Source organism: Saccostrea echinata, unplaced genomic scaffold (genome assembly GCF_033153115.1).
Source record: "Saccostrea echinata isolate AGI-Se365-2 ecotype Australia unplaced genomic scaffold, CSIRO_AGI_Sech_v1 ptg000016l, whole genome shotgun sequence".
Lineage (NCBI taxonomy): Eukaryota > Metazoa > Mollusca > Bivalvia > Ostreida > Ostreidae > Saccostrea > Saccostrea echinata.
In genome coordinates, this window is record NW_026889765.1 from 15,155,038 (window position 1) to 15,211,305 (window position 56,268).

Sequence of the window (56,268 nt, forward strand, 5' to 3'; positions counted from 1 at the left end):
ATTAGGAGGAATCATATCGCCAATAGCAACCGCTCCTTTCTTGGCTCCGAAACATAAGACTTTCTTCCTCAGCAAAACTCCTGTAGATTATTACATACCGGAAACAGATTTTGACACTGTGAAAGTTGCCGTAAATGGATCAAAATCTGATACAGGGATTGATTTTACTGTGAACTCCGTCACAAATGTTTCTTTTACCAAAAACGTCACGTATATAACTAAACTGGTTCCCCATCCTCCTCCAAAATCCAGAATTTATATCGCCTACCTTCTCTCCGCCCTCCTGGCCTCTACAGCAGCGCTGTTCTTCTTCATTTTATACAGAAAATCCATGAAGCAGAAGAAGAGAAAACTGAAAAAGCGAACAAAAACCGAGGAATCTCAACCAAAAGTGCTTCCTTTGAAATCCAAAATAATAGCCATTGCAAATATGATGTGCATTATGGGATGCTACAGCGCAATAGAAGATACGTTTGCTGGCTTCCTCGCAACGTTTTGTGTCAAACAAATGGATTGGTCTAAATCTGCAGGCTCCTTTGCAACCTCGTTTTACTGGGCAGCATTCGGAGGGGGTCGTTTCTGTGGAATATTTCTCGTGCGCTTTTTAACTCCGGTGCGAATGATATGCATGTATAGTGGTCTTCTGATTGTAGCTTTTACTGGATTATTCTTGACTTCCAACGAAGGTTATGACGCGGGAGTTTGGATTTGTGCAACGTTAGCGGGGTTTGCGCTTTCTATCATTTTCCCTACCATGTTTATTTGGACTGAGGAAGAACTACTTACAATAACGGGGAAAGTTGCGTCACTGTTCTTGATTGCGTCATCATCAGGCACCATGGTTAACCCCATTGTACTTGGGACTCTCATGGATAAACTCACGCCTATGTGGTTCTGTTATTTATTATTCACAGAGAGTGTGCTTTTATTGGTGTTCTACTTAATAGCTCAACACATCGCTTCTGTCATACATGCTCCAAATACTGAAAAGGGGAGCAAATTTGATGACGTACGCCCCGTATTTTATGATGATTTTGATCCACGAAGCTTCTTGACTGACAAATCAAAAGAGCAGAAATCCAAAGTGAATCCGGATCTGACACTAAGTATAATTCCATTAAATGACGAGGATCCAAAAATAGCAGATATGGATGTGAAGGAGAACTCGCTGCCATTTAGCGGAAGTGACGAAGAATCAGAGACTGAATCTTTGTTGACTGGCGAAGACCGCGTCCAGAGTTAATCCGAATTTTATAAAAAGTTGAATGCTGAAAAATTTGGATAATTATATAAACATTGTGTCTTTTTAATTGAGCACCGAGTTCAGTTAGTTCACTTCACAAAAACGTTTTAAAATTGTTTTGTTGGATATGTTTCGATTTTTATTTACATAAATAAGAAATCAAGGTACAGAATTACGTGCAAGATTTGTTTGTAGATGGTAACTATATTATATTTACATCCACTGAATATATTTTCCTTTATTATGCCCCCGTAATCGAAAATAAGGGGAATTATGGTTTTTGTCCTCTCCGAATTTCAGTCTTTCTGTCTGTTTGTCCGCAAAAACTTTAACCTTGTCCTTAACTTTTTGATTGGTTGGAGCTATAGCTTTCATATTTCACGTGTAAATGTATCTCTTGTGAAAAGACCTATCTTTGTGTACAACATATTTGATATCTTGACCTTGGAGTTTGATCCACTTCTTCAATTTTTTTTTTTCACCAAACTTTAGTCTTGACCATAACTTTTGAAAAGTTGGTGCTAGGGCTTTCATACTTCACATGTGTATTCCTTGTGACAAGGCTTTCCTTGGGTACCAACAAATTCGACCCTTTGACGATGAACTTGCGGTTTGCCCTACTCTTAAAAAACTTTAACCTTGGATATAAATTTTGAATAGTTAGTGCATGGGGCTTTCATATTTCACATGTGTATATCTTGTGACAAGAACTTTCCTTGAGCACCATTAATTTTGACTTTTTGACCAATTGACCTTGATCTTGACGTTTGACTTTTTTTTGAAAAACTTAAACCTATGCCATAACTTTTCAACGGTTGGTACTAGGGCTTTCATATTTCACATGTATATTCCTTGAGACAAGACCTTTCTTTTAGTATCAACATGTTTGATCTCTTGTCCTTGACCTTTGAGTTTTACTTGCATTTGAGAAATTTTAACCTTCGTCATTATCTGCCATACGGGGGGATCAGTGTTTTACAATCACAATCATCTTGTTTCTTATCAAAACCACGGCTTTTTATCAGTCTGTAAACTTCGCTTAACTTTGCTCTTCCATCAATGAAACATACAATGACGTACATGTACTTGTCAATAATACATCATTTTACGTACTTAATTAATCCTACTTTAAATAGGATTATTTATACAGACATAAACATAAACAATAAAAATGATTTCTTTGGTTGTTAGTAATGGAATCGTTGCATCTATTGCAGAATAAAAAAATACATAAGCCGCTTACGTGGGTTATGTTTTTTTCTGCAATAGCTGCAACATTAATTCCCTTACTAACAACCAAAGAAACATTTAATTGTTTAAATAACTTACCATTATTCATAATTTTCAATAATGAAAATGAAAAACAACCCAAAATATGAAGGTGTTGCATTCTTTGCACTATACATGCATATCCTACTTTAAAAAAAAAAACAAAAAAACAAGAGGCCCAAGGGCCTTAACGGTCACCTGAGTACAGTACAACAATTTAGAGGATCCATAAACTGATAAATGAAGCTTTGTTACCCAAAAGCAAGAAAAATAGTATGATTAGAATTAACAAAATAATTGGTCTAGTATCTATCTGTCCCATTACCATGCAGACTATTAACAAAATGTCTATTTTTTAACCCCATATTAATAATTGTCACATTGGCCTCTCTAAGCCTTTGAAGAACATTTAAAAAGATAAGTTATTTTTGTCTCATTTTTATTCATCTATTATTTCGAAGTCTACCTGATCATTAAAACTATGAAAGTACTTTTTGTATTGTACAATAAATATTCTTGCATAATTCTCGTATTCTGTTAACCTTTCAAATACATTGTTTACATTGATTAATTATCAAAGGTGAATGGCAAAGGGGAATAACTTTGCTCAGCAGAATACAAGTTAATAGAGCCCTGGCCAGGACCAGAACACTTGACTAAATGGTCCAGGTGTTCAAAATTCTGGTAAAAATATCTTTGCATATTAAAACTTTTACTATGTTTGCCTCCAATATGAATATGTCCAGAAGCATAGATTTTCAAAGAAATCATGCATTTTCACTATATTATTAAATAAATAAAGCCCCACCTTTACACCAGAACATCTGACCCAGGGGCCATGAACTCACAATTCTGGAAGAAGCACCCTTGCTCATCATAACTATACACTTGTTTCTTTGCTCTATAACGAGTTGTAGAAAAAAATATTTTGAAAGAAATTATGCATTTTCACTATATAATCAATAGAGCCCCCACCCCTTCACCAGAACCCCTGACCCAGGGACCATGAATTTCACAATTTTGGAAGAGGCATTCTTCCTTATCATAAACATGCACTTCCTTTGTTTGAAAAATACCCAGGAGCAGAGAAGAAGATTTTCCCTATATAATCAATAGAGCCCCACCCTACCATCAGAACCCTTAACACAGTTGCCATGAAATTCACAATTTTGGAAGAGGCAACCATGCTCGTCATAACTATGCACTAAATTAGTTTATTTAATACCCAGGAGCAGAGAAGAAGATTTTCAAAGAATTAATGCAATTTTACTATATAATCAATAGAGCCCCGCCCTAACACCTGAACCTATGACCCAGGGGTTATAAAATTCACAATTTCTGAAAAGGCAGCAATTCTCACCATAACTATGTTCTTAGTTAGTTTATTTAATACCCAAGAGCAGAGAAGATTTTCAATGAATTAATGGATTTTCACTATATAATCAATAGAGCCCCGCCCTAACACCAGAACCCCTGACCCAGGGGCCATGAAATTCCCAATTTTGGAAGAGGCAATCTTGCTCATCATCACTATGTACTTAGTTTATTTAATACCCAGGAGCAGAGAAGATGATTTTCAAAGAATTGATGCATTTTCACTATATAATCAATAGAGTCCCACCCTAACACCAGAACCCCTGACCCTGGGGCCATGAAATTCAAAATTTTGGAAGAGGCACTCTTGCTCATCATAACTATGTACTTAGTTACTTCATTTAATACCCAGGAGCAGAGAAGAAGATTTTCAAAGAAATAATGCACTTTCACTATATGATATATATAGCCCCACCCTAGCACCAGAACCCTGACCCTGGGCCATGAATTTCATAATTTTGGTAGAAGGCTCATTGCTTATTACAATCATGCCAACAGTTTGACTGCTTGATGCCCAGGAGTAAAGAAGAAGATTTTTAAAGATTGCATTAATTTTAGTGGGTTTTGCCCCACCCCTCAGGCCCCAGGGGGGCAGGGAGCATGAAATTCAAAATTTTTGTTCCCCTTCACCCATAGATGCTATATGCCAAAATTGGTTGAAATTGGTTGAGCGGTTTCAGAGAAGAAGCTGAAAATGTTCAAATGTTAACGGATAGCAATAGGTCACCTGGGTAAACTCAGGTGACCTAAAAAAAATAAATCATCAGAACTTTGAAATTCAATAACATCGTTATGTTATCAATAATGTGATGTTTACAGGGCGTGTTTCTGGTGCATTACACGAATGATTCCTGTCTTAGACAGGCAATGGACATGTAAATCTTATACATGTACTAACTTTGTTTTCTTTTCAAGACTTTTAAAATCAATCATAATTCAAGAATCCTGATTTTGAGTTCATTCTATTTAAATGAGGAAAACAAAACTATCAAAAAATGTTTTATGTATAAAATGCACATATCTTCATGAAAGTTTTTAAAAATGTTATTCAGACTTCTTTTTTTCACAAAAATACTTGTTTGATTTATTGTATATGTGAGAATCCATTGTCTTTAAAAATATTGTATTTCACCAGGACTTTCCCCTTCAGGTGAACATCCATTTAAAGAAAAGAAATGGGGTTATCATAATTGGTATTTTCTATCAACACCTAAAAACGCAGTCTTTTTGTATTTTTATTAACTAAATAGAGACGTTTATTTGTGCGCTTCAAGTATCTAACGAAACACGATCATTTTAAATTGTTATTTCGAAGACATGAGTGAAAAAAAGTGGAAAAGAGATATGGAAGTAAAATGTTCAACAAGATAATATATTGATGCAACGCATCAAATCGGCCGCAAATGTTCCACGTATTGATCATAATACCCTGGATCTAGGTATGTCACGTGATGATGCAGATGATGTACATCACAATAAATGTGAAGTTTATCGAAAAATTTATTGTACCTGTAGCAAATCCAAAACAAAATTCAATACTATTTCTCTCTAAATTTTCAAGTATTGTAATTTTCCGGAAACTCGCGATCATATCGAGTTGCTTTCACACATTATACATATACACTCCTATGCTGGCAAGCACTTCTTGTAAAAAAAAAATGTAAAATCACAAATTATCAGTCTGATAAAAATTGACCAAAAAAAAAAAAAAAGAAAGAAAGAAAAGAAATGCATTGATAATACATGTATAATAATTATAAGACATAATTATATAATTAAAAAATATTCATAACTTTGATGCCTACTATCAATAAGGAATTATTCTATATATCGAAACAACAAAAAATAACACCTCATTTCCCCAGGTGTACTTTCTATATGTAATACAGCCACAAATAGATCAGCTGCTGCTGCGGCCGATAACAACTATTGAAGCGATTTTGCATCACTAATTGTCACCACTAGATATTGGAATAAAAATAAACTTAAATCTACTTTTGCGGACTGTTTGATCACGAAATTGCTTCTTATTTTGTATTTTTGCTTGGCTCTTGCAAACTTTCAACTGTTTAATTCGCTTGCAATTAGACACAAATTTGAAGTTAATATGATCTAACATTTTTGGTATAATATCATGACTTACATGTACATGTTCATACCTATATATCATCAAATCGTGTTAAGAAACTTCTTTTATCTGAAAATTATTAAAACTAAAATTTCGGGACGCATTTGATTACAAGTAACACAAATCCTTGCACTTTCACGAAGTAAAATATATCCTTTGTACATATATTTAAGAAAAGTAGAAAAAAATTGTGCAGTTATGAAAAATATTTAAAATTATAATCCAGAAAATGCAAAGTGGAAATGTGAGAAAGTAAAATCAACACACCAGTATTGTCAGTCCGTGCTCAGTGATGTGTGCAGAGTTAGCAAAATTGAACGTACCCGACGACACGTAAACATTAACAATAACAGAGCTCATGCAGGCCTATGTTTACAAACACAGGTATTTGACATTATATCATGAAGAATACCATTAAGGGTCATTGAATTTTCAGAATGTTCATGTAAGATCAGTTTATTAAACTAAAGTTATTACTTGAATAAAAATAGAAAATTAAAAATGTACACAACAACGACAAACTGTATCAAGGCCCCTTTAATATACTAGACCATCATCTCGTATATTTCCCTGTGTCATTTATTGTTTGGTTCCTGTATGCCATGTACATTTTATTAAAGTCGTTTGTTTTATTTTTCCAATCAAGAACAGAGAAAGAAGAAGCAAAGCCATGTTATCTCCGAAATAGTTTTAATAATTAAAATTTGGAGCAATTGTTATAGGCCGAGGTTTTCGATGCCAACTGTAGACAATGTTCTCTGTAACTAAACACTTTCCAGGTCTCAGGCAAACCTAAAAAATAAAATGCACTATAATTAGTGACAGAGTCCGTAATTTCCGTATTTTAGACTATGTGCTTTAAGCTGAAAATACTGTTGTAATGATTTAAGGTGAAATGTCCCTTTGATAAGAGAGATAACTTTTCCAAGAAATTATTCCAAGCAACCCATTGAATTGTCTTACCAAGCTTTTTATAATGAGGACCATTATACAATCAATTCAATCAAATCTGAATTTTGTTACAAATATCGATTTATTTTGCCAATATTTTTTATAGTATAGTTACTAATAATAGTTTACCTAAAATATTTGCACTCAGTTCCTTTAAACTGTTAAAATTGAAATACTACTATCTTTCAATATACGATTTCTTTGTTACAAGCACAGAAAACAATGTGATATTCTGAAAGCTTCATTATGTTTTCTAATATGAATTTAATATAATGACAGTATTTTTTTCATATATATATATATATATATATATATATATATATATATATATATATATATATATATATATATATATATATATATATATATATATATATTTATATCACCTAAAGAAATAAATTTTCTGAGAAAATCTACATTTAAATAAATACACGTATACCGAGGTCCTTTCTATTACAAAAAAATTTCGTGAATAATCTTTATTTATTTTATTTTCATTCATTAAACTACAAATGAACACACGTAGCAGAGCCATCCAAAGAAAAGATGAAACTCTCTCAACGATCACGCTTTCGTGCCGAATGAAGTCGATTATCTAACTTAAATATTAAAAATTTTTCTGTAAAACGTGTTGTGTTCATGCTACATGTAGCACTTTGTTTTGACAGGAGCTGCCTACTTCATCCAACTGTATTCTCTCTCTCTCTCTCTATATTCACCATGTTTATACAAAAAATTTTCACCTTGGTCTGGAGAATCGATGGCGAAGTAAGTACCTGTACATGCGGAGCTGACGCAGGTACTTAAAGACTTCCGCTGCACTCTCGAACTTGACTACTTTCAATGGAGTTTCGTATATCACTTGACCTTGAAATGACATACCTGTCACACTAAACATCACCAGGGAGAGCAGAAGAAAACGGAGAAGCCTTAAAAATGGAGACATGTTGATATAGGGATACACGATTAATTAAAAACGTACATGTATTTTTGATTTTGATTATCCATACATTTAGGTACGTGAAGAAAAGTTTGGCACTTTTTTTTCTAATAAGACACAATGAAATTAAATTCACTTCTTATGGGACATCCGGTGGAATAATATCATAATGATGATTATTTGCTTTAAAAATGTTAAGAAAATACTAAGTAATTAAAACATTGAAGGAAATTTGAAGAAGTACATTTTAGTACGTTTCTCTCTCTCGGTGAAGAAGAGGAATTAAAGAGGTTCGCTCCTCAGCTTTTGAGCAGATTTTTGTCTTCACCTCTATTTAAAAAAATCTACATAATGTTTTAGTTCTTACAATAAATTTTTATTCTATAATGCTAATTAAACTATATTCAAATAAAATCCCATGATTAAATTCCATACCGAAGACATTTAGAGGGGAACTATATTTTGTAGCTGAAGGTTTTTTTAGAAGAAAAAGATAATTTTTTTCTCTTTCGAAGTATTCAGTATTTTTAAGTTTGGATTCCTATTTTTACATGCAGCCTGCAAACTGAATACTTTTGTGCAGTGAAATCTTCTATGCTGGTCCTAAATTATATATTAAATTAACTGTCATGACTTCTATCATCATATTTGGTAAATATAGCAAATATATCGTGAAAGTCCTTGAAAAAAAATTGCCCAATTTAAGCTTAAAATTAGCACTATTTTAGTAATATCTAAAAATTAACATCACAGACCCCCAGTTCATATTTCATTTTCCGAATATATAAGATAATTTTAACCATTTTGCTTAAATTAAAAAAAAATGAAATTACTTTCAAATAATGTTATTGCTTTTTTAATTTTTAACGCCAGAAAAATAACATATTTTGAGTGCAGAAAGGTCAAATAATTGACTATGCTAAGTAATTTGAAACTATTTTAGTTGTCACAAATTTTAATGTGACTATTCAAGATGAAAAAAGGACTGTGTTTGTTCCAATAATTCATTTGGATAAAAAATATTGAAGGAAAAACGGAAAAAAAATTTATTTATGTGTTAGACGTAATTACAGTGCAAAAAGGTCATATTAATTGCTCTGTAGTGCTAAAAGAAGCGCGCTGACCCCCATGTTTTGTGTTGATTTTTTTTATTAAGCTATGTGTGTAGATTCTAAAAATATACTTGACAAAAAATTCTCAATACGTTTGATAACAGGATCCAATCTCCTTAAGTTATTTTGCAATTCTTTTTACTAATATAAGTTATTAAGAAATATCTTTCCTAAAAATAAACTCGCTTAACCATTACCTGCTTAACTATTTACAAGGCATATATTTTTTTTAATACTCACATTTTATTTCCGTCACTGACCATCGATCGTGCGTCCGGTTTTGTAGTACCGAGAGGAAGATGTTTGTATATTATATATATCATTATGACTCATATTGACCAACAGAATACGAGATAAATCTAATACATCATAAAATATATAGAAACAAATGATATCAGTTTTCAAAAATTTTAACACAGTCATTTGATCTTGTACAATTTTGTGTGAATCCGTGGGCGAACAAAACAGAGAATAGCTCTGTTAAGCCAATCCCCTATAGATAAGACTGGGATTTTGAACTACCCTGCTATAGTTTACTGTTATTAATAAATGAAATCGCGAGAATCAATGAATGTTAGCTACTTAATCTTATTTTGCCAAATCTTATTGTAATTTGAAACATTTTTCCTACAAAGTACACTATATTGTACACTTTGTTCAATTGATCTGAATTATACACATTCAAATTTGTCAGGTATGTTATTAATAGTAGTCTTACTAATAAAATTCGTTGGTGTAGAGAGCCGCTACATGTATATATTTCCATTTCTATTTGTTTTCTCTGTGATAATTCTTTGAAAGTTAGGAGAGTTGATTTCTTGATCATTCTAACGGAATGCAAATTTTGCCAAGCGAAAGTTCAGTAGCTAAGAAGGCATAATATGCATGTAATTCTCGTGCGGCTGTTTTTGTGTCTGACTCTAAGGAGGCCTAATATGCATGTAATTCTCAAGCGGCTGTCTTTGTGCTTGAAGTCAGTGGGCGGGGACATTTGATATTGACATGTGAGCCATCGTGTAATTTAAATCTATTAATCTACATTTTTAAAATCTAAATTTACAATTTTATTTCAAAATGAAATGGAAATATAAGGAGAAGCCCGTTATGCAAATTATCCCACGTTTCCAACTATCGTTGATGCCCTGGCATACTCTACTAACTAGACAGTGATTCCTTAAATAACTCTACACGAGAAAGGTGGATGTATATAATAAATCAGTATAAACCATGCACAGCCATCTTTTTCTACTGAAGCATTGTTAGATTAAAGGGGCATGACCCCTCCCCCGACCGATTAAAATTATCTGATCTTAAATATAACATTAAAACACAAACATATATGTGTTGCATAATGAAATACTGGCCTGGTAGCATTTTTTTTAATTTGCCCACATTTCTTCAATTATGCCATCCCCTTTTTCACCTGGAAATAAAAAAAAACAAAACCAAAACAAAACAAGCAAACAAACAAAAAAAAAACGTTTCCAGCTACACTGGTATTACATTTATTGATATTGTCACACTTAGTCTAGCATTTACCATACTTAAAATGTCTTAACATTCTGAGAATCTCAGAGAATCATAGTGGATATCTCAAACAGGTAAAAAAATATATGTGCATAATTACAAGTATTAATTAATTTCCTTTTTCTGGTATCCTCATTTCAGCTCGGGCTGTTATTTCTGATTTTTGCGAAAGGTCACCCTAATGGGGAGGGAACATTTGTCGGCTCCAGTACCCGGATCATCATGGGAGCATTGTCTGTAATCTGATTATCGGAGAGAACAATCCAGATTAAAGATTTTCGGTATCATTACACTAAATGTGATACAGGATTAAGTAGGATCTTTTATGCAGTGATGAAAAGAATCGACTCAGTCTGGTTTTATTGGCTCATCTGAGTCGAAGGCTCAAGTGAGTTTTTCTGATCAAAGAGTGGTCCTCTGTCGTCCGTCGCCTGTAAACTTTTCATATTTTAATTTCGACGTCTTCTCAAGAACCACTTGGTCAATTTCAACCAAACCTGCCACAAAGTATCCTTGGGTGAAGGGGATTTAAGTTTGTTCACAGGAAGGGACTCGCCCTCTTTCAAGGGGAGATAATTAAAGAATTCATGAAAATTTGATGGCATCTTTTAAAAATCTTCTCAAGAACAACTTGGCAAGAAAAGATGAAACTTAAATGAAAGCTTTGTTACATACTCTAGATTCAAGTTTGTTCATATCATAACCCCCGGGGGTAGGGCGGGGTCACAAGAGGTGGTCGAAGTTTTATATTGGAATATATTGGAAATGTCTTTAAAAATTTTCTCAAGAGAGCAACAAAGCCATGATTAGTCATATTATTCTAGAAGTATCCTCAGGAAGTGTAGATTCAAGTTTATTCAAATCATGCATGGCCCTGGGGGACACAGCAGGGGGCCAAAGTTTTACATAGGAATATATACAAATGTAGGTGTAGTGGTTAAGGGGCATTTGCGTAACACGCATTGAAGACTTCAAATAGTGGAATGACCTGACAACCCTTGGAATGGACTAGCCAAAGGGTATACAAGGCAAAGCTTTGGGAAAGTCAAGCATTCAGAAGCTAGCCGAAAAACTTGGCCTTGAATCAGCAATAATGAAGCTGCGGGAAAGAGCAAAATAAAGGTATGAAAGTTATAAGCACCATTGACAAGTATCCTAGGGAATTGATGTTACGTTCTGGGTGTAGTAAATCTGAAGAATATTGAGACACCCGGTTCTTATCTATCAATAGGAACTTAGGGGAGAAACATGGTGCAAGTAGTACCTTACCCAGTATCTAGATAACAGAAAATTTTTAGTTCTTTGTGATTTATCCTCAGACAGAACAGTCTTAATAAACATTCTTATCATTAACTCAGACAGAGTAAAAGGAAAACCTACATATTCCTTGCAAGAACCTATCATACACGTTACATAGTAAATATCTTTAAAATCTTCTCAAGAACAACTAAGCCACAGTTAGTCATATTTATATACATGTAGAAGCGACCTTAGCTATCGTAGAGTCAATTTTGTTCAAGTTATGACCCTGGGAGGGGGCAAAACGCGAGGGTCAAATATAAAGGATTCATCTTCAAAAAATCCTCTGCTCAAGATCAGCAAGGTCATGATTAGTCATATCATTATGGAAGCATCGTCAAGTAGTGTAGATTCAAATTTGTTCAAATTTAGGGTGGGGCCACAATGAGCGATCGGAGTTTTACATAGGAAAAAATATTTTAAATTCTTTTGCTAAAGAACAGCAAATCCATGATTAGTAATATTGATATGGAAGCCGCCCCCCCCCCCCCCCCCATGTACCTGTACACTTTTCAGTGCTGAAATGATTTCTACCTTTTCCTAGCCAATGTGCGCAGGTGAGCGATGTGGCCCATGGGTCTATTGTATTTATATTTTCTGATCAATATCAAACCGTATACTAAACTCAAATTCATAATCTTCCTGAGCTTATAATGTGTAGATACTAAGAGATAGATCGTGATTGGAGTGAATGTCTTCACACTTTCAAGTTACTTTTTATCGAAAACTTGTCCTAGTTATACTGTATGTGTTATGTAACTGGGAAGAAATTGACAGCTATGTACATGTATTATGGGAATGCTGCTGGCAATGTGAGAACTGATAAGTTACATCTTTTCTAGACCAGAAATCATTTCGGCCAATAACTAGCTTATGCCTTTACAAAATCATGTTATCTGAAATCAATTTGGGAAAATTTAGGAGTTTTTACTTGCAAACTATTCTCATGTCCGCATATCTCGTGACCTTAATTTTTGTTTTGTCTTTTTGATTGTCAATGAATTTCTGCCCCCCCCCCCCCCCTCACCCACGGAAAAAATAAACGAAAACAAAACTTTTTTTTCCTGTTATTTGCTGTTCACTGCATATATTTTTATTCCTTAGATTAACATTTTCTATTCAAAATTGAGACTTTGTACCAAACATATATGCAGCACTCTAACAAAGAAGGTTTTGAATTTTCTAAAGACCAAACACAAAAATACACATTAGGCCAACTTTAAAATAAAGTTTGCTTGCCCTCTCCCGACTCAGGATGAGAAAATTGAGTCGGTAGGTGAGAAATTTTTTTTTGAAAGAAAATTTCAAAATCAATGCTGAATTTTCAAAATCTATTTTCCGGAATGCATTAAAAAACATAATTGCTTCCTGGAGGTTAAAAAAATTTGAGTCGGGCCATTTTTAGCCAGTCTGTCGGGAGAGGGCAACCAACCAATTTTTCAAAGATGGCCTTATTTTACTTCTTTTCTAAACTGTACAAAGAACCCTTTTATATGCAAACACTTTTGTACTAGTTTCACTTAATATAACCATAGTGAACGTTTATATTATTAATATATTATTATCGCAATAGGCAATTTCAGTGATGTTATATACCTGAGGAGGGGAAGTCTAATATTACCCTATTATTACAATATGTAGCAGACGTGATTGTGTATTCTAAAAAAAAACATAATTTACTCAAAATCTTTTACATGAAAAAGTCTCTTGCTGTGGTCTTCAAATCAACATTTAGATATGCTGATGACGCTGTATTAATTAACAATACTGATTTTAATTCATACATTGATTACACGTATCCAATTGAACTCAAAGTAAAAGTGATACCACAGAGTCTTGGACTTTTGCTTCATATTTGGATATTTTACCAGAGAAGAACATTCAACTACTCTATCCTTTATGTAGCAATAAACCATTATCACCTGCATATAGCGTGTATGTCTCTCGGTTGATTTGACACACAAAAAATGTTCTTTGTACGACTACTGACTCAGACTACTGACAAATTAGTTGATAATACAAGGGTATTTACAATCTCATTTAAAGTCAACATTTCGCAGATTCTATGGTCGATACAATTAATGACATTGTTTACAAATACAATATGTCATTAGGTCGGATGTTGATTAATGTCTTTCATACAAATTGTAAGGTCATTAATTATTTTCATACTGAATTCACTACGGATTTCTCCGTTTCCCCGATCATGACAGAGGGTACTCAGCGAGTGTGATCGGTCGATAGGGGATGGTTACTCCTCCATGACACCTGATCTCACCTCTGATGTTTTCAGGAGACCACACTGCTTTGCTCATAATTTGTATCGTTTTATTGGACTTTTCAGCATGATATCTGTTCGTTAACTTCACATTTCGTGGAAAAGTAGGTTATCTCGTTTGTTTAGTTGTTAGTTGGCCATTAAAACATCCAAATATGAAACAGTTGTGGCATACTCAGCTCTGTATAGTGTCTTTTATTTCGAGCTCACTGGGATATATCGAGTCTACAAATGAATGAAAGTAAATATTGTTAACTGATAAAACTTTGTCGATATATTTGTTTGTGGACTTGAAAGTCCAAAGATTTTTAGTGTTCTCATGTAAAAGTTTTTTAAAAAAAATAAATTCTACTTTAGACGAATAAAAACAGGTTGGTTAATAAAGGAGCACAGTTATTTTCCATCGAAATGCAAATTTTTGAAAGACACGTTTTCCACAGACTCCATAGATATTGTCAAAAAGGAACTCCATCATCTTTTAAATATCAAACTAAGAGTACTTATGTGTACGATCAGAATGAATTTTGACAAAGTAATTTTGCATTAACAAAGCACAAGCTAGAAAAATTTCCGAGTTCCATTTTCCTCGGAGAATAAAGTTTCTGTGGTTTCATAAAGCATAATCTTTAATTTATCGTGAGGAATGGTTGTGTAAAAAGTTGGAAAATCATGATACAATTTAATGTTACTGACTTTGGGAAAAAATGTGCAGGACTCCAAAGTCCGCTGGTGACGCCAAAGTCCGATAGTCTCGAAAAAGTCCGATGGTCTGCGCCAAACCCCGATGGTTTGACGTCTGTACGGACGCCAAAGTCCGATGGTCACACTAAATCCGACGTCTCGTTTCCTATGATACACGTGCGCTAAAGTGCGATGGTCTGACACGCCAAAGTCCGATGGTGATTACTTTACCGGTCCCCAGATCCGCAAGATCCGCGTGCTCATTGCACTATGACGTAAGATTTACGTCACTCAACTGATTAGGGTTGATTTTGCATATTTTTCGACTGGTTAGGGTTAATCTTGCACCCACCTGAAAAATTAGGGTTAGTCCTTGCATAAGTTTTCGACTGATTAGGGTCAGTCTCGCATCCATCCGAGAGATTAGGGTTAGTCCTCGCACATGGGTTAGTCTAGCATGGTTTAGCATCCGCCTTGGAGATTTGGGTTAGTCCTCGCATACCATCCGAGAGATTAGGGTCAGTGTCTTGTTCTTTTAGATTAATTAAGAAATTCAGTTGCATCTGTATTTTTTGCAAGATCTTTATTCAGCTTCAACGACATCTCGTTGGTTTGTTTACATGAATAAAAAATGGCTAAGTACGAAAGAAACGGCACTAAGCATGCGCCGCACGCGCTTTGTTCACAATTATTTTTTGTCTCCTTTTCACTGAATAAATAATATTTATTACTTTTTTCAGAGAACGAGGTTAAAAACTTCGTTTAAAAACGAAGTTTTAAACTAAACTTTTAACCGTAGAATTCGATTTTGGGGTGAAAAAGGCTTAAAACCTCATATTTTAATTTTTTTTTCGATCGCTCACGCGATCTCATATATACTGAAGTCGCCTACAGCGACACTATAGTTTAGCGCGTTTATCTGGGGACCGGTAAAGTAAAGTCCTTCCGAGAAACAATTAACATTTATGACGTCACAATATTCCGACGTCAATCCTCGACACCATAGTCCAAAACCAATAATTTAGGATGAGTCATCGAATACCATTTGACTGATTTTACTTAATGTTTGCACTCACTTGAGTTATTAGGATTAGTCCTTGCACACCACTTGGCTGATAAGGGTTAGTCCTTGTGCACAATTACACCAGTCTGATTATAGAATAGGTTGCACCCACCCAAGACATCAATGGTTAAACTTTGTACACTATTCGATTGAATAGTTTAATTAATCTCGTACCCCAAAGGAGGTTTGACTGATTAGGGTTAGTTTCTCTCCCATCCAGGATGTTACAGACTTTTTGACTGATTAGGGTTAGCCTCGCACCCATCCAAGAGATTAGGGGTCAGCTTCGCACCCATCCGAAAGATTAGGGTTAGCATTGCACCCATTCGAGAGATTAGGGTTAGCCTCGCATCCATCCGAGAGATCAGGGTTAGCCTCGCACCCATCCGAGAGGAAAGGGTTAGCCTCGCAACCACTTAAGAAATTATGGCTAGTACAATATTTTTTACTGCGTTTTTAGTGAACCATATTACTTTGGCATTTAAATACTTAAATTCATTTAATTTATTTTAAACTAGAAAAACTAAGACGTCATAAACAATAATTATTTTTCTGCGCCATCGGGCTTTGGCGTGTGAACCATCGGGGTTTGGCGCAGACCATCGGACTTTGGCGTGACCATCGATCGGGCGTTGGAGTCCCATCGCACTTTGGAGTCCTACAAATGTGATTTGAAATTTTCTTAAAAGTTCGTAGGAGTTAAATTTAAATTTTAAAAATCCACAATAATTTGATTTACACTACATCTTGAATATGTAGCACAGTACGTCTGAAGTATCTCTTTCGCAGAAATTAAATATTTTTAATTGCGAGAAATAAAAAAGAGGCTTGGTAGAGTATTTGCTCAAACCTGCATGTATCTTTGTTTGTAAGGACTTTTATGAAGTTTACATATAGTATAAGAGGCCAATGGGCAACAACGCTCACCTAAGTAACTTTGGCCCTGCTGTTATTCACCAGATTTCCTCCCTTGTAATACTTATTGTGACCCCAACCTCCTCCCGGGTGTCATGTTTTGAACAATTTAGAATCTACAATAACTTAGGAAGCTTCCACATAAGTTTCAACTTTTGATGCTTTCACATAGGGTTTTAAAGCTTTTCTGGTCCAGTGGTCCTTGAGAAGATTTTTAAAGATTTTTCCTATATATTTCAATGTAAAACTTTGATTCCCTATTGTGGCTCCCCCCTCCCCCCAGGGGGCCATGCTTTGAACAATTTAGAATCTACTCTACCCAAGGATGCATTCACATAAGTTTCAGCTTTCCTGGCTCAGTTGTTCTTGAGAAGATTTTCCGATATATTTCAATGTAAAACTTTGATTTTCTAATGTGGCCCACTCTTGAGAAGATTTTTTCATATATATATTTCAATGTAAAACTTTGATTCCCTATTGTGTCCCCACTGCACCCCGGGGGCCAATTTAAACAACTTTGAATCTACACTACCTGAGGATGCTTTTACATATAAGTTTCAGCTTTTCTGTCCCAATGGTTCTTGAATAGAATACCTATATATTTCAATGTAAAACTTTGATTCCCTTACCCCGGGGCCATGATTTGAACAATTTAGAATATACACTACTCCAGGATGCTTACATACAAGTTCCATTTTTTCTGGCCCAGTGGTTCTTGAAAAGAAGATTTAAAAAGTTTTTTTCTCATCTGGAAAATGTAGGTGAGATACAGCATATGAAGCATGTTTGGTAGTATAAATCCCTAGATGCATTATCCATGCAAGTTTGATGACCAAAAAATTATAGTTACTTTGAAACAGACCTGCTCCTAAACCTTCAACTTGGTCAATCATCTCCAGTATCCAAAGCAAATCAAGCAACGTGTTCCCTAGATGCATCATTCATGTAAGATTAAGCCAAGTAGGGCTTTTATTTACGTAGGAATGGACTGGCTCCTAAAACTTAAGTTTATCTGAGATGGCATGCAGACATTGACACCTAATTTATGCTGATGTCAGAGGTATAGCTTTAGCTCATCTCAACATCGCAGAGTTGAGCTAAAAATACAGAATTTCAGATACTGTGAAATCACTAATTTTATGGGGGTTTAATATTCACTGTTTCAAGGTATGAAGGGACCCATGAATTCATGTCCACTAGTTGTGAACAATTCTTCCCCACCCTACCCCTGGGGGTCATGATTTGAACAATTTACAAGAGGCCCAAGGGCCTTGAATCGCTCTACAACTGTACAACCTATCACTTCTATTTGAAGCCTCTAAGTATCCTGTATATTTAGATAAAGCCTTGAAATTCCAAAGGTAGGTCATTATGACCTATATTTTAGATGAAACACTCTGAGAACCCAAGATGATTCTAAGCCAATTAGTACCTGAGAGTAGGTCATGGTGTCTAACTTATCATTTGTCATTCTATTGAGGACCCATGATGCATCAACTAAGTTTGATGATTCTAAGCCAATTAATACCTAAAATATTTTTAAAATTATAACCATAAAATTTCAAAAGTAGGTCACGGTGACCTACTTCTCAGATGTCGTACTCCAAGGACCCAAGATGCAACAACTGACAAAGTTTGATGATTCTAAGCCAATTAGTACCCGAAATATTTAATTAAAGCCATAAATTTTCAAAAGTAGGTCACGGTGACCTACTTTTCAGTCGACCTACCCTGAAGGCCCAAGATGCTCAACTGACAAAGTTTGATGATTCTAAGCCAATTAGTACCTGAAATATTTAATTATAGTCATATAAATTGAAAAGTAGGTCATGGTGATCTACTTTTCGGTTGATGTTTTTTAAGGACCCAAGATTCATCAACTTACAAAGTTTTATGATCATAGGCCTTAAAATATCCAAATTATGCCTCTCAAACGCATTGAAATCGAATCCCTGCAAAGTTCAAAAAGTAGGTCACTGTGACCTACTTTTTAATAAATATGTTTTATGGCCCCAAGATACATCATCTTACAAGATTTAATGATTCTAAACCTCTCAGTATTCGAATTAATGACCTTAATTGTTTTGAAAAAGATTAGCTATAAAATTCAAAAAGTAGGTCAAGGTGACCTAGTTTTAAGTCGACATACTTTGAGGACCCAAGATACATCAACTGACAAAGTTTGATGATCATAGGCCTTAAATTGTTCAAAATATGCCTCTAAATCATTTTGAAAAATAATGGTCGCAAAATTTAAAAAGTAGGTCACCATGACTACTTTTGATTCAACATGATACGAGATCCTTAGATGCATCAACTGACAGATTTGATGATCCTAGTCCTTATAGTAAACAAAATATCAACATTTTAATAAAATGTAATTTTTGGTCAACTTTGAAGTGATTTTGAGACCAGGGTGATGTCTTGTATAATTTTTAATCTACAACATATCCTCATCCTTTTGTGTAGGTTTGGTGATAATCTGCCCAGTGGTTCTTGAGAAGATTTTTTAGCAACCAGTACTTTTGTTTCTATTTTCCTAATTATCTCCCCTTGTTTAAGGGTCACAACCCTAGTTTTTGTATAAATGGGAGCCCTTGGGCCAAGGATACACTGTGACAAATTTGACAATAATTGGCCAAGGGGTTCTTGAGTTATGGCCCATATTCTAAAAAGTTTATGCACACCGCACAAATGGCCATAGCATTAGCTCTTTGAGCCTTTGGCTCAGAAGAGCTAAAAATCTACACTATCAAAGAAAGCTTCCACATAAGTATCAGCTTCTCTGGCCAAGTGATTCTGGTGAAGAAGAATTTTCCTCTATATTTCAATGTAAAACTTAAGATTCCCCATTGTGGCTGCACCCTACCCCTGAGGGTCATGATTTGAACATTTTAAAATCTACACTACCTCAGGATGCTTCCATATTAGTTTCAGCTTTTCTGGCCCACTGGTTCTAGAGAAAAGTTTCAAAGATTTTTCCTATATATTTCAAATGAAAATTTTGATTCCCCATTGTGGTCTCACCCTACACTCAGAGGCCATGATTTGAACATTTTAAAATCTACACTACCCCAAGATGCTTCCAAATAAAGTTCAGCTTTTCTGGCCCAGTGGTTCTTGAGAAGAAGATTTTTAAATATTTTTCCATTATATTTCAATGTAAAACTTTGATTCCCAATTATGGCCCCATCCTACCCCTAGGGGCCATGATTTGTACAATATAGAATTTACACTATCCCAGGAAGCTTCCTTATAAGTCTCTGCTTTTCTGGCCCCGTTTTAAGAAGATTTTTTATAGACCCCACACTATTTTTGTCTTTTCTTGATTATCTCCTCTTGTAAGGGGGTTTGGCCCTTCATTTTAACAATTTTAACTCCCCTTCATCCAAGTATGCTTTGTACCAACTTTGGTTAAAATTGGCCAAGTGGTTCTTGAGAAGAAGTTGAAAATGTGAAAAGTTAACAGAGGGATGGACAGATGGATGGACCATGGATAACAGGTGATCAGAAAAGCTGACTTGAGCTTTCAACTCAGCTGAGATAAAAATAGGTATAAATGGAAAAAATAGGCTAGTGGAAAATTGATAAACAGAAAAATACATCTTTGATTAATGTTTCATGTTTTGCTAATTCTAGTTCTAAGTAATGGTTATCGGATATAAACTAGGAAGCATAATTCCTTTACAAGGGTAAATAAAATTGTGAAAAACTTTTAATAAGAAACAGTACAATAACAAAGCAATTTATTTACTGACAACAGTTGCAAAGTTGACTGAAAATAATCTATGACTCCAGAATGTAATTGCAATGACTATCTTGTTCCTGTTGAAGCATCACCAATGCCATTCACTAGACGTTTGAAGATGTCCTAACCAGAAGAGAGTTCTATATATTTCTTTTCTATCATCTGGGCTCCAGAAATCATAAGGATATGTGTACTGGATTGAGGCACCTTTATCTTTCACTGAACATCCTTTCTGAATGAGGTCGATGTGGTCCTCTGTCAACTCCAGGTAGGTAAAAATAAGCTGAAAGAATGCAAGAGATACATGTAACTGAAATACAACAAAGGAGACTTGTAATCTACGAACATTTACAATGGCTATTTAAAGCTTTGAGCCATTTAGTGTATTTCCAGGGCTACTTTTAGAATACACATGCCAGAAATATCTGTATGTTTTCTCCAGCACTTATCTTTGTGTCAAGCAGTGACAATTTATTACTGTCTTCCTTGGAAGACGGTATACAGAGTTGAAGTATTTTACAGTCTTCGGACTATGCACTTCCTCTCTTTTGTGATTGGTAGAAATTGCATGATGAGAAAATTTTCAATTTTTTCATTGGTTGAAAAGCTGTTCAATGCAAGGGAGATAATTTTCTGATGATCTAATTTTCGTACGACTTAACAATTTTTCAAGATTTTCAATCATAAAAAAATTATGAAAAAACGAACAAGGAAATTGGCAGTAATTAATTTGAAATAACATGCTAGTTTTCTTTTTATAGCAATTACCAAAAAAACGTTTCTATATTTTCATTGTTAACAGAATTGATCTTTATTGCATGCAAGCTTTACAGCTTGTATGTATTTCTTTTTTTCTTTTGTTTTGCACTGTCTTTCTGCAGCACTCGGCACACCTGGGCCAATCTAGACGGAGTCAACCGAGGTTTGCCGAATGATCTCGGCAGCGGAGTCAAAGTTTACGGAAACAGCCGAGCATCTGTTAACCTTTCACTTGGTAGAGCTTATGTCAGAAAAAAAAAAACTACTAAAGAAATACAAAGCCAAGAAATTTTCAAGAATTATATGGCCTGATAGGTTTACATGTGGGTCACTTTACTGTTTAAGGTTGTTGCTAAAGACGGTAAGCTTTTTGAAAAAGCTTTACTTGTTACAAAGTTTAGAAGCAGCTGCCAGGTCTTCCCACAATGCAAATGGCTATGCCAAGTGATCTGAATTGTAAATTCTCAAATGCACAATATCACACAATATACAATGCAATACAAATGTACAATGGGTCAATATCCCATCAGCAATGTTATCAATGTCAAATCAATACACTTACATTCAAATTAACAAATTCCAAAACAGTATGTCAAACTTGGTTTTTCATCTAGGCCAGGCAAGTGACAATCTAGAGAATGTTTTTTTTTTTAGAACATGCTCCTGATTAAGTTTAATTGTGAATGTCATGCCACAAAGAATTTTTTATGCTTAAAAAAGAAATCTGACATTGAGTCCAAAACATTAATTAGGATTTTTTCTCAAAATTTAGTATTTTTGCCCCTGAGATCATGTTTCAATGCATATGGTAAATAGCTGACCTTTAATTAAAGATGACATTAATTTTCATGTGCATTTAAACAAAGCCTCCTTGCAAATTTGAAAGAATATGATATGGGCAAAAAAAAAAACCAAAACAAAACAAAAGAAATTTGATAATCTAACTCTTGAAAAAATGGATATTTTTCAATGTTGAGTCACCCCCCCCCCCCCCTCCCCCAAAACCAAACAAAAAAATTTTAATGTCAATTTTTTGAACCCCCCTCCCCCAATCAAACAAGACACCACGAAGTTCTCCATATTGCTCCTTTACAAACTTATCACCTGTACTCTTGTGGATACAGACCTTTGTTCTCAGGCATATGATTCCTAGTATGCCTGGGTAGAAGACTGAATTGGCAACTTCAAGTAGAATTCTCCTCCATGCTGACCCAAAATGTGTTCAGGCAAACTATGAATGCTGAAATCTTTAGAATTGGATCCTTCTTCTTCACAGGAAGTGCTGGCCTGTACAATATAATTTATTAATCATTACTCATAGCTGTGTTTGTCAGTTACATTTTGTAACACATTTGTAGCAAAGATATAATTTGTCTATTAGATTTTTAGACAAATAGCAGAAAATTTCAATAAGATAGAATTCTGATAGAAAATGTTAGATTTGGATCTACACGTATCATGTGTATCTTGAAAGCTTTTATGGTTGTCTTTGCATGCCCATAATTTTTTTCCTTCCATGTTTAGAAATGTTAGATAAAAAACAGATTCTGGATATTTCTGCCTAATTGACGGGTGTTATATAATTTGATTTAGGAGTTAAAAATGGACCTTAAATTAACTCATGCTTTTCTTTATCAAATCTGTGTGTACCTCATCTGACATCCTCAACAAAGTTATCAATTGTGGTCCAGGACACTCTTCAAAGCGAAGGTCTGGGGCACTAACCACATCTTGCTTTCCAATCTTCATCTGTGTAGTCTTTGATTTTCCAAGTCTGAAAATTGTTAAAAATAAATGCTGACAAAAGATTGTGGCCCATGGTCACTGCAGCTCACCTGATAATGTAAATGTATTAGCCCCATTCAACTTGCTTCTTATCCACAAATTCAGGTGGACTACTAAACACTTAAAGATATTTTAAACCAATGCATGTGACAGTCATTTTTAAACTCAACTAATTAAAAATAATTAATGATTGTTCTTAATTTTGGGTATGCTATATCTTTGTTTACAGCAATCATATCAAAATTAACCTTCAAGTTATTCTTTTACCTATAATTGACACTTTTTTGCTTATTATGCCCCTGTAATCGAAGATTCAGGGGCATATAGTTTTTGCCCTGTCCGTCCATCTGTCTGTTTGTCCGCAAAAACTTTAACCTTGCCCATAACTTTTGATTGGTTGAAGCTATGGCTTTCATATTTCACACGTGTATTCCTTGTGACAAGACCTTTCTTTGGGTACCATAAAATTTCACATTTTGACATTGACCTTGGAGTTTGACCCACTTTTGCAAAATTTTCTCAGACTTTAACCTTGGCCATAATTTTTGAATAGTTGAGACTAGGGCTTTCAAACTTCACATGTGTATACCTTGTGACAAGACCTTCCTTCAGATACCAACAACTTTGACCCTTTGACCTTAGATTTTGACCTACTTTTGATAAACTTTAACCTTGGCTATAACTTTTGAACGGTTAGTGCTACAGCTTTCATACTTAACATGTGTAATCCTTGTAATAAGACCTTCCTTTGGATACCACAAAACCTTGACACTTTGACCTTGACCTTGGAGTTTGACCTACTTTTGAAAAACTTTAACCTTGGTCATAACTTTTGAACGGTTAGTGCTAGGGCTTTCATACTTCACATATATAATCCTTGCGACAAGGCCTTCCTTTGGATACCAACAACATTGACCCTTTGACCTTGGAGTTTGACCTACTCTTGGAAAACTTTAACCTTGGTCATTACTTTTGAATAATTGGTGCTAGTGCTTTCATATGTAATCCTTGTGACAAGATCTTACTTTGGATATCAACAACTTTGATCCTTTGACCTTGGAATTTGACCTACTTTTGAAAGACTTTAACCTTGGCCATAACTTTTGAACGATTTGTGCTACCACTTTCATATTTTACATGTGTATTTCTTGTGAGAAGGCCTTTCCTTGTGACTGCTCGATCATGTAATTTGCAGCATGGGCAGTACGTGCCACACGGTTTCAGGTGTGCATTAAAATTGGATAGGACTACATTAAAAAATAACGAACACTGAAACCTAATTTTATTTCTTTTATGGAAGTAATTCAATTAGTTCACGAACTTTATGATCACCCCTCGTTTGTAAAAATTGCTCATCAAATTGCATCTCCTTGAGAGACTTTTTACTCAAAGTTGTAAAAGTTTTGGTGCTATATAAAGCAAATGAGCTGTGACCTTACAGTTAATTGTTAAATGAAACTATAAAAGAGGTCAATACTGGTTGACAAGATAATTGATTGGTAACAATTCAGCACAATGTGAAGCAATCCATGCCTCAAAACACACAGTGTGATGTACAGTTATCCAAACAAAGGAAATACATTTTTTGCTTAAAATTTATTCAGTGGTGCAATGTTGGAACAATATATCTTTGGCTTGGGTTGCTTTTTTGATAGTCCATAGTACATACACAGGCACTTGTTTCGGTAATAAATTTTTAACCCATAGTATAATAATAACACAAGGTATCCAACTCCGAATTACACGGAGTACCCCCTTCCCCCAGAATCGCACTCATTTACACTTTCAGAGGAAATACACTGACAAACTGTTTATACCTATGTTTTCAACGATAATTTATCTATACAACCATATATGGCATGCTTGTCTTTATTTTCCTTAGTCTCCGTAAACAGCGTCAAAACTCTGCTCGTCGAGTGGAAAAGTCGAATTCAACCATGAAATGGTATGTGCTAATCCCGCACAGAGATTTTGATTGGCTAAAAATCTGTTTCTAAAATTACATCGGATAAACATCTTAATGTTTTCAGGGAAAATCAGACGTAAACAAGTTCTATTTACTCATGCAATATTTAAACACTGGAATTGAATTTTTAAACCCAGTCATTTTTTAATTTTGTTCTCTGTGTGGGATTAGCACAACCCATTTCATGGTTGAATTCGACCTTTTCACTCGACGAGCAGAGTTTTTACGCTGTTTACGGAGACTAAAGAAAATAAAGACAAGCATGCCATATATGGTTGTATAGATAAATTATTGTAGAAAACATAGGTATAAACAGTTTGTCAGTGTATTTCCTCTGAAAGTGTAAATGAGTGCGATTCTGGGGGAAGGGGGTACTCCGTGTAATTCGGAGTTGGATACCTTGTGTTATTATTATACTATGGGTTAAAAAAATTATTACCGAAACAAGTGCCTGTGAGTACATAATATGAATAGTCAAATACTTGAAACTATTTATCTATTTCTTACAAAAAAAAATTTTGTGAAAAACTGCATATAAATATCTTAAGGCCATTCCAAATTTTTTCTTTGTTTAGCATCCACCCTAAATTCGAAAACCTATCTTTCTATCCGGGAAAAACACACAAACCAAAAGGGAAGAAACACAACATTTTAAAAACAATTTCAGAATTTGTCATCATCATTTGAAAATTCTCCTCGCATTGCAATTAAGTTCAACTACTACTTCATTGAAATAAAAAAAAAATGATACACCACTAAACAAAAAGAGAGACACTTATCCCCAAATAGTAAATTGTGTTTCAAGGATTTGTATTTGTTGATTTTAATTTGTATTTTGTTTTTAAATTCATAATCTCAAAACCAATCTGTCCGCAGACCCTAAACATTGAAAAAACTTGGAATGGCCTAATCAAGCTATTCTGAATAGCTTCAAGAGATTATGCTGGACCTGGTCAAGAACAGGTAAATAAAAGAAATTCATATTTCACAATCACTGTGTGACAGCATTTTTACCTTAACTTCAACTTACTGAGGTAACAGAAAGAAAATACGCAGAAAATCCATGACGAGCTGTATATACGCAATCTCTGGGACAGGACCATCGCCTCGTGCTACCACAAACCTTCCTAGACTGGACAAGTAGTCCTGAACTTTTAGATGCAACACATTTAATAGTCTGCAAAATGAATTTAAGATAGTTCATACATGGTGCATAATCGACATATTGCAAATAATGTCAATTTTTTTCACAAGGGACAAGTTAATTTTTGGGATAAAAAGAATTGTCGGGTAGACTTTACTTTACCGGTCCCCAGATCCGCAAGATCCGCGTGCTCATTGCAATATGACGTAAGATTTACGTCACTCAACTGATTAGGGTTGATTTTGCACATTTTTTCGACTGGTTAGGGTTAGTCTTGCACCCACCTGAAAAATTAGGGTTAGTCCTTGCATAAGTTTTCGACTGAATAGGGTTAGTCTCGCACATGGGTTAGTCTAGCATGGTTTAGCATTCGCCTTGGAGATGTGGGTTAGTCCTCGCATACCATCCGAGAGATTAGGGTCAGTGTCTTGTTCTTTTAGATTATTAAGATATTCAGTTGCATCTGTATTTTTTGCAAGATCTTTATTCAGCTTCAACGACATCTCGTTGGTTTGTTTACATGAAAAAAATGGCTAAGTACGAAAGAAACGGCACTAAGCATGCGCCACATGTGCTTCGTTCACAATTATTTTTTGTCTCCTTTTCACTGAATAAATAATATTTATTACTTTTTTTTCAGAGAACGAGGTTAAAAACTTCGTTTAAAAACGAAGTTTTAAACTAAACTTTTAACCGTAGAATTCGATTTTGGGGTCAAAAAGGCTTAAAACCTCATATTTTTAATTTTTTTTGATCGCTCACACGATCTCATATATACTGAAGTCGCCTACGGCGACACTATAATTTAGCACGTTTTTCTGGGGACCGGTAAAGTAAAGTCGTTCCGAATTGTCCATATATAGGTGCATGTGACTTCAACCAATGTAAATGTAAACGTTTGTGTATCTTATTATTCTTTTTTATAGGCTCTATTCTAGTTGAAACAAACTTGTCGAGCTGTAAACAATTAAAACTTACCGTTTCTCTTTCTCGCCAAAATTAGTTTGTTTTTCAAGCTTTGTCAAGTCTTCCCACAATTTCTGACGATTTTCATTAATATACTGTAAAATATTCCATAACATTTTGTCGCGGCATGTGCCTCTTCAAATTGTCATGTGGTATAGATAATTTGAAATGATCTCTCAAAAATTTTTCCAGTGTTAACAAGCATCCTGAAACCTGTGTTATTCCTCGTGAATTATGTGTCAAGCCTGATTTTTTGGCAAGCTCTTCAAGCCGAAGGAGAGGAATAGCAGATTCTCTGTAATGGATTCCTAACTTATTTAAATCTACCTGAGTCCACTTTGAAACGTCTCTATGCACTTCAGTAATATATTTATTTTCCTTCAAATTTTGAGTAGATGTATCTGAAGACGACGGGCTACAAATGCCCTCTTCAGATAATGACATCATCTTCATGCAACATTAATCAGGTAAAACCAACAAGTGAACAACTACCTTGATAAAATTTCCGCCAAATTTCTTAGTTACTTAGACTCTTTGAATGTCTCCATTTAGTATATTACACTCAAACATCTTATTGATTAAGATTATACGGGATTTTTTTTTCTTTATTCGACAAACCTCGGTAGATTCCGATTACTAGTACAAATAATCCGAGAAATTCCGATGGGATGTATTGCTTGATTTCGACGGATGCATCATTGTATGATCGGATGAGCAAGACTTCTAATTTCCAAAGTACTATTGTTTTAAAAGGCAGAAAGATTTTTAATATAAAGAGAAACTGAAAGACACATCTATCTGATAATTGTAAGTATTTGTTTTGTGTCTGTGCAAACAGTGAGACTTTGCAATATTGGCCTTGTGCCACAAATAAACATGAATACCTACAAACAAAAAGAAAATACTCAATAAAACGATTAAAAAACCATGTAACATCTTAAATTTGGGTACTAACATGTAAGAAGCATTGAATTTAAGCCGGTATCTTTACAATTTTACTTCCAATTCGGTATATTCATTTTGAAAAACGAAAGAAAGTTGGCCGCCATTTTGTAGGGGCAGGCGATAAATCTAGTACTCAGACTTTACGATACAGAACTCTCCCGGAAGAATATTTTTTTAGCTCCACTAGTCAGACTAGAAGACCTTATGCGATAGTCAGGTGTCTGTCGGTCGTTCGTCTGCCTGTTTGTCTTTTTGTTACCTTTTTTTTTTTAAATGCTACTCCTGCTACAGTCTTGGTTATATAAATTGTAGCTGCAAGCGATCTGTAGCTTACTGGTCTGGAAAAATTTGGGTTGGACAAGAGTTACAGTGCCATCCATTGAAAAAAGTGTATATTTATTGCGCACAAAAAATATGCTGATCCTCGATTTATTTCTATGTATATTAAACAGGTCCGGCACAATCTCTTGATTTAGCTATATAGCTTGATTTAGCTATATAGCTTTATTAAGCTATTCAGAATAGATTGATTTAGCTATTTTATCACACATTTTTCTTAAATGTGTTATTTTCTCAGCATGCTCAAAAAGTCGCACTTTGGTGCAGTGATAATATTAAACCTTGAACTCTTCTGAAAATCATGAAAATAGTGCATGTAAAAACCACTCATCAAATTGCGTCTCCTAAAGAGACTTTGTACTCAAAGTTCTAAATGTTTCTGGGCCATATAAAGCAATTGATACAGTTACTTCTTCATTGAAAGTATAAAAGAGGCCAATTGTGGTCAACAAGATAATTGATTGGTAATAATTCAGTACAATGAGAAGCAATCATACTTATATATATCCACGCCTCAACGCACACAAGGTGGTGTACAGTTACTCAAGCAATGGAATTCATCTTTTGCATAAAAGTATTCAAATGCTGCGATGGTAGAACTATCTTTGATTTCGGTTGTTGTTTTGATAGCCCATAGTACATATATGAATATAGTCAAATACTTACGACTTTTTGTCTATTTCTTACAAAAAACATTTTTCTGAAAAACTGCACATAATCAGCTTTATCAAGATATTTTGAATAACTTGATAAAGCTATATAGCTTTTTTAAGCTATATAGCTAAATCAAGAGATTGTGCTGGACCTGTTAAACTGCCATCTCAAAATATATTACTAACCATGTGTTGCTAACCTATTATTTCACTTTTCATATGCCCGTCTGAAGACAGGACATATTATGTTATGGCATTGATGTCCATCCATCTGTCTGTCTGTTAGTTTTTTGTGTCCGTCTCATAACTTAAATACTATGAGGCCTAGAATTCTCAAACTTTGTCAGCATAGTAAACGTAATTTCTTTTGAGACATTTATGCATATGGAAATTACATTAACCTAGAAAATGAGTCTAAAACATTGAAGAAATTCTGTGCATCGATAATAAAGATATCAACATGATCGATGAAAAAACGAAATCCTGGACAGTTTGAAGTACTAGATTTACTGCTTTCCCCAACTGTGTTTTAATTCTTTCTGTCGAAATTTTTACATTTTTAGCTTGTCTTTATCTGTTCTTTACGTTTTCTACCTAATTCTCAGTCTGTCAATATATTTTATGTCCCCCTTCAAAGAAGGGAGGGCATATTGCTTTCCTGCTGTCTGTCGCTCCACCAACAGTTTCCATTCATTTTCTTCACACAGGTTACACATACTGAAAGGAAATTTAATATACCAGTCTATTATAAGAATATCTAGGTCAAGTTTTGTTTTGGGTACGATCAAACAATTTTTGAGTCATGTCCCTTGGACATGGAAAAATTCCAATTATTTGCAGTTTCCGTTCATTTTCTTCGCAGAGGTTGCACATAGTGAAAGGAAATTTGGTATACAAATTTATCATAAGAATATCTAGGTCAAGTTCTGTTTTGGGTATAATCAAGCAATTTTTGACAGAGTTATGCCCCTTGGGCTTTGGGGGGGGGGGGGGGGGGGGGGCTAAGTGTTTCACAAACATCTCTTGTTTTTCTAGAGAGGTACAGAATTGTCTGCAGCTATAAAACTTGGTACACTAATGTCAATTTTTTGATTTCAATGAACAGGGTTGCCATGGTTCATATAAATAGAAATTTTTGCAAAATTCTTTCAAAACCCTGTATATCCTACAGTTTTTGTACAATTTAATTTAAACTGAGTACACAAGTAGACTACACTAAGAAACATAATTCTTTACATTGCAATGACAGTGATTTTTTTGGGGGTCAAAATGCCACCGATATTCGGCTGTTTCCCCTCACAAAAATTAGCTATTTTTTCCCAGTTATTAGTGTATTTTTCCCAATTTCAAATATACAAAAATTATGTTTTAATTTTGAACAAAAGTCACTAAATTTGCTGACAGAGTAAATTATATACGTTTTTATTCTTCAAATCCATGCATATGCAGCCGATTTTTTTAATGAATGTGTAAAACAATGCAGATATCCATATAAGCAGATAAGTAGCTTATAAAAATCCTAAATGATTTGGTAAGTAGTTCCCAGATACAAGTCATATTGCATGTTGACATAATGATTTTGGTTTGACCGCCATTATTACAAAGAGGGTCAGGCTAATATCAGGAAATAGACAACACATAGGGTTTCACTAAAATCGGGAAAAACAAACAGTAAAGACTGTAAACTTGGGGTCTAAACTTGATTATTAATATAAGACAGTTTACTAGATTATGAGTCTAAATGCTGGTTATTTTTTTTTTTTATGAAATTAGTCAAAGCAATTCCAAGAAAATAGAAGCTACAAGATGTGACTAATATAGGCCAAGTTCACATTCAATAAAATATTGATGTTAATTTTTTTAAATTATTATTTTATGGATTTAAATCAAATTCGAAGTTAAAATCAAACAAAAACTGTTGTTACTTAGTTTGATTATTTTATGTATTTTAAGCATTCTAATTTACCATAAATGATTTTTCCCAATTTGAGGAAAATGTCGCTAATTTTTCCCAATTCAAAAGGAGGGGGTGTTGGTTTAAAAAACAAAAAAAAAATCACTGAATGAGTGGGGTTGCCATTGTTATCAAAAATGGGACTTTCGGTGAAATTCTTTTAAAATACTACTCCTTGTACACTTTTGTTCCAGTTTCAGTGAACTTTACAGTGTACGTACTGTCAAACCTCATGATCTCAAACTCGAGGGGACCAAGAAAAAAACTTTGAGATATCTGCATGAGGATTCGAGATATAGAGCCTGAGAGTAAAATACTAAAAGAATAAGTAGTTGGGACTTTCAAATCACCTTGACATATCCAGGTATTCAAGATATCAGTGTTCGAGATACTGAAGTTTAACCATTTTTAGCTCACCTGAGCCAAAGGCTCAAGTGAGCTTTTCTGATCAAAATTTGTCCGTTGTCTGTCGTCATTGGCGTTGTCGTCGTCGTGGTTGGCGTAAACTTTTCACAATTTCAACTTCTTCTCCAGAACTACTGGGCCAATTTCAACCAAACTTCGCACAGAGTATCCTTGGGTGAAGGGGATTCAAATTTGTTCAAATGAAGGGCTACGCCCTCTTTCAAGGGGAGATAATTAGGAATTAGTGAAAAAATAATGGCATCATTTAAAAATCTTCTTCTCAAGAACCACTGGGCCTGGAAAGATGAAACTTATGTGGAAACATCCTCAGGTAGTGTAGATTCAAGTTTGTTCAAATCATGACCCCCGGGGGTAGGGTGGGTCCACAATGGGGGATCCAAGTTTTACATAGAACTATATAGTAAAATATCTTTAAAAATCTTCTTCTTAAGAACAGTAAAGCCAAGATTGGTCATATTTATATGGAAGCATCCTCAGGTAGTGTAGATTCAAGTTTGTTCAAATCATGACCCCCGGGGGTAGGGTGGGGCCACAATGGGGGATCCAAGTTTTACATAGAAATATATAGGAAAATATCTTTAAAAATCTTCTTCTTAAGAACAGCAAAGCCATGATTGGTCATATTTTTATGGAAGCATCCTCAGGTAGTGAAGATTCAAGTTTGTTCAAATCATAACCCCGGGGGTAGGGTGGGGCCACAATGGGGGATCCAAATTTTACATAGAAATATATAGGAAAATATCTCTAAAAATCTTCTTCTTAAAAACAGTAAAGCCATGATTGGTCATATTTATATGGAAGCATCCTCAGGTAGTGAAGATTCAAGTTTGTTCAAATCATGACCCCCGGGGGTAGGTTGGGGCCACAATGGGGGATCAAAGTTTTACATAGAAATAAATAGGAAAATATCTCTAAAAATCTTCTTCTTAAAAACAGTAAAGCCATGATTGGTCATATTTATATGGAAGCTTCCTCAGATAGTGAAGATTCAAATTTGTTCAAATCATAACCCCCAGGGGTAGGATGAGGCCACAATGAGGGATCCAAGTTTTACATAGATATATATAGGAAAATATATCTCTAAAATCTTCTTCTTAAAAACAGTAAAGCCATGATTGGTCATATTTATATGGAAGCATCCTCAGATAGTGAAGCTTCAAGTTTGTTCAAATCATGATTCCCGGGGGTAGGGTGGGGCCACAATGGGGGATCAAAGTTTTACATAGAAATATATAGGAAAATATCTCTAAAAATCTTCTTCTTAAAAACAGTAAAGCCATGATTGGTCATATTTATATGGAAGCATCCTCAGGTAGTGAAGATTCAAATTTGTTCAAATCATAACCCCCAGGGGTAGGATGGGGCCACAATGAGGGATCCAAGTTTTACATAGAAATATATAGGAAAATATCTCTAAAAATCTTCTTCTTAAAAACAGCAAAGCCATGATTGGTCATATTTATATGGAAGCATCCTCAGGTAGTGAAGATTCAAGTTTGTTCAAATCATGAACCCCGGGGGTAGGTTGGGGCCACAATGGGGGATCAAAGTTTTACATAGAAATATATAGGAAAATATCTCTAAAAATCTTCTTCTTAAAAACAGTAAAGCCATGATTGGTCATATTTATATGGAAGCATCCTCAGATAGCGAAGATTCAAGTTTGTTCAAATCATTACCCCGGGGATAGGTTGGGGCCACAATGGGTGATCAAAGTTTACAGAGGAATATATACTGTAGATTCCTAAATATACGCGAGGAATTAATTATCGCGTAATTACGCGAGAAGAACCACTCGCGAAATAAAATTACTCGCTTTTATTTTTATGGTGCTGAAATCAATGTAAAATCCCTTGATCAACCGTCCACTCGCGAATTATTGTTCTCGCGATTTGACGTGAAAGAGCCATTTCGCGATAATAAGTACTCGCGAAAAATAAGGAATCTACAGTAGGAAAAAGTCTTTTTCTCAAGAACAGAAAAGCCATGATTAGTCAAATTGATATGGAGGCATCTTTGGGTAGTGTAGAATGAAATTTGTTCAAATGAGGGCCCCCGGGGGTAGGGTGGGGCCACAATGGGGGATCAAATTTTTACAAATGAATATATGGGAAAAAAATCTGCTGCTCAAGAACAACAAAGCCATTTGTTATATTGATATGAAAGCATCATCAGGTAGTTTAAAATTCAACACCCCCCCCCCCCCCCTCCCTGTAAACTTTTCACTACTGTACTGATTTTTGCTTTTTTTCCTAGCCAATGTGCTCAGGTGAGCGATGTGGCCCATGGGCCTCTTGTTTTTTTATCATATGAACGTTGTAGCCATGGTTACTAAAAATTCTTACAAACTACTTTTCTTACAGTTTTGATCTGATTCCAGTGCAACTTTTCATGTAATTAGACTATACTCGGACACATAACTCTGTTTTTCATTTTTTTATTTCGATGATGACCTGCTAACTAAAAATGAAAATTTCAAAGAGTTTCAAAATGCTACTCCTCCTACAGTTTTGGTCTGATTTCAATAAAACTTGGTACACAAGTAGACTCACTAAGACACATAATCCTGTATATCATTTATTTTAATTTTAACAGTGTTGTCATGGTAACTAAAATTAGAAATTTCTATGAATTCTTTTAGAAGTCTACTTCCACTACAATTTTTGTCCAATTGCAATTGACACAAAAAGAGATTAACCAAGAATCATTATTCATTGCTGTTGCCATACCTTCAAGTCCAAGTCTACTTTTTTCTGCCTTAATTAAGTAAAAACCACTAGAGCTACAGTGTCATCAGAGACTTCTGGTTCACACTGCAGAACAGAATTATTTTTACTTTCAGGTGCATTATTTTTTTTTTCTTAAATTAAATAAGTACATATCAACATGATCAATAATCATGACAATGTTACATGTACCATATTGATCAGGTTGGGACCAATTGCCAAAATGGGATAAAAGTCCAAATGGAATATAAATTGACAGTGCAAAAAATGAAGAAAAAAAATTATGATTAACTATAATTATTTTAAATGTGCATTACAATACAAAGAGAGCAACAACTTAATAATCAAGGAGTTATTTCTATTCGTATTTATTATATTAACAGCAAAACATTTTTTCTTCCATTTTTTGCACTGTATATTTATATCCCATTTTGGATAATTATCATGTATCCCAAATGGTCTATAATGGGCTATATATAATATCCCATTTGGTGATTGTTCCCAACCTGCTAAGGAATTCCTGATTCCCGGCTGTTTAAGTTTGCCCCTGTAATTGAAGATTCAGGGCATGTAGGTTTTGCTCTCTCCATTCTTCTGTTTGTCTGCAAAAACTGCTTAACCTTAATTATTTCACTTGTGTATTCCTTGTGACAAAACCTTTAAGTACCAATATATTTGACCTTTTGACCTCGAAGTTTGACCCAATTTTGCAAAATTTTACCAAACTTTAACCTTGGCTATAACTTTTGAACAGCTGGTGCTAGGACTTTAATACTTCACAGGTGTATTCCTTGTGATGAGACCTTTCCTTGGGTACAGATATTTTTGACTGTTTGAGCTTGACCTTCGATTTGACCCACTTTTTAAAAACTTTAACCTTGGCCATAAGTTTTGAGTGAGTGGAGCTAGGGCTTTCACATTATACATGAGTATTCCTTGTGAGAAGACCTTCACTTGGATACCAACAATTTTGACCTTGACTTTGGAGTTTAACCGACTTTTGAAAAAAAATTAACCTTGGCCGTAAATTTTGAATGGTTAGTGCTGGGCCTTAATTCATATTTCACATGTGTATTCATTGTGACAATACCCTCCTTTGGATTCCTACAATTTTGACCTTGACCTTGGAGATTGACCCACTTTTGAAAAATTTAAACCTTGGCAAATAACCTTTAAACAGTTTGTGCTAGGACTTTCATGTTTATATGTGTATTCCTTGTGACAAGACTTTTCCTTGGGGTCCAACAATTTTAACTTACATTGGAGTTTGACTTACTATTGAAAAAGTTAAACCTTGGCCATAACTTTTTAATATTTGGTGCTAGAGCTTTCATATTTCACATTTATATTTCTTATGATAAGACCTTGTATTTGGTACCAATAGTTTTGTCTTTGGAGTACCAATATATTTGTTCTTTGGAGTCTGACTTGCATTTGAGGGATTTTAACCTTCACCTTGAGTTGTCATACAGGGGCATCAGTGTTTCATAAACACACCTCGTTTCTTGATATTCTTCACTTCATACTTTTCAGCATATTTGCTTTGTTGATTATTATTTCTGTATTACATAAATATTTTAACAATGTTACATGTATTGGGTAAATATATATATATGTCATCTATCCAAAAGTGGTAAATCTATAAATACAAATAGTACATTTACTTGCTTAAAAATGTTGGTCTGCCTATTTGGGTCCTTAAATATGGTCATACCTGACATTGTATGAAATATAGATGTATCAATTCAATACATTTGTAGCAAAATTTAACATGCCTAAGAAGTACATGTATGAGGCCATTCTGTTCAGCAGTGTGATATAAAATATCAAAAAGAAATCTCAATCAGAGGCAGGTGTGAGTCAGCAGTGGTAGATTTACTGCCTCTCGTTTCTAAGTCTAGGGTATACTTAACTCGATCATAATTTTTCCAGCTTCCAGTTCATGAGAGGTGTTGACATAAGAGCAACTCAGTAAGAAGAGGCTGGTAGAGAGGAAAATAAAAAAGCTAGTGGAGAGGACAGAAGAAAGGCTGGTGGAGAGGATAGAAAAGAGGCTTTTGGAGAGGATAGAGGAGAATTTGTTGGATAGGATAGAAAATAAGGTAGTAGAGAGGAGAAGATAGTAGACAGGCTGGTGACCCTTCAAATGCAGTCCATCCCTGTTGAGAACTTATATATTGCTGAATCTTTCCTGGAAGCATGGATGATTGGTGTCCATTGAGTGACTATCCATGTGGCTTTTGCCATGATAATTGTGATGGCTATAAATGTGTTGGTTGTGACAAATGTGAAGATTGGTTTCACCAAAATTGTGAGGGATTGTCCAATGCTGCTTTCAATTACTTAAAGAACTGCACACTGCCCTACATTTGTTCTAGATGTTGTGAGAATAATTTTGGGGTCTTTGACTATGATAAGTCTCTGGGCAGATTAGAATTTGCTATTCAATCTGGGTGTTTTGAGATGGGGGTTAGGATGGAGACAATTTTTATGCGTAGAGAACCTAAACGGTTGCTACCAAAACAAGCTTTTAGATTTGAACATTCAATGAGTATAGATCATCTGGCCTCTGATTTGGTAGGAAAATCAGATTTTGTGCCTGTTTTAGTCAGGGGAAACGGGAATTGTTTGTTTAATGCTTTGTCAATTGCTATTCAGGGCAATGAAAAACTTGCATCAGAGATAAGGGTCAGGACTTGTCTTGAGATGTTTTATCATAAAGACTTCTACATAAACAGTCACAAGCGGGATAGAATGGCATTGGTATCTCCTCCATATGAGGAAGCAGTTGGGAACTGTGCACAAAATTTCAAGTTTTCAAGTGCATGGACAATTCATGCTGCTGCTACTGTAATATCGAGGTGCATCAAGTCTTTATACCCACCAGTTCACGGTCTCCTTGACCCATCAGTTTCAATTTTAAACTGTGAATTCCGACCACGTGCTCTACAGAGCAAGCACACCATAAATATTTTATGGTGCAGCATGATACAAGACAAGAGTGGTAACTGTTTGACCAATCATTTTGTTCCCCTATTGCCCCCTGCTCCAATGAATGTAATTGATATCGATCTTTCACCATCATCTTTTGAGGAACTTGCATCCCTGGAGAATTCATCTTCAAACAATCCGCCATTGTCTCCTTCCAGAACGTCTGGCTTAGACCACCCTTATAGTAAATCCCCAAAGTACCTTTCATTGAACAATTCAGATCAAGAGTGTGACCAAAAGCAGCCACCACTGTCCTCAACTAAATCTTCCTCTTCAGACCTTCATTATGGAAAAGCGAAAACACGATTCTCTAGAGCTACAATTGAAACTGATAATCTTCCAAAAAAAAAAAAACAAAATCGGTCCAGTGACATTTTTTCTATGAAAATCGAGGCAATTGGTCGTGTTGACAACTCATTTTTTGATGCTGTATGTTTACTAGACATGTTCAAATCTTTCCCTGTATCTAAAGCACTTCCATCAATTCCTCCTGGTTTAAAAAACAATGTATATTTTATCATTAAAAATACTGCAAACATAGACAGTAACAAAAGAATTTCATTTCCTGATGACTGTGGAACTTGGAGCAAAGGGAGTGCACCAAAAACTTATTTCCTTCAACAAGAATCTGGGGAATACAGAAACATTGTTTTAAGAAATGAAATGTTCCATTTTCAAAAAAGAAGTAAAGGCAAATGCATTTACATCTTAATGGAACCGCAACCAGATCCTTCAAAAATTGTGACACTATCTCGCTATTATGCTGCTCTTAAATTGGATCCAACTTACAGAAGACGTATTTCACGGATGAATTCAAGCAGTGTTTTTGTAGTCGAATATTTGGGCTTGTTTCCTGGAATGGCCCCTCATGGAAATTCCAAACGCAAACAGGCATATGTGCATGCTCCTTATGATGTCATGGAAGAAATGCCAGACTTCTTAGAAGAAAATTAAAAAAAACCTGATGTCTTTATTGGTGACTGTTGTGAACTGAATTTGACCTTGTGGTACTTGTAGTCTAAGACAGGTTTTTGACAAAAAACATTATGTGGAAAAAAAAGAAGACATCATGGAATGAGTTCTGGTATGTTTTAAATGGTTGTAATGTGTCTGAGAATAAATGTTAAAAAGAAAAGATGGAAATTGTCATTTTCATTCAATGTTTTGCTGTATTAAGTGTGATTTTCTCATCTTATCTTAACTGTCATGGTAGCTCAGTCAGTAGAGTGCTCGCTCCATGATCGGAAGGTAGTGTGTTCAAATCACGGCCATGACTGACCTAAGTTGATGAAAAATAGGTAGCGGCTGTTCCTTCACCAAGCGCTAGGCACTTTGAAGTGAAAGTTGCGGGTCTTTCGAATGAGACCTTAAAAACCGAGGCCCCGTGTCATGTTAGGCGTTGGCACAATGAAGAGTGCCGAGTAAAGGTTTAAATTTGAAGCCCTTCACTGGTATATGGTGACGTCTCTATATGAGTGAAAAATTCTTGAACAACATACAATCAACCAATCTCATCTTATCTTTTTTGTTTTCAGTAGCATTTCTAAATACTGTTCTACAATGATATTTTATTATGCTTTGTATTATACAAACTTTTTTTTGAAATCATACTTTTGTGCACTTGGGTAAGACTTTAGAGAAATAAATCCAGATAAGAGTGCAACTTTTTGTTTGCAGTAATTATACACTTTTTTAATAGGTGGCACTGTAGCTCTTTATATATATATATATATATATATATATATATATATATATATATATATATATATATATACATGTATATATATATATTGGACAGTATAAATAGAAATTTTTGTGAAATTCTTTCAAAACCCTATTTGTCCTACAGTTTTAGTTTAAATTAAACTCAGCACACAAGTGGTCTACACTAAGATACAAAATTCTTTATATGTGGTGAGTGGGGTTGCCATTGTTGTCAAAAATAGGAATTTCTGTGAAATTCTTTCAAAATGCTACTCCTTCTACACTTTTGGTCCCATTTCAGTGAATTTAAACAAATACCTAATTCTTTTTATCAGTTTTTGATCTTGATGAACAATGTTGCCATGGTTACTAAAACTCTTTCAAAAAGCTACTTTTTCTACAGTTTTGATTCTATTACAGCTTTTTACGAAAGTAGACTATGCTCTGACACATAACTCTGTTTTTGATTTTTAGATTTCGATGAATAGTGTTGACATGCTTACTAATAATAAAAATTTCAAAAAGTATCAAAAGCTATTCCTCCTACAGTTTGTTTTTATTTTTTAATCAAAGTTTGGTCATGGTAATTAAAAATAGAAATTTCTATGAATTCTTTCAAAAGGCTACTTCTACTACGGTTTTTGTCCAATTGCAATTGACACAGAGACTAAACCCAGAATCATTATTTTATTTATTGCTGTTGCCATACCTTAAGTCCAAATGCTACTTTTCTCTATCTTTATTAAGTAAAAACCAGTAGAGCTATGTACAGTGTTATCAGAGACTTCAGGTTCACATTGCAGAACAAAATCATTTTTTTTTAATTTCAGGTACATTAAATTTTTCAAATTGATAAGTACATATATATCAACAATGTTACATGTACCATATTGATCAGGTTGGGACCAATTGCCAAAATGGGATAATAGTCCATATGGGTTATAAATTGACAATGAAAGAAATGAAGTAAAAAAAAATAATTATATTAATAACTATAACTATCATAAAAGTGCATTACAATACATGTACATAGGAAGCAACAGCTTAATAACTATGGAAGTTTTTCTATAACCTTAATGTGCAGCAGGTTTACAATTTTAATAGCAAAATATTTTTTTCTATTTTTTGCACTGTAGAAAGTCCCATTTTGGATATATTATCACATATCCCAAATGGTCTATATAATATCCTGTTTGGTGACTGTTCCCAACCTCCTAAGGAATTCCTGATTCCCAGCTGTTTAGAAAGGCATTTTTATGGTCCTGTAATTGAAGGTTCAGGGCATGTAGTTTTTGCTCTGTCCATCCGTCTGTCTGCAAAAACTGCATAACCTTGCCCATAACTTTTGATTGGTGTGAGCTATGGCTTTCATATTTCACTTTTGTATTCATTGTGACAAGACCTTTAAGTTCCAATATAATTGACCTCTTGACCTTGGGGTTTGATTCAATTTTGCTGTCTTTATAAAATTTTATCTGATTTGATCATATGGTCTTACTAAGATACCAACAACATTTTAGCGGTCTAATTTAAAAAAAAAAATAAATTCAAAAGGTACATGTATATGATGTATTCTGGGAAAATTTAGTTCAATCATAGCTTTTTTACAAGGCTGTGCAGTTTTTAAAGCAGAAGTTTTCTAATGTGGTTTTTTTTTTCGCGAAAGGAATTATTATGGAATTAACCTTACGATCTGGAGTAAAAATTCAAAAATGTTAAAAGATTGTGCAAATTCTATGCAGCTGTTCACTGCAGTACAAACACCGTTTGTGTACATGTGAATGACCAGGGCCCATGTTAATGTGGAGTAAAAATAGGTCAATTTTTGAATTGATTTCATCATATCTCGGGAAGTGTATGGGATTTCAGATTGAACTTTGGTAGTGCATGTAATGTAGATTGTTTATATGTGAACAGATATAAATAGAAAGTAAAATATTAGATCATTTGACCGAAAGTATTTTATTGGCAAAATTGGGTACCCTATGTAAGGAGTTCCATACCTTTATTTTTGTTTAACACCTCAAAAGTCGGATAAAAGCGATCTTAAAGCCTGTTTGCTAGGGCTTTCATGTTTCACATGTGTGGTTCTTGTGACAAGACCTTCTCACTGCTTCCTCATAGGGGTCCAACAATTTTGACGTTCGAGTTTGACCTACTTTTGAAAAACTGAAACCTTTGCCATAACTTTTGAACATTAGGAGCTTATAATTAGGGCTGTCATATTTCACATGTATATTTCTTATGACAGACCTTGCATTTGGGTACCAATAGTTCTGTCTTTGTCCTTGGAGATTGACTTACTTTTGAAAAACTTTAAAGCTTGGCCATTGAGTTTTTAATGGTTGGTCAGGGCTTTCATATTTCACAGGTGTATTCCTTGCGACAAGACCTTTCTTCGGGTACTGATATTTTTTATCTCTTGACCTTGGAATTTGACTTGCATATGAGCAGGGATGGGGTAATCGTAATCGAGTAATCGTAATCGATTGTAATGAGTACTTTTTTTCAAGTAATTGACAGTAATCTGTAATCGAAAAGATTTTCAATTACTTGTAATCGTAATTTAATCGATTTACAGCTAAAATTTTCAGTGTAGTTATAATTACTTTTTCGATTACTTTCGATTATTTTATGCTTAAATGGATGTTATTTTGGAGAAGTATTTCCAGTCAGTCACACATGAATATCAAATATAAACCACCTAGTGATATGTTTTGATTTCCTAACATTTATTATCATAAGTTTAATAATGTTCTCAATAAAATTTGCATTATAGACCTACTGGTCTAGTATGAAATAATTCAGAAGTGTATTTCAACCATTTAATAATAAAATATACAGATTTTTTGTGTGCATTTTACATTTGACCCAGTGTCCTTTTTCATATTTCAGATGTTGAAAAACTTGGTCTTGTAATAGAAAATTATAAATAGCAAAAACAGATTTAAGTGCTGTATTAAATATAAATAATTTGGTAAATAAACTACGTTGTACTCAAAAAAAAGAAGAAGATGGAAATACTTCATATCTGAAAATGTTTAAACTACTTCAAACTTGTATTTAAGTAACTTTAAAATTTGCAAAATCATTCTCATGTTTTCATTCAAAATTGTAAGGTTGCTTTTATAACAGTGAGAGGTTATAAGTGTCTGTAAGAGAGATTAGTGTGTCACTGTGTTTGTAATTGGCTAATTAATTGACTGAGACATCCCTGATTTGCAGATATTGAGGTGTAAACTGTGAACTACCTAGTGTTTAACTTTTATAATTCATAGTTCCATTGAAGACAAACAATATTATTAAAACAATTTAAAAGCTCTCAAAACACTTATTTTAACACAGAATGAAATTGTGCTATTAGTTTAATTACTTAAAAACACATTTAATTTACATGTTTATTACTAAGAGTTCTAATTTACTTATTTTTTTGAAAAAGACACGTACAGGAATGTTTAATGTGTACTGTCAACATATACGGGCAGCCCAAATACATGTACTTCTAATGAAGTAATTCACAATAAAATATTAAATAATTTTTGATACAATTCAATAAATATGGAGGGACAGATCCAAGGTTAAAAGGAATAATTAATTCCTTGGCATATTTTATTGTAGGAATCATGTCTACACTTTCCATGGTAGAGAATCCCTCCTTTGGGCATTTAGTGAGAATGTTAGCCAGAATAAAACCATAAAAGAATCTGCACTGAAACTGTAGGAACACATTCAAACTTCAGTAGATAACATCAACATTTACCATTTAAATATTGCTTTGATATTTGAAGGGATAAAAACTTGGAAGTAATCGATATATTAATCTATTACATCTTCCAAAGTAATCGACTACAATGGATTACAGGACAAAAATGAGTGTAATCGATTAACAATCGATTACACAAAATTCCTATAAGTAATTGATTATTAATCGATAACATTTTTCAGTAATCGTGCCCATCCCTGCATTTGAGGAACTTTAATTTCACCTTGAGCTGCCATACAGGAGCATCAGTGTTTCACAAACACATCTTGTTTATTGATATTCTTCATATGAAGAGAATTGCTTCATACTTTTCAGGAATTGTTTATTATTATTCTCGTATTACATAAATATTTTAACAATGTTACATGTACATGTACCTTGCAACTGTACAGTACATATGTCATCTTCCAAAAGTGGTAAATCTAAAAATACCAATAGTAATTGCTTTAAAATGTTGATTTGTTTATTTGAGTCCTTAAATATGTTCATTCTTGACATTGCATGAAAAGATGTATCAATTCAATACATGTGTAGCAAAATTTAACATGCCTAAGACGAACATGTATGAGGCTATTCTGTTCAGCAATATGATATAAAATACATGTATCAAAAGGAAATCTCAATCAGAGGCAGGTGTGAGACAGTAGAAGTAGATTTACTGCCTTCAATTTTAAAGTCTGAGGTTTACTAAACTCGATCTAATTTTTTTTCAGCTTCCAGTTCAGGAGAGGTGTTGACATAAGAGCAACCCAGTTAGAAGAGGCTGGCAGAGAGGAAAATAAAAAAGCTAGTGGAGAGGACAGAAGAAAGGCTGGTGGAGAAAATAGAAAAGAGGCTTTTGGAGAGGATAGAAGAGAACCTGGTGGAGAGGATAGAAAATAAGCTGGTAGAGAGAATAGTAGAGAGGAGAGGATTGTAGAGAGGCAAGTGAAGAGGATAGTAGACAGGCTGGTGAAGACCATTCAAATGGTGTCCATTCTTGTTGAGTACTTGTCAATGATTCTTTCCTGGAAGCATGAATGATTTCTGTCCAAAAGGTGACTATCCATGTGGCTTTTGCCATGATAATTGTGATGGCTATAAATGTGTTGGTTGTGACAAATGTGAAGATTGGTTTCACCAAAATTGTGAGGGATTGTCCAATGCTGCTTTCAATTACTTAAAGAACTGCACACTGCCCTACATTTGTTCTAGGTGTTGTGAGAACATTTCGGGGTTTTTTGATTATGATAAGTCTCTGGGCAGATTAGAATTTGCTATTCAATCTGGGTGTTTTGAGATGGGGGCTAGGATGGAGACAATATTTATGCGTAGAGAACCTAAACGGTTGCTACCAAAACAAGCTTTTAGATTTGAACATTCAATGAGTATAGATCATCTGGCCTCTGATTTGGTAGGAAAATCAGATTTTGTGCCTGTTTTAGTCAGGGGAAACGGGAATTGTTTGTTTAATGCTTTGTCAATTGCTATTCAGGGCAATGAAAAACTTGCATCAGAGATAAGGGTCAGGACTTGTCTTGAGATGTTTTATCATAAAGACTTCTACATAAACAGTCACAAGCGGGATAGAATGGCATTGGTATCTCCTCCATATGAGGAAGCAGTTGGGAACTGTGCACAAAATTTCAAGTTTTCAAGTGCATGGACAATTCATGCTGCTGCTACTGTAATATCGAGGTGCATCAAGTCTTTATACCCACCAGTTCACGGTCTCCTTGACCCATCAGTTTCAATTTTAAACTGTGAATTCCGACCACGTGCTCTACAGAGCAAGCACACCATAAATATTTTATGGTGCAGCATGATACAAGACAAGAGTGGTAACTGTTTGACCAATCATTTTGTTCCCCTATTGCCCCCTGCTCCAATGAATGTAATTGATATCGATCTTTCACCATCATCTTTTGAGGAACTTGCATCCCTGGAGAATTCATCTTCAAACAATCCGCCATTGTCTCCTTCCAGAACGTCTGGCTTAGACCACCCTTATAGTAAATCCCCAAAGTACCTTTCATTGAACAATTCAGATCAAGAGTGTGACCAAAAGCAGCCACCACTGTCCTCAACTAAATCTTCCTCTTCAGACCTTCATTATGGAAAAGCGAAACGGCAATTCTCTAAAACTACAATTGAAACTGATAATCTTCCACCCTCGAACAACACCAATCAAACCTGCGAACAAAATCGGTCCAGTAATATTTCTTTGAAAATTGAGGCAATTGGTCGTGTTGACAACTCATTTTTTGATGCTGAATGTTTACTAAACATTTTCAAAACTTTCCCTGTGTCAGAAGCACTTCCATCAATTCCTCCTGGTTTAAAAAACAATGTATATTTTATCATTAAAAATACTGCAAACATAGTAGGTGACAAAAAATGTTCTTTTCCTGATGATTGTGGAACTTGGAGCAAAGGGAGTGCACCAAAAACTTATTTCCTTCGACGAGAATCTGGGGAATACAGAAACATTATTTTAAGAAATAAAATGTTCCACTTAAATACAAGAAGTAAAGGCAAATCCATTTACATCTTAATGGAACCGCAACCAGATCCTTCAAAAATTTTGACACTATGTCGCTATTACACAGCACTTAAATTGGATCCAACTTACAGAAGACGTATTTCGTGGATGAATTCAAGCAGTGTTTTTGTAGTCGAATATTTGGGCATGTTTCCTGGGCTGGCCCCTCATGGAAATTCCAAACGTAAACAGGCATATGTGCGTGCTCCTTATGATGTCAGTCATGTCATGGAAGAAATGCCAGACTTCTTAGAAGACATTTAAAATAATCATGTCTGGTGACCATTATGAATTGAATATGACCTTGTGGCATTTGTAATATAGGATGGGTTCATGACAAAAAAGAAGACATCTTGGAATGAGTTTAGATATATTATTCATGGTTGTTATATGTCCTAGTATAATTGTTAAAAAAGAAAAGGTGACAATTGTCACTTCCATACAAAGTTTGCGGTATTAAATGTGATTTTAATTCGCATCGTCTTATCTTTACTAGTATTCAATAGCATTGCTAAATATTGGCCATAGCTTTACATTTATATTAGTTTTATTATTGGATTTTTACGAGAAGCGCTGACTTTTACAGTCGACGGCTTACGTTTACACTAGGACAATATACGGAAGCTCTTTTGCGATATAAATACTTAGCTGAACAATTAATTTTGTTTGTATGTTGTTTAACGTCCCTCTCGAGAATTTTTCACTCGTATGGAGACGCCACCACTTGCCGGTGGAGAGCTGCAAATGTTGTCCTATACTCGGCACTTACGGCCATTGAGCAGTGAGGGATCTTTTTCGTGCCAGCACCTACTGCAACACGGGACCTCGGTTTATACGGTCTCATCCGAAGGACCGGTCTCCACGTCCCACAGTGGGATTCGAACCCGCGACGTAAGGATCAACTCCTTACTCCGCCACTCTATAGCAGACGCTCTAACCACTGCGCCACGCGGGCGACGAACAATTAATTAAAGGTAATAATGGGCGGTTTCAAAGCACATACTAGTATGACGTTGTCTAGGAAGGGAACTGCAACCACCCTATCCTCAACCCCTCCCTTTCCACCTTGACCAACTCAGGACTGTCAAGTTTTCGTTCGATTTTTTCTTCCTTATTTAATTTCTTCAGCAAAGTGGATTGAAAGGAGATACTACCTCTCACGAATAACATATTTTAAGTTATGTTATTCTGCCTCCCATCTTACCTTGTGTTGATTGTGTATAGGTAAATCATGTAAGTGCCCCTAACACAATACCTATAACCACTGTTAATGTTTTCTTATTTTTTAACAATTCCGTACATTACATAGGTTTAAATATCAAAGTAAGCCGTCGACTGTAAAAGTTAGCGCTTCTGGGTCCATTAGTAGTAGTATACAAACATCCTTTTATGCATACAAATACATGTAGCTCGGATCTTTGGAACACTATCCGGATCTTACACCCCAAAATTAGACTCCTTAAAGCTGAGCATGAGTAGTAAATGGAAGAGAGTTGTCTTTGTCTGCCATATTTTTATCCTCTAGACTTTACTTCTTAAGCCCCTTTATAAGCCTCAGCCTAGTTCACGGTTAAATGTATTTTACATTACAGAATTCACCTTTAAGGTAGTCCGATCCTCAGGTTCTGAAAATCAGCTTTTTAGTAATTGAAAATGCTCTCAAAAATATCTGATTTCACATAGTAACGTGAATTTACCCGTGGTATTTCATCAAAGTTCATCATTATAGTAATCATATTAAATAGGGAAAATTGTCAAATCTCAAATATATTTTCAGGAAATGCGAATAAAAACACCAGCTAGGCATTTTCAAATTGAAAATTGATTATCAAATATAATTTAGGATAAAAAAAAATATAGGTATTCAGGCATTTGGGGAAAATTGCATCTTCTTTATATGCTTATACAATATTTTAGTTCTTCTCTTTACTTCAATTGTTATATAATACATATTGTAAAAAGCTTGTGTTATCATTGCCAGACATATCACATATCACGTCTAATTTCATAACATGCTAATAAGCTTTCGGTATCTAATGCTAAACTAAAGGAAATTTGATTTCATTTTTTTTCTTTGACTGGGTACAAATGTCAACTTTTTACAAGACCGTTTCTAAGACTTCAAAGAACCTTGAATCATATTGAGATGGATAAAAATGAAAATTTTTGCATGCAAATTATCTCAATTTCAAGCTTCATTTTGAGACTTTTTAAATAAAATGATAAATTTAAGAGTTGTCTTTCCTGGCTAAGGATCGGATATTCTGAAGGACTTCTCTTCCATTGTCATTGCTTCTGTATGGTTCTGCCATGTCAGAAATAAAAGTACCAAAGATACACAATATCAATTGAACATGTTAATATATTTAAGAGGTCAATACATTAAAGAGACAAACATTCAATGAAATAAAAATGTATACAAAAGGGAAACATAATATGCAAACAAGTATATTAGACACTGCGGCGACCAGCTAGAAGTATTTGTTTGTAACGAATGTGAAGGTTTTATATTTCCCAGTGCAGGTACTGGAGATGCAGTGTAAGGTTAGAAAATTAATATGGTGTATGCCTATTTAAAAGTCGTGTTCAGCTTTAAGAGTCTTTTTTATTGTAATATTTGGTAAATAATTGTCACTTTGCCGGATCCTATGTATGACCATTTTAATTTGCTTTTCTCTTCTTCACTTTTAAAAAGGCATTTAAAAACAATGTCAATTTTTTTTTTTACAGTTACGTATAATTATTATACTATGTACATCCTTCGGTACATGTACTGTGAAATGTATGGAGATAACGAACAAGCTCAAAAAACATTAAACAATACAAATTATGGAGCAGAGCAAACATGGACGTCTAAAACATCAGAGAAGGGATCAAGTACCGTGGAGGAGTGAGCATCCCCTGCCGACCGGTCACACCCGTCGTGTGCTCCTTGTCATGATCGGGAAATAACAGAAAAATCCGTCGACAATTCAGTGTGTAAATAATGGCCTAACAATTAGTATGAAAAACGTCAGTCAGCATTTGACTTAATGATAAATTGTATTTACTGACAATGTCATTGTATCGACCATAGATCTTACGAAATGACGACTTTAAACGCGAGACTGGTGACATTCTTGTTTCATCAACTTGTTTGTCAATAACTTACCTCGTTATCGAAATTTTTCATACGTAGGGCATGCTCTTGCGTATCGAATCAACTGAGAGATATAAACCCCGTTTGCAAGTGATGAAGGTATACTGCTGCATAAGTAAGGAAAGTTGACGATTGAAAAGTTAAAGTCATCACGTTTATCATAAAGCTTGGTTGTTAGATTACCATTAAAGTCTTTTTCAAGTAAAATATCCAAATATGAAACAGATGTGTCAGACTATGTGGTATCTTTCATTTCAAGCTCACTGGGATATATCGTATCGACATATGAATGGAAATAACCATTGTTAATTGACAATACGTCGTCGATATATCTGAATGTCGAGTTGAAGGCCACAGCAAGTGTTTACTTCTTTTCACGTATAAGATTTTGAACAAATTCTGCTTCATATGAATACAAAAATAGGACTGCTAATAAATGGGCGCAATTGGTACCCATGGGAAATTCCAAAGATTGTTGGAAGACCTGGTCTCCAAAAACCACATAGATATTGTTAATCAGAAACTCAAGCATCTTTTTAATATCAACTTCAGAGTACTTGTGTGTACAATCAGAATGTTTTTAACAAAATAATTTTGCAAATGACCAATGGCAAGGTAAGTTAATTTACGAGTTCCATATTTTTTGAAAAAGCAGCTGTCAATGATAACAAAAAGCCTGGACTTTAATTTAAAAGTTGAAAAGTCGTAAGTTTTTATGTTGTTGATTTTTGTAAAATTTTGATTTCAAATTTTCCAAAAGTTCCTTGGAATTTTTAAGTATCATCCGATTTACACCACTTCTAGAATATATTGTTGCACAGTAATCCTGAAGTTTCTCCTGTAAATTTAATTAAGAAACGTGCCTTTAATCATGGGTGTCAACCCCCTTCCGTTGTAGACTTGGTTATTGAAAAGTATGACCATGTTGATTATAAGCATTTGTTATCATCTGTAAAGCCAAAGTCTATGCTTAACTAGTGTATAAACTATTCAATATATTGTAAAAATAATTACCAACATGCCAGGTGTCGATCAGCAGTTTTGTACATACATGTATATACACAATGGAGGCTGACTGTTCGTATAAAGATACCTGATAATTTTATTTTCCTCTTACAAAAGTCACAACCCTACAACATCATTTTCATTTTTGTAATGCTATTAATACATGAAGAATAATGCTTTCCTTGCAAAACATTGAATTCTTTTACTAATAGAAGAAAAAAAATCTTACCTAATTCATATTATATAAAGTAATGAAGGTCTCATAACCAGTGTTCATACATTTATGTAAGTAACCAGTTATTATTATTATTATTTTTTTTTTTGTTAAATTTTCAAGAGACTCAAGGCTTGCTGAGCATCTCTTGAAAATTAAGAAAAAAATAAATAAGAGTTTGAGAAAACTGGTGTCTAATGAGCATTGATTATGGGACTTTTTTCTCCCAATATAAAAACATGGACTTGTACATGAGGTTCACGTGTATTTCATAACGTTATGATGAATACAAAAACGGGAAAACTGTGCAGTAGTGACGAGACAAAGTTGATAAAGGGAGAACAAATAATGACATTAAAATTTGATCAGTTCAAATTAATATTTAAAGTAAGAGGCTCTTGGACAACAACTATGAGTAACTTCATCAGATTTCAAAGAGTAACTTTATCAGATTTTAAATTAACATAGCCCTACCCAAATTCTAAGGGACCTCTGAATCCACAAAACATAGTTTATGGGGAGGGGGGGGGGGCAAGGATCACGAAACCTTCTTTGCCCAAAGATGCTCTACACTAAAATTTGTTCAAAAGTTTACGACCGACGGACGACTCACGACAACAAATGAAAACAGCTTTCAAAAGGTCACCTAAGGAAAGACCAAAAGCTGAAAGGTCAAGATTGACCTTTTTTCCTCTTCATCTGCATATTATTCTTTTTATCAGTTCTTCTACCCTCTTCTTTTTTCCTTAAGCAGAGGACACAAAATATCTGAATTAGCTTGTTCCTATCATAGGCACTCCCCAGCTAGCACAAAAACATTTTTAAAATGTTTTAAAAACATTTTCAAAATGTTACGAAAACATTTTCAAAAATATTTTAATCACGTGATTTTGTATGGTTTTTTAAACGTTTTTAAAACATTTTAGCATAATGTTTCAGCAAATGTTATCAGAACATTTTATTAAAATGTTATGAAAACATTTTAAAAAATGTTTTAATCACGTGATTTTATATGGTTTTTTAAACGTTTTTAAAACATTTTAGCAAAATGTTTCAGCAAATGTTATCAGAACATTTTATTAAAATGTTATGAAAACATTTTTAAAAATGTTTTAATCACGTGATTTTGTATGGTTTTTTTGAACGTTTTTAAAACATTTTAGCAAAATGTTTCAGCAAATGTTATCAGAACATTTTCCTAAAATGTTACTTAAACATTTCTGAAAATGTTTTAGTCACGTGATTTTGTATGGTTTTTAAAACGTTTTTGAAACATTTTACCCTAATGTCGCAATGACATCTCTTTCCTAAAATGTCACTTAACGTTTTCATTAAATGATATCAACATCATTTTGTATGATTTTTAAAAGCGCTTTTCATACATTCCAGCTTAATTATAAATCTCAAAGAATTTTAAAATCACATCTGAATGAATTCACTTTTTACAAATTTTAATACAAATCCTTATTTAATATGAAACACATATTTTAGTTCTATTTCCAGTACAAGTTCTGAGTAATTCTGTTTTAACCCGACAGGTATTTTTAAAGGAAAAAAATCCATTCTCTGAATTTAAAAACAACAGAATCACATAAATCCTTCCAACTAGAAAGAATAAACAGGCCTAGATCACTGTTATCATGTACGATCCCGCAAAAAGCATGTATCTACATGTACACGTGTAGGTTCCACAGAGCGGCGGATCAGCTAGCTATTATGTAAATGGAATCGCACACATTGATAAAGTTCACAAGAAGTCTGTTCTAGGAAAGAATTGAACAAAAAGATCTTTTCTGTAAAGCAGAACCTGTAAACATAGAGACAAAAGTGTTAAAGTCATCTGTCTACATCAGATTTTTAAATAATGAAAATATACACGAACATTTTTTTAAAACATAAAATCACATAAAATTTTCCATTTGCATTAATGAAAAGAATTAGAGTTGCTGCATGTTCATAACTAAAATACAATAATATTATTGAAGAGCAATGATATTTACGTACAAAAAAATGCCTTTATCAGCTAGAGGCGGTTCTTTCAAACGTGGCAATTTGAATGAAATTCAAGTCTGTTGATGGAACTGTCATTTAACTGCAACATGATTTCATGTTTCAATAATAAGATATTTTGAATTATGGTCAACATAAGACAAGGAGGCATATTTGTTGTTTTCTAAAGTATTCAAATTCAAATACATAATAGCTTTGTTCTGCTACTCATATGCATACATGTATACAGAAATAAAATGATGTACTGTTACCAGAAAAGTCACTTTTAAAAATTATCTTTTGAAATCTCTGAAGAAATTATACTCACAAAGCAGGTGTTAATAATCTAGCGCTAATTCTGGCTTATATGATGCAAAAATCTTGTTTGAAAATCAGCAACAAGAAATCGCGCACATCCTGTTTACCAGAATTCAAATTTTGGCCTAGATAAGCCGCAAACCACTATACTCTCTAACGCGCTGCCCAGCAGGAGAATTGCATAACAAGGTTATCATGACACTGAAACTGACCAGTGAAGCCACTCCTAATCTGCTGTCTTGGAGTTTAAGAAATATGATGCAAACAGACAAGATCGACGTCAAAAATCAGGCTGTGTTAATTATTGTAAGCAGTTTGCTTATTATTTTTTCTTTATTTAAATTAAAGTATCTTTAGTTTATTCAGTGAACTTTGTATTGATTACATGTCTGTCAACTCTATAAGAATTTTTTAAAAAAGAAAGAAAAATACAGGGATAATGTTTTTTTCTCGGGAAAAATTGGGTTAGTCATGAATATTTTAAAAACATTTTGGAAATTACATTACAAAATATTGCATCAATGCTAAATAAAATGTTTTAGTCCTTAAAAGGATAAACGTTACAGTCAATGTTCTAAAAACATTTTTACAACATACTTTGAAAATAAACAAATCATTTATATTAACAATGATATAAATGTTTTAAAAACATTTTGAAAATGTTTCTATATAGAATGTTGCATAAATCATAAATAAAATGTTTCAGTTGTAGGAGGAGAAAACGTTTTGTTCAATGTTTTAAAAACATTTTCACGACCAACACTGAAACATTTAAATATTAAACTCTAAGCAATATTAAGAATGTTTTAAAAACATTTTGACAACGTTCTTTCGAAATGTTTTGAAAACGTAACATTACTATGTTTCATATATGTAGAAGAGGAATGTTTTATTTCAGGTTTTAAAAACATTTTTATAACGTAATAGGAAACTATTTAATATATGCAAACAAGACATACCTTTGGAATCATTTTTAAAACATTTCAAAAACATTTTCTAGAAATGTTCCTTAAAGATTTTACTTTAACCTTTTTGAAAACATTTTTAAAATGTTTTTAAAATGTTACAATGGGAAAGAAGAATGTTTTTAAAACATTTTAAAAATGTTTACCCTGAAATGTTTTGAAAAAACATTTTTATAACTGCAATAAAATGTTTTGAAAATGTTTGTGCTACCTGGGTCCTCAGCTTCATTGTTAAAAAAATATATATCTACTTTTCTATAAACGTTACAGTTTATAGTCTAGTAAATATATATTTTTTAACAATTAAGCTGAGGAGTGCCTACAGTTCCTATATATTTTTTGTACGTTTTGTTTAGGTCAACTAATAAGTGTAAAAATGATATTATGAAATTAGAAAAGTATTATAATTAGATTGTGAATTATTATTAATGATTTTTACAATAACAAAAAGCACTTACATATTAACCTGGATTGCAAAAATTAAAACTGGTAAGTACTGATAAGTAACAGCAAACTAGTAATTATGTATATACATTTCTGACCTACATTGTAGTTCTTTGACCATTTGACCTCAAAATCAATAGGAGTCTATTTTAAGTCATATTGACCTAAGGTGTAAAATTTCATTAAAAAAATTCAAAAAGAACTTCGTCTTACTCTAGATCTGCCACAAGGAAACCATTTTATGCAAGATGTGAATTTGAAAATAAAATCAAAATTTACAGATATTGCGAATAAGAAAATAGTACATATATTCTAATTTTAAGATAGGAAACTCGCTCCTAAAATAGCTTAGATACGTCATCAGTTAAAGGCTGAAGGTATCCTCGTAATTATAACAATTCATAAACACCATGCTTCGACAATATGATTCCCATAATAACGGGATTAATAATCAGACATACGTTTAAATGCATGTCAGTATATATAGAGAACACAAAATCAGATTGATATATACCCTATATTGTTTATGTACATATGCGAGAAAGACTGATTATCACAGCGGGCATTATGTGCCTCCATTATCTCTAACATGTGTAAAGTTCTAAAGTTGCAGATAAGATCTTCAAACTGCAGCAGACGTGACCTACTTGACAAAATTAATTAAGCAGCCTTTTACTTTTGTGCCTGGAATGATAATTATTGATAGTATACACAGGATTAATTTTTATTAGGTGTGTAATTGAGATGGCTTGTTTAATATTTTTATTTTTGCAGGAATATTAATGCTGTGCATGTAATTAAGGTCTTCCGTTTCCAACGGAAGACCTTCTACTGATTGTGATGATTAAGATTATTCTTTTTTTTTTTTCCTAGACGCCAACTTTGAAGCTTCATATCTTCCTCATTTTTAAACAGATTTTGTTCAAATTTTCAGAGCTTTTAGACTTTACAAAACACTGTCAGAATACCGTAATACAATTCGGAAATTACCTTCTGTTCACGAGTTATTCCCCTTTGATTGAATTTTGCATGCCTCCGATTTCCAGACAAAGGCTCAGAAATGGTTATAATTGGAGCACAAAACCCTTTGAAATTGAAAAGAGGAAGCATTGAAGTTGTGCACATCGGTTTTTGTTTTTTGATTTTTGCATTAAAAATGGCGCTAGAGAGGGGTCAAAAGTTAGAACGCGGAAAACAGCAAAAAATTTGACATATTTTCCTTTATATCTTGAAAACTAGAAATATTTTGTTAAGACATGTAGAACAAAAGTTGTGCATAATTGCAAGGGTTTTCATATTATACTATTTAAAAGGGGCTGGCCCCTATGATTAGGGATCTTGGGCCCTTAAAAGTTTTTGCTTTATAACTCAAAAACGGTAAATATTTTGATCTGGATCCTGAGAACAAAATTGTTCTTTTACATCTTTTTGATCTAATGAAAATGTTGTTTTGTTCGAGTATACCATGGGTATTGCGTAATACGTATTAGAAAGCAGGCCAGGTAAACAGGTAACGTTTTTCATTCGGCAAGGAAATCAGACCTCTTCATGTGTATAACTTAAACAGACTTGCTATCAATAATATACCCTGCGGTATTTAATGTTAATTTTCTTTTTAATAAGGTTTAAAACGTGGTTTATGGTTTACTATTAAATTATTTATTACAACTAGTCTTTCTTTTCTTCTTTCTTAAATTAGATTAATAGTGTTCAAAAGCGGAGAATATTAAATCTATCTTTCTACGTTTATTATTACAACAAACTTTGTAAGTGATTTTAAACTGTATGCATTGAATAATTCACGATCATTAGCTGTATGCATATTACGGTCTCCATGTTCAGCTCGATGTTTAGTTATGTAACCCAACACGCGAATCCCACGCTGTTGATCGAGGTCACCAGTGTACTAGCCACCTGTGGCCATAAACAAAGCTAGTATTTGTGATCGCGTATAATGTCAATTTTGTACAAAGAGCTATTAATTAATGGAAAGTTATGTTTTTAATTATATCGAATCAGTGAGATTACTTTACCGATCTTTTATAATCTTAATTCCAAACACTGGTGCATAAAAATCATTTTGAATTTTAATCGCTGTTTTTGTCTGTTCACGCAATAATACATTTAAAAAAAGTATTGCTCTATCCCGTGTTGTTGTATTTTAATTCATCTGCAATTGTAATTGAATGGGGGCTTCGGTAAATAATTGTAATTACTACGCATGCTACGCACATATTATTTTTACCATCACTCTTGTGAATGTCCATTTATTATTTATAGAATTAAATAAACATTAACATAAATAAAAATTCCTTCAAATATACATGTACTATAATTCAAGTCTTTGTAATATAGCAAACAGTTTCATCCATCTCTGCCGCTTTGTGTCTTTAAGTGTTGTAGTCCAGTCCTCGTTTACATACACGTGGCCACAGAGAGCCGCGGGCACCTCGATGTTGAAATACATTGTTGCTCTACACCGCACAAACAACTAACGTGTACATGCAGTGTAGTAATTGGCAAAGATTGTTTGAAAAATATAAACTCGCATGTGTTCGCTACGAAGCATTCATTTTAAAATTTTATTTACATGTAGATACCTTATAAGAACAAAATAAAGTAAATGTATAACACCTAGAACAATGTTTAAAAATTAAAATACAAATATCGTGTGCTCGGAAGGGAAGATGGCTTGAAAGGGTGTGTCTGTGAATGCTTAGATCTAGCAACACACTTCGCAAAGTTAAGCATACTTGTGTCCAAATCCTTTAAAAGTGGGGGCAATCCCCAATCCTTGCACCCTTCCTTTTTGAATCTAAAAATATATACCATACTGAGAGTTGTATATAGAGCGGGAATGTTATTTTATTAGTCCTTAAAGGCACAACTTAAGAAATGACTTATAAATTTTTTTTAGATAAGATTGTTTCGCGATACAGCTGTGATAAATCTTAGGAACTTCTGAAGTTATAACTTAGGCATATCTTAAGATAACTTAGGAAACGTTTTTGAAACAGGCATGTC

The 56,268-nt window shown here is 34.0% G+C and overlaps 3 protein-coding genes across 6 annotated transcripts in view; 2 read left to right on the forward strand and 1 right to left on the reverse strand.

Moving 5' to 3' along the window:
- The window catches only part of LOC133188175 (sodium-dependent glucose transporter 1A-like), a 3,456-nt gene extending 2,182 nt beyond the window's left edge, over window positions 1-1,274 (forward strand). Inside the window, exon 4 of the mRNA XM_061323556.1 lies at window positions 1-1,274. This exon is cut by the window's left edge and continues 76 nt beyond it. Coding sequence (XP_061179540.1) covers window positions 1-1,243 — 1,243 coding nt within the window. The 3' untranslated portion in view covers window positions 1,244-1,274.
- Window positions 1,275-20,477: 19,203 nt separating this feature from the next.
- Window positions 20,478-27,621, reverse strand: LOC133188497 (uncharacterized). Of its 3 annotated transcripts, none has more exons than XM_061323949.1 (5): window positions 27,161-27,621; window positions 26,069-26,215; window positions 22,938-23,061; window positions 22,414-22,574; window positions 20,478-20,783 (listed from the first exon to the last, which is right to left on the reverse strand). In XM_061323949.1, exons 1-4 carry the CDS (start codon window positions 27,262-27,264, stop codon window positions 22,437-22,439), a joined length of 513 nt encoding a protein of 170 aa, XP_061179933.1. In that variant the 5' UTR covers window positions 27,265-27,621; the 3' UTR covers window positions 20,478-20,783; window positions 22,414-22,436. The 3 variants fall into 3 exon arrangements, with proteins under 3 accessions (XP_061179933.1, XP_061179934.1, XP_061179932.1); XM_061323950.1 differs by having other exon boundaries at window positions 20,478-20,790; XM_061323948.1 differs by having other exon boundaries at window positions 20,478-20,811.
- Window positions 27,622-27,811: 190 nt separating this feature from the next.
- LOC133188496 (uncharacterized) lies at window positions 27,812-45,646 on the forward strand. Of its 2 annotated transcripts, none has more exons than XM_061323946.1 (2): window positions 27,812-27,955; window positions 43,363-45,646. In XM_061323946.1, exon 2 carries the CDS (start codon window positions 43,665-43,667, stop codon window positions 45,432-45,434), a length of 1,770 nt encoding a protein of 589 aa, XP_061179930.1. In that variant the 5' UTR covers window positions 27,812-27,955; window positions 43,363-43,664; the 3' UTR covers window positions 45,435-45,646. The 2 variants fall into 2 exon arrangements, with proteins under 2 accessions (XP_061179930.1, XP_061179931.1); XM_061323947.1 differs by lacking the exon at window positions 43,363-45,646 and adding an exon at window positions 36,124-38,311.
- Window positions 45,647-56,268: the final 10,622 nt, after the last annotated feature.

Excerpts from the sequence above, each read along its gene's own strand:
- LOC133188496 (XM_061323946.1), top strand. The coding sequence starts at position 43,665 with ATGAATGATTTCTGTCCAAAAGGTGACTATCCATGTGGCTTTTGCCAT.
- LOC133188497 (XM_061323949.1), bottom strand. The coding sequence starts at position 27,264 with ATGTTATGGAATATTTTACAGTATATTAATGAAAATCGTCAGAAATTG. Across the intron at positions 26,216-27,160 it reads TTTGGCGAGAAAGAGAAACG|ACTATTAAATGTGTTGCATC; the intron begins GTAAGTTTTAAT and ends TTCATTTTGCAG. Across the intron at positions 22,575-22,937 it reads TGTTGAGGATGTCAGATGAG|GCCAGCACTTCCTGTGAAGA; the intron begins GTACACACAGAT and ends TATATTGTACAG.